General features: G+C 43.0%; 4 protein-coding genes across 5 annotated transcripts; 3 read left to right on the forward strand and 1 right to left on the reverse strand.

Annotated features, from left to right (window-relative positions):
• Positions 1 to 17,617: 17,617 nt before the first annotated feature.
• Positions 17,618 to 21,569, reverse strand: LOC146176497 (uncharacterized). Its single transcript, XM_084582809.1, has 3 exons — positions 21,416 to 21,569; positions 21,134 to 21,241; positions 17,618 to 18,377 (listed from the first exon to the last, which is right to left on the reverse strand). The coding sequence occupies exons 2-3, from the start codon at positions 21,231 to 21,233 to the stop codon at positions 17,641 to 17,643; spliced, it is 837 nt and encodes a 278-aa protein (XP_084438935.1). The 5' UTR covers positions 21,234 to 21,241; positions 21,416 to 21,569; the 3' UTR covers positions 17,618 to 17,640.
• A 17,964-nt stretch (positions 21,570 to 39,533) lies between these two features.
• Positions 39,534 to 45,092, forward strand: LOC146176498 (uncharacterized). 2 transcript variants are annotated; one of them, XM_084580982.1, is made up of 3 exons: positions 39,534 to 39,684; positions 40,943 to 41,035; positions 44,263 to 45,092. In XM_084580982.1, the coding sequence occupies exons 2-3, from the start codon at positions 40,957 to 40,959 to the stop codon at positions 44,808 to 44,810; spliced, it is 627 nt and encodes a 208-aa protein (XP_084437108.1). In that variant the 5' UTR covers positions 39,534 to 39,684; positions 40,943 to 40,956; the 3' UTR covers positions 44,811 to 45,092. The 2 variants fall into 2 exon arrangements, with proteins under 2 accessions (XP_084437108.1, XP_084437109.1); XM_084580983.1 differs by having other exon boundaries at positions 40,943 to 41,029.
• Positions 45,093 to 55,164: 10,072 nt separating this feature from the next.
• Positions 55,165 to 57,913, forward strand: LOC146176499 (uncharacterized). Its single transcript, XM_084582810.1, has 2 exons — positions 55,165 to 55,273; positions 57,273 to 57,913. The coding sequence occupies exons 1-2, from the start codon at positions 55,198 to 55,200 to the stop codon at positions 57,821 to 57,823; spliced, it is 627 nt and encodes a 208-aa protein (XP_084438936.1). The 5' UTR covers positions 55,165 to 55,197; the 3' UTR covers positions 57,824 to 57,913.
• A 5,732-nt stretch (positions 57,914 to 63,645) lies between these two features.
• On the forward strand, positions 63,646 to 67,332 carry LOC146176500 (uncharacterized). The gene is made up of 2 exons (XM_084580984.1): positions 63,646 to 63,780; positions 66,720 to 67,332. The coding sequence occupies exons 1-2, from the start codon at positions 63,708 to 63,710 to the stop codon at positions 67,268 to 67,270; spliced, it is 624 nt and encodes a 207-aa protein (XP_084437110.1). The 5' UTR covers positions 63,646 to 63,707; the 3' UTR covers positions 67,271 to 67,332.
• The last annotated feature ends 4,757 nt before the right edge of the window (positions 67,333 to 72,089 follow it).

The following is a 72,089-nucleotide window of genomic DNA, read 5'->3' on the forward strand; positions in this document are numbered from 1 at the left end:
TAGGCTTAGAGAAAAGTCCGCACCGCACCAGAGAAAAGTCCTCGTAAATCGGGATAATCACGTACCGCTTGGTCAAAACTGGTACCGGTCGATGCCCCGCACCTTCGCGCACACTTTGGTACCAAATATATCGCGGTAACTGTAAATTAACACTGCGTTAATTGGCATAATAGCAGGGGCCGATGAGAAGCACGTCCCCTCTCGTCGGCGACCGCAGCGCCACCCCGCACACCAGTCGCGCAAAGATACGTGAGCGCTGCTAAGCTGCAGTAGCTGCGTGGATCTGTTTGGCGTTTTTTTTTTTTTTTTAATATCCTCTTTTTCTCTGTTAGTGTGCGTGCATTCTCGGCAGTATTGCAGATGTTACCCTGCAGTTCAGTGTGGGCGCTGGTACTGCCCCATGAATTATTAATAGCCGACCTAAAAGTAGTATGCGCTGCCGGACGTTATATCTCAAGCGCCAACTTTTCAAAATAATTACTCTCAGAGGGCAGGTGGTGTCTTTCACTTATTTTTTTAGAATGGTTTAGGACTGGGCAACCATATTCCAATACGTTATGAGCCAGAATATTCCAGGAGGCAGCGGCGTAACAGGGAGAAGAGACGCTTCTCTGCGCCGCGCAATGGCCGTTTGTCTTATAACTGGGAGAGAACGGTACCCAGGAGAGACAAATTGTTGCGAACAACATGAAGGGTCTGCAACTCTCACTTCTCGGAAGGGGATATTGTTAAATTTTGTAAATATGCAATCATCGAAGAAATGGTCCAAATATAGAATACGGCATGGTTTATAAGGCGTGATGCAGTTCCTAGCATAATTCATAATCCTCAATTGTACCTACAACAACAGTAAAAATCTAAAAAAACAGCAAAGTTGCATGCAGTGACAAAACACAAAGCGACGTGCAGAAGATGCCGAGTAAATAAGCTGATTGAAATTTAATGAACTAGTGGAAAAAAATTGGTTACCTTAAGATGGACAGCTCTTGTTGAAAATGGGTATCGACCATAGGTTGATTTTTTTTTTTCTCAAGGCAGGCATATTACTAACAGCTATGGTTCGTGAAGTCATGAGTTGCGTAATATCTGCCCGCGGACAACTGGTGTCGACGTTGACCATATTGATCTGGCAATTACTTCGTTAAGAGACCTAGAAGCGATTTCTCAGGCTTTGGAAACTGTGCAAGGCATGTTGGACCTCTAACAGTGGTGGGAATGTCTACCACAAACAGGGCAAATTTCTGAATTAGTGAAAAAATGGATATAAAGTGACAGAAAATGGCGAAGGCCGTGAAAAGAATAAGTGCACTAAATTAGCCTATGAAAAAAGGGCGTCTTGCGGCCCCTCATTTCACGAAGAGGCTGACTGATTCGTGCCGCTTTACCCGGGAGCAAAAACAAACAAATTAGTCAACTCGGGGAAGAGGTGAAGAAAGCAACGAAAGCTCCTATGAAAGGATACAAGACCTGTCAGGTTTGGATATATGGCATTTAAAGGTGGTGTCTTGATCCTTTATGAGCGCCACAGTCCTACAATCGCCCTCAAGCCTCGGGATCAGACGACATCAGCAGTCATGGGCTTCACCCGCGTAAGCCTCACACAATATATTCGGGGTGGCGTGCCTGTTACTGGTAATATATATATATATATATATATATATATATATATATATATATATATATATATATATATATATATATATATATTGTGAGCACTGTGTGGCGCTTCATCTTCCACACGGCTGAACGTGCTGCTTCATCTTCATCCTGCTCCCTCTTGTAGATACCCATCGTCATCGCGGAGTGTGTTTGGCTGCAGTGTGCGACCAAGGCCTCAGGTCTGCAATAAAGCCTGATCCCCGAAGTTCGACCTTCGCGTTACCTTACACGTGGTGGAGGTGCGCCTTGATTTCCCCGCTGCTTCGTCACCTGCATCCACCTGGAGCTTCGTTCTGGCCGCCGTTTGACCCCGACCACCATCGTCATGACTCAAGAGGGCCACTCCGCTACTTCGGCTTCTACCAACTCGACTCCAGCTCCCCTTGCCACTTGGACTGTCAGCAGCCGTCAGCGCGACCCGCAGATGTTCGCCGGTCTCCGCGGCGACGACGCTGATGACTGGCTCGACAGCTACGACCGGGTCAGTGCTTTCAACCGGTGGGACGATTCGCTTAAACTAATTAATGTGTCCTTTTATTTGACGGATGTGGCCAAAACGTGGTTCCTAAATCATGAATCGACGATTCCGGACTGGGCTACCTTTAAACAAAAGTTACGGCAGATTTTCTGCGCTCCTACTGTTCGGACGGAGTCCGCCAAGAAGAAGCTAGAAGCCCGACTTCAGCGGCCCAATGAGACCTACACCTCTTATATAGAAGATGTACTTTCACTTTGTCGGCGCATCAATGACACCATGCCAGAGGCCGAGCGGGTTCGGCACGTCCTTAAATGTATTGGGCCACTTGCCTACAACGCCCTGGCCGTGCAGAACCCTACCACAATCGACGCCATCATATCGACTTGTCAACGCCTTGACGAACTACAGTCAATACGCCTGCAGCCTGATCCCACTTCATGTGGTTTCACTGCCAACGCTGACCTCCGTGCGCTTATTCGCGAATTAATTCGTGAAGAGCTCTCGGCTCAAGCTAATTTGTGCCGCCCTGCATCTGAGCCACATCCTTCAAGTGCCGGCCTGCGTAGCATTGTCAAAGAAGAGCTGGCCTCAATGACCTATTCGCCCCCAACATCGGTCGCTCCTACCATCTGTCAGGTACCAACGTACGCCCAGGTCACGTCCTTACCGCCTGCAGTTGGAGCGCCTACGCCACCGCCGCCTACCACTGCTCATGTCGCTGCTTTGGCACCACCTGCCGCGGCGCCGACATACTACCCCAACTGGCGCCCAGCCCGCCCTGTTTGTTATTACTGCGGGTACCGAGGCCATATTTCCCGCTTCTGTCGTCGCAGGCTCCAGAATGAACGCCGCGGCTACGACACATTTGAAGCAGATTACCCTCCTCGCTTTTCCGGCTCTAACCCCCGTTCAAATTCCCTGATTATCCGCAACGTTCATCACCCCCGCCAGAAAGCCCCGCTCCGCCTGCTGGTTACAGGCCTTCAAGACGCCGTTCTCCTTCGCCTTTTCGCCGCTCAACCTCGCCTCTCCGTCAAGCTTCTCTGACGACCCCCCGCCTATCGGAAAACTGACCACTGCAGTTTTAGGAGGGAAAACTGCACTCTTCGGCCATCCCAAAAATCCTCCGGAACGTCCCTGGAACATTAAAATAGTGTGGGTTGAAGGTTTATCTGTTGAGGCTTTGGTGGACACGGGCGCCGCTATTTCTGTGATACACACCGACTTGTGCTCCCGCTTAAGAAAAGTGAAAACGCCTTATGATGGACCTGAACTCCGTGGAGCTAATGGCGCAATAATTCGGCCTTTTGCTAAGTGTACTGTGCGAGTTTTTGTTGATGGTGTCCGCCATCATGTACAATTTGCCGTGATGTCACCATGCGCTTACCCAATTATTTTAGGCTGGGATTTTCTGTCTGCCGCATCAGCCAGCATTTCGTGTCGCGACAGGGTCATCTACATGAACGAGAGCGATCCGTCTTCTGAACCTCCCGTGCCCCGTCATCGCCTGCTTGCCGCTACTAACTCAGTGTTGCCCCCTGGATGCGAACAACTTGTCGCGCTTACTTCTACGGACATTGATAACGGAGATGTGCTAATCGTGCCTTCTGATCGCCATCTGACCCGTGGAATCGCGCTACCACCAAGTCTTGTTCGGTTTGAGCATGGCACAGCGCTCGTCACTGCTTTGAACACTTCCCCAGAGCCCATTGTGCTGACTAAAGGGACATGTTTTCCTTGTACCCTGGACATTCACCCGGTGTCCCTCACCACCCTTACCGCCCCCTCTTCCTCACCAGCAGCTTCTTCCGATGCTTCTCTCTCTGTTCTCTTTGGCACCATCAATCCTGACCTTCCTGCGACTTACCGCCAAGCTTTGCAGGAATTACTTCGAAAACACCAAGCCTCCTTTGATGCCACTTCTCCGACCTTGGGCCGAACGCCTTCTGCACAGCACCGCATTATTACAGAAGGTACTTCTATTGTTAGCCGCCGCCCTTACCGTGTTTCCTTATCAGAACGTAAAATCATAGAAGATAATGTGAATGATATGCTCCGACGAGATATTATTCGGCCCTCAGCTAGCCCCTGGTCATCTCCGGTTGTCTTGGTCAAAAAAAAGGATGGGTCCGTGCGTTTTTGCGTTGATTACCGCGCACTTAACAAAGTCACTCGCAAAGATGTTTACCCTATGCCACGAATTGACGACTCCCTCGACTGTCTTCAGGGCGCCAAATATTTCTCCACTTTGGATTTGCGTTCCGGTTACTGGCAGATACCGATGCACGAAGCCGACAAAGAAAAAACCGCATTCGCTACTCCCGATGGGCTTTACGAATTCAATGTCATGCCTTTTGGACTTTGTAATGCCCCCGCTACGTTTGAGCGCATGATTGACACTGTTCTTAGAGGACTTAAGTGGAAAACATGCTTGTGCTACCTGGATGACATAGTTATCTTCTCTGCGACTTTTTCTGATCATTTACACCGCCTTGATCAAGTATTAACGTGCCTGCCATCCGCCGGTCTCCAGCTGAACACAAAAAAGTGTAATTTCGCCAAGAAAGAAATCAAGATCCTGGGCCACCTCGTCAGCCGCGATGGCATTCGACCCGACCCTGACAAGCTTGCTGCAGTTTTGAACTTTGCACGCCCTCAGCGGACTAAGGAACTACGCAGTTTCCTTGGCCTGTCTTCGTACTTTCGCCGTTTCATTCGCAATTTCGCTACCATTGCTGCACCGCTCCACCGCCTCCTTACAGACCGTACTACATTCAATTGGTCCGAAGAATGCGAAAAAGCTTTCCAAACCCTAAAGAATGCCCTCACTTCGGACCCTGTTCTCGCTCACTTCGACGACACTGCTGCTACCATTCTCCACACCGATGCCAGCAGCCTTGGTATCGGCGCCGTACTTCTGCAACGTGACACCGCTTCTCGGGAAAAAGTAATTGCGTTTGCCAGTCGAACTCTAACACCAGCGGAACGCAACTACACCATCACAGAGCAAGAGTGCCTCGCCGTCGCTTGGCCAGTTCAGAAATTCCGCCCCTACCTCTACGGCCGACATTTCACGATCGTTACCGATCACCACGCTCTGTGCTCGTTATCAACCCTCAAAAATTTGACTGGACGCCTGGGCCGTTGGATTCTGCGTTTGCAGGAATACCACTTCGATGTCATATTCAAATCGGGTCGCAAACATCGAGACGCCGATGCTCTTTCCCGCTGCCCCCTCCCACAATCACCACCTAGTGCTTCTTCGCGCCTTCCTGCGTGCACCCTCGGCGTCCCGATGTCGTCCAGAGCTCCAAACATCCCCTGTGCTACTCCTGCCGCTGCTCCAGATCGCTACGCCATTATTTCACACCAGCAAGCCGATCCCTACTGTATTTCCCTAATCAACCTTCTCACCGGTGCTTCTCACCCTCCTACCGCTAGGATGCGCAGACAACTCCAAAATTTCAAACTTGACAACGGCGTGCTGTTCCGTTATATTTATTGCTCTGAAGGCACCCGTTGGGTCCCCGTTGTCCCGAGAGCGCTTCGCACCCGTATCCTGGCGGCTTTCCACGATGATGCTACAGCCGGTCACTTAGGCTTTCATAAAACTTACCACCGCGTCAAAACCCGTTTCTTCTGGCCAGGCCTCGCCTCAAGTGTGGCAAAATACGTCGCCTCTTGTCTGCCATGTCAGCGCCGCAAACGGCCCACTTCTCCTCCTGCTGGCCTACTACAGCCGCTGCCTTGCCCAGCTACTCCTTTTGCCGTTGTTGGCATAGACTTATACGGGCCACTTCCATTGTCCGCACGAGGTAATCGCTTTATCGTCACCGCCGTCGACCACCTAACCCGCTACGCTGAGACCGCTGCCCTGCCTAATGGCTCAGCACATGAGGTCGCGACCTTCTTTTTGGAATCGCTCGTACTGCGCCATGGGGCCCCTCAAGTGCTTCTCAGCGATCGTGGTCGGACATTTCTGTCGACGATTGTAGCCGAAGTTATTGAGGCCTCAACCACACATCACAAATTGACCTCCAGCTATCACCCGCAGACCAATGGGTTGACTGAGCGGTTCCACCGCACGCTTTCTGACATGTTGTCTATGTACGTCGACCAGGACCACCGAAACTGGGACGTAATACTTCCTTTTGTTACGTTCGCCTACAATACGGCTGTACAGCGGACCACAGGTTACACCCCGTTTTTCCTCGTTTACGGCCGTTCTCCCGCTACCTTTCTTGACGCCTCTTTCCTTTCTACACATGCCAGTTCCTCACCCTCTCTTCCTGACCAGTTCCTTTCCCGAGTGGCCAAATCTCGCCGGCTTGCTCGCGTCAACACGGAAGCCAGCCAGGAAGACCGCAAGTGCCGCTATGATGCAACCCATCGCCAAGTTTCGTTCCGTCCCGGCGACGAGGTGTTACTTTGGACCCCATTACGCACTCCTGGCCTTTGTGACAAGTTACAGCACCGTTACATTGGTCCTTACACAGTTCTTGCAAAAACCTCCCCGGTCAACTATCGCGTCTCCCCTGTTTACCCTCCTCCGGACAGTCGTTACCGTGGCACTGAAGTTGTCCATGTTTCACGTATGAAACCTTTTATTCGGCGCAATCCTGCGGACTAACTGCGGCCAGGCTGGCCGTTTTAACTGCGCGGGCGAAATAGTGTGAGCACTGTGTGGCGCTTCATCTTCCACACGGCTGAACGTGCTGCTTCATCTTCATCCTGCTCCCTCTTGTAGATACCCATCGTCATCGCGGAGTGTGTTTGGCTGCAGTGTGCGACCAAGGCCTCAGGTCTGCAATAAAGCCTGATCCCCGAAGTCCGACCTTCGCGTTACCTTACAATATATATATATATATATATATATATATATATATATATATATATATATATATATATATATATATATATATTCCGAGATCACCGCAGGATCTGCACTGGAGAAATGCGTAGGCCTCAGCATGGCTATGTTGTCCGCGATATGTGTGAACGGGATTCCGCCAATGACAGATACTGCGCCTTCCTTTTTCTGTACACCAGTTATAGAACGCCTGTGAGCGTTGCTGCGTTCAACGGAACGCTGGTTGTGTTCGAAAAGGGGCGCGCGATTTATCGTGAACAGCAGCAACGCTCACGGTTGAGCATTTCTGCACTGAGACACGTGACCGGAAGCTGATAACCGAAAGCGGAAGCTGGCTGACGGCCATTTTGGCTCTCAGCTACACCTACTTTGCTCTGCTAAATGTCCTAATTAACCCACAGCAACTCATTTGCACACCTTTCTTTGAGGCTGCATCCAATATTACCATTGTTTTTCCGACATACTAACTAGTTCCCCTTTTACACGTCTGACAAGGTCATGCACATGCGAAACCCGCCTACATAGCCATAAAATGCTTACGTATAATTAATGATGGAGAAAACGTTCATCTCGATGCAACTCGATGAAATACGAAAACATAGCGAGCACGTGCTCACTTCCAAGACAACTGAACTAGATCACGTCGGAAAATCTAAAAAATTAGCATGCTATAGCATTTCACATTACTGCCGATGCTTTCCACTTTTTGTTTTATTTTTTAAAATTTTATATACCAATATTTAGCGACAGCAAACACTGTCTTTCCATTCTGAGCATTATGAGCATCGTGACACCTTTGAATACTCTTTTTTCTTGTGTTCTTGATGGTTTTATTTCATCATTCAATTAGTTTCAGTTAGTTCATTAACATGCCATCGTCTATCACAAACCAATCTGTCAGCAATCACTAGAACTAGAAATTATAACGGTACGATTTCTTTTACGCAGACCCCAATAATTTCCGACGTCGGGATACTATTATCACGCCTGGGACTTTTAGACAGAAGGAGCTATTTAACCTACCGCTTAACGTCTAACGCGATTGAATCTTAAGCACATGGCAGTTGCCCTTATACGTACATGTAAATGCGCACAGGCATTAAAACTAAATGGGGAAACGCATACGCACGAAAGTGATTGTTCTTCCCAAAGCGAATAATTACAGCAGTCATATAATGACGTCGCGAAGCGCGAGCAACGCTTCAGCGAAGTTCGGAAGCACGGCGGAAAGCCGTACTTCTGTAGCCGACGACACTCCTTCTCGGCGCAAAGGCCGAAAGCAGTGCCGCGGTGGAGGGAACAGCGGCGGGTCGCCTGGCATTCGGCTTTAGATACCTCTGGCGCGCCGAGAAGATGCAGAACAAAAAGGAAACGCAAAGCGCACTGAAATCCTCGTAGATCCACTGTATTAGATGAGGCGCCCTCTAGAGGCCGTAAAGATCACCTGCACTTACGCTGTTTGCGCGGAGCCTGTCTGATGGCGCTGCGGGCTACGCAGTTACTCACTGGGCTAATAGAGCGCGCTACTGAGCTACTGCGTAAATGCGCTAGCACTGTGCCATGGACACCTGCGCTACCGTACCTGCGCTGCTGCGCATACAACGTCCAAGTATTTTTCTAATGTCGTCTGTTTAATTAAAATGGTGGGAAGGGAATTTGTAAATAGATCTTCGACACTTTTTTTAAGTTATACGGATACTTTATAACGGCAGAAAGTTACACGAAAATCCCAAACAAGGTAGTTATCCGGACAGCATAGCCTAAAGAAAGCTTTTTCTTTCTGTCGCCTTCGAATTAACAATATGCCACCACCATAAAATAGGAGAATAGTTCTTAATGCAAAACCTGCAGTAATATACAGCTCCCTGACCAAGGGAAGCCGGACAGCTGCGCATTGACCTCTCAGGTGAAAATATATGGTCCGTGATATTGGCTGAACATAGGCAGACCAAGCAATATTGAAAGGTTTGAAAGTTTAAATCTAAATCTAAATTTACATCACGCTATTTGTATTCAACTTGAAGCTCCGGCTAAGTCATTGTCAAATGCATTTCCTCCGTACATAAGTACTCGCATTCAGTCACTTGCAGTCTGTGGGTGCTCGCAGAGGAGGCAGTTTGCTTTGTAGCAAAGTACCGCTGCTATTAAACTGGTAGTTGATGCTCCGATTTCCGAAACGATTTTATTGCTCTGTTGTGAACGCGCCCATAACCGCTCAGAGCTGGCAAGGAAAATTCCCCTCTTCCCCTCTCTCCTCCCCTCCGCACACCATTCCTAGACAGAACGTGGGCGGTGATGCTCGCACTGTAAGCGGCGAAATAAGCGTGTGCATGTTTGGTACCACAAGATTGCGTCAAAGGTAAAGTAATGTTCATGACGCACGCCGCTGCAGCCAAGCGACGATCAAATTCTGGTGCTTGACGTCATAATCGAGCACGTCATAAACACTGACGTCATAATCGAGCACGTTTACGAAATGCTTGCCAAGCTCATAACGTGTCTGGTTATGCTAATGACTAGTAATCATCATCATCATCATCGCATTGAACGACTTGAGGACAAAGGGCTCACCCGCATTTATCCGAATGAATCGGTCCTGTGTCGTTGTATCCACATAATTCTCGAAAACTTTCTAATATCATCCACACACCCATCTTCCAGCCACGTCCTGGCACGTTTGCCTTTTCGAATCCACTCTGCCATTGGGAGGGGAGGTGGTGAAGGGTGGCTGTTCCTGGCCCTACGGGGCTGGGACGGTAGGTCAACGCCGCTTGCGGCGGGGGCTAGCCAGCCACCCAATTTTATCTGTTGTAGGCCGTCATTGCACCCGCCACAGCATCGGTGGTGGACGACGGCTGTTGTTGCGGTGCGCGTCTTTCTGGGGGGTGGAGGGTGGTAGTTCCTGGCCCTACGGGGCTGGGATGGTAGGTCAACGCCGCTTGCGGCGGGGGCAAGCCAGCCACCGAATTTTATCTGTTGTAGGCCGTCATTGCACCCGCCACCGCTTAGGTGGTGGACGACGGCTGTTGCAGCTACTACAAATATCTTAGCATTGATCTATGGACTACGAAATTATACCCCATTAAAACGCTGAGAAAATCAAAACATCGTGTGAATAAGGTTTTTCATACAATGCAAACAAAAGATTATTTTCTTACCTTCACCGCATATATACGAAACCGCAGGCTATACGGATGGCACACAATAAAATGCTTCCCCCATGGCGGCTCAGTAAGACAACAAAAGCTTTTTTTCAACTGACTTGCAGTAGGAGAAAAGCTTAGAGACTATACGCGGCTGCAACGTCTGCTTCGTGCCCCTTCGACGAGAGTTGCAGAATATTTGCACGGTGCACCCGTGTTCAGAATCATGACCCGTAGAGAATTGTCTTGTGAAGAATTATGAGTTTGTTTTGTATAGAAAGTTGTGGTTGCAATAGTGAGCGAATTTTTATTTGAAGTCGTGAAATGTGAGTATAACAAGCGGGCGCGGCGATACAAACGCTCGAGTTTCTCACTCATTATATTTGGGGTTAACGTCTGCATGGCTGCTATTTAGGGCAAAAAGCGGTCTGCGTTGACAATCGAAGAAGTGTTTTATCCCTTTGATGCCTGATGATGACAAACGAGTTCATGTTCTCAACGAAAGCCCGAAGGTTATTGGGAAGGAAAGCGTATTTATACCATAAGTATATAATCAGCACTCTGCCGAATGGCAGTCTTCAGAGGAAAGACAATGGCTACCACTAACTTGATTGTCTCTACATGTCAGACGCACGAGCACACCATGCCGCATCGAGCAGCTCGCACGCGTCGCCAAAATTTCGGCTTTCAGCTCAGCCCTTGATACTCGGAAATGACCAAAATAGACCGTTTTATTAAATACTCTACACAGGGCATGCACCCCTTTCCTGGTGCTAACAAACATGGGGCCCTACAGCACACGTTGAAAAGTGCACTTGTTGCATCTGCTGGTTACAGGATGCGACTGAAAAGCAGGGGGAGAGACCTTTTCACTGCCATGACAGCTCAGACGGATGTTTTTCCGGAACCCAATATTGCCAGTGCAACTGCAGCGTCATTGCAATGACTATGCATTGCATTGGCTTCAGAAGTTCTGCATTTGTCAGAGTCAGCTTAACTTCAAAATATATTTGCGTCCTTAAAACAAATATTGTTTTCATGAAAAAAAAACAAAAAAAAAAACGCATGAGGTTAAGGACTACGGATGTGAAAATCGATTGAATCATGTATGGTATTCTTACATCACCAGTGCAGCCAAATGCGAGTAATGATAGGCGCTTTGGCTTAATACATTTTTACCTAAAATATATGAATTCCACGCATGGCCAAATTTATTTTTCTTTTATCGAGTGGAACACCTTGCAAACTTTACAAAATATTTTGTTGCGTCCGCAAAGTCATGGTGTATTGCAAAAAAATTACAATATACTATGATTTTGTTTTCATACTCAGTGAACCATTGGAATTAACAAAGCGATCTTTTTTCGTCCTCATGGTGCTGCAGTGTTAAGGAACCTGCGTATATTTGGGGAAAAATTGTAAATTCAGTTGCATGCTAAACATACAGCTTTAGATATTTAAATATTTTGATTTCTATAACAGCACTAAATGAATGTATTTCAAGATTGCAGAAATATTTAGGCAGTGAGTGCTGTGCTAATCTAGAATTACATTTTTGTTTAGAAATATTACTGTTGAGCGCCTTATCAAAAAGGTTTCAAGTGGAAAAACCAATAATAAATTGAGCTTAAGTGCCTATGCCTTGGCACGCGTCAATCCTTGCGAAATCTATTTCATCTAAAATTAAGCCAACACTGACTAAAATATGTTAGCGGGAGGACGGTAATTAACATTGAAAAGTTAACACTCGAGCTATCATTGTTTGGTCTCTCATTTTCAGGTGGTTCATAGCGCACCTTGTGTGTTACTCGTAACAGATTTTACACCTTCGGAAAAGCAGTTCCATCGGCGGAAAAACGCAAACAATTAATGACCGCAAATTGGCCGAGCCTTAAATGCACGACCAGACAGAAGCTTATCGGGGCTTCCGAGCGTGCGTTAAACAGCAATGCTCCTGTCGTGATGCCCCTACACACTCGCCTCTTCCTTCTGGCGCTGGGAAAAGAGCACATCGCACCTGCTTAGCTTTGTGGAGTGAACCAGCAGGAACGGCTAGCGCTCTTTCTGTCTGTCCTCTTGCGGTTTCGCGAGCCTACTGCCCGGTCACTGTTTACTATGCAGTGGCGACTATAATGAATTTACTGGAAACTTGAAAATTGATATATATATATATATATATATATATAAGTAATATATATATATATATATATATATATATATATATATATATATATATATATATATATATATATATTACTTTACAAGCTTCTCAATATAGTAAGATTTAACGGTAATAGTTCGAAGGTAGCCCATCAAATATTTTCTCAGCGAGCTGGGATTTGACACGTAGTCACTATTCGTGATGCGCAGTACAGCTCTTAATAGTGTTCTTCAGAGCGAGTTCTTTTGCCCCTTAATGCAACATTTCTTTTTTTTTTTTTAATGTTCTTGCAGCCTTATATTAAACATCATCTACCTAAGGCGAATATAAAGTCTGTCAGACAGTTTATTCTCTACAAACGATGTGGGGATGTGCTTCTAGCTAGGCTACAAGCTTAATGTTTATATTTTCTTCGTGGCAAAGCTTGCTACGTTGCTCGGCAAGAACAGCGTATGTTTGGCCTCGTTGAGGACTTGAGCAGTTATCTCTACAAGACCTGACCAATTTGCACAAACAACATCGAAAGGGCAAATAGCAGAGTCTTAATCACGCGGGTGTGGCAACTCACTGCGTCATCTTCAAGCTCAAAGACATAAGAGCAAAAACACGATTATATTTTCTTTTCTTCCGTGCTAATAATTTTTTAGTTGCTAAATATAGTAATATTTTGTTTAGGTGGTTCATTCCAGCTACGTGCTTTCAGCAGTTTAAGCTTGTGCGAGTCTGTTTTTTAGTTTTAAACTAGCGATGGAGATGCCGTGCGCACGCGTTATTTACAGGTTTAAAACTCACGTCGTGCTGAATGCTGTCTAGTATGGGCTAGCTAACGAAGAGCGAATAGTAAACGCTACCTGAAGGCATGTGCGTGTCAAAAATTTTGTTTGAAGGTAGAGCGGCTGGATGGATGGATGGAATATAGCAGCATCCCCTTTGAAACGGGTGGTAGCAGTTGCTATTATGCTCATTTTCTCCTATATCTTAATTACTGTTTTAGATCAGTTAGCTATACCATCATCCTATATATTGAATTTTGTTTCTACATTACTAACATTATGTCACTTTTCTGCTTTTAAGCCCCCAATCCTTCAATCGTTTTTTTGCTAGCTTCCACTGCAGGTTCATTCACCCGGCAACTGAACTGGTATCTCTAAACCCCAGGACCTCAGGAAGAGTGACTGCGCCTACATCGACTTCCGAATGGATGCCATCACATTCGAGTATACGATGGTTAATTGTTTCTGTGGATTTACCACATGCTGCACATTTGTCATCTTCATGGTTAAATTTTATTTTGTAGCTGCGTGTTCAAAGACACCCCCCTCTAGATTCAAAACGTAGACCACTGCCTCTTGAGCTATCAAAGAAAGCTTCCTTCCTGATCTGCCTTTCTCTCTGTTTCTCTGGCATGTTTGTATGTTCTGACACCTGATGGTGAAAATGAGAAGCTTGAGTGAACGCTGAGAGACTGTGCCAACAGGTGGCGGTAAATCGGCGCTTATGACAGGTATGTTAGAACAAGTAGCGGAATTTATTTCTATAGTTACGATATAGTCTCGACGTACACAGTGCACTCAGCACACATTCTCTCATTCGGAATTGTTCATATGCATAAATACTTTGTAGTAACGTGCACTTCCTAACCTAGGGTAGTAATTTTACCTTAACAAGGTCATTACAAAAAAACAACCACAAAAAAACGTTAGTCGTAACTTACACTATCGTCACTCAAAAGCTGGAGTGTAATCTAATCAACAATATTGTGATTACCATAAATGTAGATATTTATTGGGCATTGGCTCTACGCGTGTTCTTTCCACTTATAAGGAATACTACTTAGTCATTGCTGATATCGGAAGTTTTTTCAATTTTCACATAAATAAAGATCTTCGAGAGATTTCCGCTAATATATAATTACCGCATTCGACTCCTCTTCATCGCTGAGAATTTTGGGGAAATATGTTTTGCCCTGAATGCACCTATTTCTGGCAAGCATGGAAAATGAATGGCGTTGACTGAATCCTCAAAACTCCCGTGGTAATTATAGTTTTCAGTGGAAATCACGCCTGACATGTCGTTAGCCGTCAAAACTAGAAGGCTTTGCACAGATCTTTCTCCGATTTAAAGAAGACTCTGATAAACGAGGTTGCGCTAATTCTGGACGATGGTCACTTAACATTCAAGCTGTCAGGTTCACTCAGCTGACACGTGGATTAGTGCCTCTGAGATTTCCCGCTGATGTTTTCTTCACCATATGTTGTTCATGAGATATCATCGTTCAAATGTAAAGTATGCAGATTAATATAGAAATGCACTTTTTTCTCTGCTTCTGCGCTAGTCTGCCGACTGAGTACAGTACGCGAAATTTACTTTCACCAAAGGTATTTTTTGAAAATTTTTTCCAAGTTATTGGACACTCGTTATTGGAGAACAGGAAGTCAGGTTACGGCTGTTCTGAGTCCTCGTTCTTGAAATATTTATCTCAAGCTATGAGGTGTGTATTTTATGAGGGTTTACATAAAATACACACCTCACCTCCGTGTCAATGGGCGCCAAAAGCGCTTGTTTTATTGGCCAAGATATTCATACGAGGAAAAGGAATTTATAATGCAAAGATTTCATTCACTCGCGCAGTTAAAGATATTGCCCCCCACAACTGCAACAAAATGTAGGGCGCGTTCATTACATGTGATAAAAAATCTAAAACATTTTAAAGCTATAGCCGACAGAAACAGTTAGCTGGTTACATGAGTATTTCATCCAGGGCGGTTAGACTTCTGAACAAATAAAAACATAGTCTGAAGCAGAGTTGACACGCAGGCACACTCACTGTTAATGAGAACTCAGGCTACAGGTTATGCTTCTCAGCTGTACGTTGGAGCAATAATTTCATCTCTGAAACTGTAAATGTATGTAAGGTCAAGGCATGCAGCACTTCGTTGGAAAACTTGGAAACCATAGGGACCTATTAATACGAGATGGGAAAAAAGAAATGCACAGTTCAGTTACTTTGGTATTGCGAATACAACGCCGACCGCAGCCAATGTTCTTTAATAAAATACCAACCAGAGAGCTGGCTCTGAGATGTTTGAAACAAATTCGCTCGAAGCTTAGCCTCAACAAGCTGCGTAAGCGTTCAATGGCAGATCGAAGAGAAAAACTCTCTGTGAACAGGCGTGCTCTCCTTTGGCTCTAGGATTCATTCTAAATCATTCTTATTGTTTGTTGTTTCTGTTTGGTAAGTTATATAGGTGTCGACGTTCAACAGGTGACATAGTTTAGCGTTCTAAAGTTACAGCAGCCGGAATTATGTAACATCGTTTGCGGACTGCGCTCTTTATGGCAATGATGGGGTGAATTCATTAAACAAGGAATAATTCACTTTATTCCTTCTTTAACTTAAGTACTTACAGTTACATTGCCTCTTACAACTGTGCAGCTTAACTGTTTCGACAGGCACAGTTTCAAAACTCAATATGTGAATGGAGTCAAACAAGTGACAGGCTTCGACGAGAGTAAGCCGTCGAATCCATACATTGGCCCGGTACTTCATGGCTCTGAAGAAACGGTGTGCCTACATTTATGCTTTGGTTCAAAACAGCGGAATGCTTTACGTTGCACATTTACTATGCCACAAGGTATGTGCGCACGAGACACAAATCTTTGGTTGCAACCATGAGATCCTGAAAAGAGCTGTAGTTTGACTCGAGACACAGTAAGCATTCTTGCTGTGCCGTTGACTCCAAATTACATAGCTGTGTCCGGTTCATTCTGCGATTTCGTGAAATCGCTGCTGACGTGAACCTTGGTGTCGTGCGGAACCACCTATAAGAGGTCAATTTCAAGAATGCGGCTGGCGTCAAAGCGTTTCTGAGCATGTCCTCAAGGATGAGATTTTCTTAGCTTGTAAAATGTTTGTGGACACACACACACACACACACACACACACACACACACACACACACACACACACACACACACACACACACACACACACACACACACACACACACACACACACACACACACACACACACACACACACACACACACACACACACACACACACACACACACACACACACACACACACACACACACACACACACACACACACACACACACACACACACACACACACACACACACACACACACACACACACACACACACACACACACACACACACACACACACACACACACACACACACACACACACACACACACACACACACACACACACACACACACACACACACACACACACACGCATACGCACGCACGCACACACGCACGCACACACACACACAAAAACACACACACACACAGACGTACATACATAGATACATACATACATACATATATGTAAGGGCAATACCTAGTTACTACTCCTCGCATAAAACAATATCAAATGATGTGCTGCAGTTTTGCCTCTTTCGCAACGGTGGAGGCAATGGAAAAAGTTCCATTGAATTGAAATTTTCGTCGCCAAATATGAAATGTGGCCTGTAATTGCGAAGAATGACTGCAGTTTCGAACTCATGGACAGACTGCGTTCAAATATTTGCAATATTGTTCAACACAGTGTATATCAATAGCATTACAGCTAAGAATATATTTAGCGGAGCCAAAGTACCCACGGTGGAAATAATAATTGTCACTCCATCCAAGTCAGGAAGGGTTCTTCTGTTATATTTACTGAAATTTACATCCAAAATATTGTGTGGTGCTGTGTACTCTGCACCTCTTTTGTAATGTGTTTGTAATGTAAAGATAGGACAGGTTTATTTTAAAAAATAAATTGTAATTAAATTTAAAATAGTTACCTTGGCTGAAAATATTACGAAACTATTTGAATCAGTTAACTTTTGCACGTCTCTGGCTCTTTGCTCCGGGAAAGGTGCCTTACATTAGCTCTCTTGCCGCAGTTTATAACACACGTTCAGCCCACGGTTTCGCTTCATTATGGAAACATCCTACTTCCCAGCTGCCGCTCGTAACCTCATCAAATAACGAATAATATTTATTTCCTGTGCATGCAGTTTGAGGTATTCAGTATGGTGAATTTAGAATTTAGAATTTTTGTAGGCTATATGAAGTCCTGGATAACTGTCCCCTATAAGTATTACCAAATTCCACGGTAGGCCTCAGCATTGTTCAGCGAATCACACAGGAATAATTTGTCAATGAGAGTGCTTCTTAGGAGCGAGGCATAGAGATCTCCCTTTGCACAGGCAACAAAATTGCTTATACAGCTACGCAAAATGAATCACTACAACGAGACTGGAAGTTTTGTAAATAAAAATATATATAACAATAAATTTATTAAGTTAAAGTTCCGTTCGTGATTTCGATTCCTTTGTAGCCTTTGGTGTGTCTTGCGAAGGAGTGTCCGCCTTAAGGCCAGCCTTAAAGAGAGACTCCAAAGTCCCCGAGAGCACTGACTCAAGCCCTTCTTTAGCTCCGTCCTTCCCTGCACTGTCTGGATTGAAGATCATCTTCAGGGCTTGAGAAAACATTTTCTCCAGTCCTCCTTGTCCACCTTTCTGACTGCCCATAAGGGAGGATAGCATGGAGAGGACATTAAGTTGAGACCCTCCGCTCTGACTGCCTAGTAAGGATGGTAGTCCTTGAAGTACTAAAGGCGCCAGTTTGGACAGGTCCAAGGGCTGCTCATCAGCACTACCTGAGGATGACCCCTTGCCAACATTAAGAGCACTGAGTCCCTCGAGCACGCTCTTTAGGTTGTCAATAGTGTTAATGGCATCGGCGTTCTGGGACGTGTCGCCAGCCTTGCCGAGATTTGCGAACAACTGCTGTAGAAGAGCCGCCGAGATGTCGGGTTGGGAGTTGGCATCGCTCTTCTGGGCATCGATGCCTGTGGACGGTTCGCCATCTTTTTTTGGTGTAGCACTGTCTCCTTCCTGTTGAATCCCTTTGAGCAGTAAATCTTCCAATGGGGATCGGGAGGCTGCGTCAGCTGACTTTGTCGCGTAGTTTTGGTATAATTCTACCGCTTTTCCCATGATGGCCATCCAGTCGATCTCACCGCCTTTGGAACAGTAGTCTGCGAGGGGTATAAACATAAAAAAAAAACATTAACGAATTCGCTTTGTTCAAAACAGGAATAAAACCCAGTGAAAGAGATTCACTGCATTAGAGTCGAGAACAATTGTTCACTGAGTTTCGCCATGATAATAAAAATCTACTAAATTTCAAGCTTCAGTGAACCGCAGCAAATCCTGGTGAAGTATTCGATAGGCTGCCGACTGCCTAATTACATCTGATGGTTAGCGGACAAGTGCTTATGGCTGAAAAGTACTTTGCATGGACGCCATAGGAAAGCTGAATGTTTGTGCATGATTTACAGTAACCTGGCTACGAGTACACAAAGTACTCAAATATTGTTTAGTGGTGTGCCCCCGTATGCGCCGTGTACGTGGCGCTCGTGTGCTGTTCGATGTCAGAGCACGTTAAAGAAACACATGTGGTCATAAATTTCCGGAGTCCTCCACTACACCGTCCCTCATTGCCTGAGTCGCTTTGAGGCGTTAAACCCCGTAAACCATAAACTAGTTAAGGAAGGATAACGTAGAATTTTCTGAATTATCACGTTTTAGTTGGCTGATTTCACAGTTCTGCAAATCATGCTTAGTTGCTGTATAAAACATTTTCCTTTGCATTTATGATGTGCACTAGTGGAAATTCAATTTCGAGGAAAGGCGGCGTAAACCTCAAAGAGAATTTAGAATACCGTACAAATTGAATCGTTTTCTGCTCAGAACTACAAGAAACTATTTCGCCTCTCCGCGCTATTGTATCTTTTCGGATCCTATTTTATAGTGTTTACCGGGCCAATTCCAATTTAGGCTCTGTTCAATTTAAGCAGCATGTAAAAAAAAAACAAACAAAACAAGAAATTCGGGCTAGTTTGTAGACTGCCTAAACCTCTCGAGAGCAAAAACAAATGGAATGCGGTGGACAAACAAAAGAGGCGGAATGTATTTACGTCTTCACCTTTTCTGTTATTAAATGATATTTTAAGGCATATTCCAATCTTGCGTACGCACAGCCATTCTGCTTCTTATTTGTCCTAGCTATAAATTGTGAACACTTCAGGGGGCACTTTTGCATACAGTGTATTTTATTTATTTCCAAAGCTGGTTACGCTATTACTGTGAATGGAAATTGACATGGTCAGTACTAACGATGCACAAAAGTAGCACACATTAATCTCTAAAAAATATATCTTGCGTGAAGGTTTTCAATTTAGTCGCTTCTTTTCACTGGCCTGGACACCCAAATTATTTCCAACCGAAGCATTAATTGCAATAATTGACAGCTTAACTTCTCGGAGCCTTGAAAACATGCTGATGAAGTTAATCTTTTTTTCCCCAGCTTCGAAACTAACTTCAGAATAGTTTAAAGTGTTTCAGTCCTAACTACCGCAGGTTGAATACAAATATGTGTTTCAGTTTCATGCTGAAACATACTTCAAGAATAACAGGAATACTAGTTTTCAATATCAAAGTTGCCACTAAATTGGTGGAGCTCTGATAAACGTAACCCCATGCAGTTTAAAGTCCTTATAAGCGGCTACAGCATGTGTGGAACCAGCAGTATGCATACAGCCATCCGGATACTACTCCAAAATTTCTAAGGTGCGTGTTGATTTAAAAACTCTAGCATAATTTAAGAATTTAGACAAAAGGAACGTGTGAAACATTGTATGTATAGGCAAATCAAAAGTTACAGCCAATATCTATCGCACTGCCTGGGAACTCGAACAAATGTCTTTTCGTTCTCGAACCAGATATTGTCTAGGAATATACTGCGATGAATATCGGAATCAATCAGATTTAGAGCATGTGTAGCATCGAAAATTTTTCATTAGTGTCGAGCTCATTGCGGCAGACTCCATTTCCTACCGCTTCAAGAAAAAAAAAAAAGACATGGTACTGAAATTTTCAGTTGTCACTTCGCAAATGAGGCCAATCAAACGCTATGACAACGAAGGAAACAAAAATGCGGCGCAGGACATAAGGAATAACGCACCTAAGACAGTGAAAGTGGGTCACATTTGCGGGGAATGATGAAGGACGAAGGAGGCAAGGTTTTGTATTTGTAAGGTTATTTTCGATTTCATATAACAGTGTCCTACAAGCCTGAGGAAGCCTTCAATGAGTTTACTTGCTTACTGCAGGATAGGGGAGTGTTCATCTGGGACGCTCTCTAATCGACAGACATTTTTATTTAGGAGGAAATAGCCGCCCGGACGTAATCATTGCCCTCTATCGTATGAATAAGGCGACGAAATCAATTTTATGGCATAAGCAAAACATACACTTCACGAACTAGTTTTCGTCTACTGTATTTAACACTACAGGAAAGATTAAATAATAGAAAAAATAAACGCAAGCATACGCGCTAATTATTAGGTATGCAAATCAACCTCTTTGATAGCGCGATCAAATCTAAATTACGCGTCTCGCAACGTGAGAATCACCCAGATGCAGTACAGTGCACAGTACGCACCATTCCTTTACCTTGTGTATTAGTCACGTTTGAGAAATATAAAATGCACTGTCGCTATTTATTTATTTATTAAGGAACCTACAGCGCGAAGGCATTACAGTGTGTGTGTGTGTGTGGGGGGGGGGGGGATGTACAAAAAGAAGCATTTAGCATTTCTCTCGATTACTGAGCGGCGCTATTTCATCTTTATCTCGGATATTAGCACAAGAATATCGATAAATGTTATCATAGTCAGCAGCTAGTATCGCAGACGCGCTACGTCCAAACGGCATGAAGCTAAACACTCACCTGGTAAATCTTTTTCAGCAGTATCTTGTGTCGCCCGGGTCAAGCAGAAAACCGCGAACGCCAGGAACGCCGATGGTACTAGTCGTTTGTGGAGCGCCATGACGCCAACTGAAACCAAAACACGGTAACGTTTGAGACCGGGAATAAAACGTTTATTAAAGCTCTGCTTTTCGAACGTCAATAACATAGCTGCAGACACTCCCACCAGGCTGCGGCAAGCGCCACAAAAATGTGATAGCGAAAATCTTATAAAATGAACTGTGGCCCGCCAAGGAATATTACCCCACTTCCAAGGGCGCCCGTTTCTCGGAGTGTCCCCGCCGCCGACGCAGTGAAGAGCGCACCGCCGTCGTGTACCCTGTAGAACGTCCGGTGGAAGGAAAGCAGGAGAGGCGAGGGGTTCCGGGCCACGTGCTACGTACGCCGCTGAAGCGATACAGCTCGGCACACAGAGCTCTGCGTAGTATGTACCGACTCAGCGTCTCGCTCTAAATAAAAGTGGACGGGAGGAGAGCAGGGAAGGGAGCCAACGGGAAGGCAGTGGAGAGAAGGATGAGTAGCGGTTTAATGTCCCGTACTGTGATCAGCGTAAGTTTTCTAAGTAGGGGGGACTATGTACGGCCCCTCTTGAATAGTACGCTCTCCACACCCCCATTTTTTTTCCTGGGTTGGTTTCATTGTCTCGTCGCTATGGGCCGACAGCTCTCAGCACGGCGCCTGGAGATGGAGATGTCAGGGGCGTGCGAGAGATGCGCCTGGGACACGTGGCATGCAGATCGCGTGCTGTGTTGTGATTTTGTTGAAAAGAAGGGGCGCCTTGGACATAATACGTGCTGAGCAAGCTCATATACATGACAAGAACCGTAAGGTTACAAAGTGCACTGTGAAGAAGATGCGGCGAATAGAGTAAAAAAAACAACAACTTAAAAACATGCAGAAATGGGATAGGATCACCAGGATAGCTCTTTATTATGCCAGAAGTTCACTAGCTTTTTCGTTCCGGCACGTTTTGTAAACATTTGGCCTTCACGAAACGGCTTCACATTTCAGCAAGGAAAGTATGTAAGCATGGGCGTGGAGTGCTACAAGAAAGAGCACCTTTTTCCTCACCGCAGCTAAAGCTGACTACGGAAAAGGAGGATTGGCAACTGCTTAGCTGTCTTGTACGGCAATAAGGGCTGAAAATATTTTAAAATCCAAAAGCTAGGTTTCCTCCGGGGCCTGAACTAGAAACCTCAGCAGAACGTTTTTTCAAACCTTCGGCTTCTCTCATTAGCAGCACAAATGAAGGCATATTTTTTACTATCCCCATTTAGGCAGCTAATATTTAGGAGCTATCCGGCTCATGATATAAACTTGTACTACCTCTTATGTTATGCGCATCAGCGGACAACTTGGCGATTTCATGAAAGGGAAGGATTTTTTAGAGCTTTTGTTATTGGATGAATTAACTGCGAGGTTTTGCACTCTGATGATAAGGAACGGATGAAAGTGCGTTTTTTTTTTTGTTTAGAGATCATCGAAAGGCGAAATAACATACTGTCGCTAACAAAGGTGTACGCAATGTAATTCAGAGCTAAAATAATTTACAAAACCCAAATGTTTAACATTTCGTCAATTATAGAGGGAGTCTTGCTATCATTAGCAGCAGATTTCGCAAGGAGAGAGCTGCGAAGTTATTCTGTCGATCAGTGACATTCACATAACTTTTGATTTTTACTGATTGAAATTGAGCGCCGAGATATTGGAGCAAGAATGTTGGTGCTCATTTCATTTATGATTTAAATATGACATAAAAGAAAACTGCAGCTGATTACTTTCAAATTTTGTCGCCCGTTCAAGAGCCCGAAGGTAACAATATTCAGGCAGCAAGAAGCGAATGCTTTCAAAGGTGAAATATAAATTCCATCATTAAAAGCTGCAAACTGCACAAGAAAAGGAAACTGCCAGCAGTCATCGTTATCAGTTAAACTGCTCCCTGGCTCGTATTGATTATGTTGATGGTTGTCCGGGAGCAAGATATAAGTTTACCACTCCGAACACTGTACATTAAATTCTTTGTCGTCCAAAAGCAGGCATCGGTACAATTTTGAAGCTAGTGGAGGCGTAACCTATGCGTTGGCGATGACGTTCGGAAATCGGTGTCGACGAATTTGCCCGCAAAAGTCACCGATGAGGGCGACATATGTATTATGTGCATTCTGTCTCTTTTCTATCGTTTAAAGGCTCTCCATTTTGGGTATAAAATTACGCTCTCTTTGTGTTTGAACCGTAGTAGCCTTTGATACAACCAAACTTTAATTGATGTTCACTGTCCGTTTAAAGGATGATTAGCTCGGCAGACGTCAATCATGTAAATGCTGAATGAAGAATCCACAACGAGAGAGCGAGTTTCAGCATTAAAACCTCGTTCGCAGCAGATGTCGTCAGCATACGTGCACATTCAAAATCGTTCATTATTGAATGTGCATTAAAGGTTCGTAAGGAACTTCTTTTGAATCCAATTTCTGACATGTCCTTGGAAGTTAGCGTTAACATGAAGAGAAGGTGCGCTCCAATCACGTAAACTATAGACTGAAGCGGCTCTTAAAAGAGGTTGCCCATCCTCACAATGGTAGCTACTAATTATCATGTGTTTATTGCGCAAACTAATGTGGGGCAATTAAGGGTTTGTATGATTTATATCTCAAGGAAGCCAAGGTCAATGTTAAATATAGAAGATTTGTTGGCAGTCATTCAGTTTTAATTAAAAATGTAATAGAACAATGCAATAGAACGTAAAAGGAGAAGCAACCAAAAGCGGCAGTGTGTGATAGTTTCTTCTATATCCTAATCAATGAACCCGTTGTTAAATTATTATTTCACATTTTGAACAATAACAATAAGAAATCTCTTTTGGTTTCTTTGGTGCCAGTGGCACGTGGCTCCCTTTGTACATGTGTTTTCCTCACCGCGCAGGAAATAAGCCCCTAAAAGACTTCAGAAAACAATTCTAAATTTCCGGAGTTGCTGCATGTGCCATGCGCTTCCTCGCGAGCAATAAAACGTGCTTTGAAAACGAATGTTATTAATAACGTCGACGATTCGGCAGCGGGGGCTCGGATATTCAACGCGGGTTGAGCCTTCATTTCCATGCACATGCATCCACACTTCGGTCGATGTTTCAATCCTGAATTTCCGTGCAGGTAGACGAATATTAAGAGCAAATTTATGAAAACGTCATGGCTGAAACTAAAGTAGAATAAATTAGGACCACATAATAATGACAGGTTTGATGATTTCAAACACAAGTAGTAATTTGGTTTCCTGTAAAAGCCCGTTAGGCTACCCAGGACGCCTAGCTGGAGTTGATTGTTTTGATCGTTGTTTTATGAGATTGAACGCAAAGAGAATATTATGCCAGCGTTTGGCAAAAACTGAAATTATTTAACTTCCGGTGAAACTACCACAAAGCGTTAGTTTTTTTTTTTTTTGAAATACAGACACTCGGCGCACAGAACAAGTCGCGGACTACAGCTTTTCGCGAAACACCTGCGCATTGCTGTGCTGCGCAAGGCTGAAAACGTCACTGCTCTTTCTTTGAACGAACAAGAGTCCGTGGACAAGGGACTTGTTCCAAGCGAAATAAAATAGACAATATGTGTTATATGTCTCTGGGTACAGCCTTTTGTTCCGTGAATTCAGCCGCCGCACATCTGAGATGGCTGCTGTTGCGGCTACGTTCTGCAGAGCTGACTGTCGCCTTGTTTGTGAAAATGGTCTCTCGTCCGCTGTTACACAATGCCGTGTTACTAGGAGACCATGGAGCGCCTCTAGAAAACAACAATTCTAACAGTGCTGTCAAGCCGTGACAAAATTATACGCAAGCCTTTCGATTTTTATACTGTTTGGTTTGCTGCTACATGCACGCAAACAGAAACAAGAATTAGAAACTCATTTTTACGGACTTTGAACAGTGTGCTAAAAATGCAAGGCGTATTGATACGTGCGTGCTGGCATAGTAATATAAAAAGGATGAAAACTTGTAACGCCTTAATTAAAATTCATGTTAATTTCTTCGCAAGACGCTCAGTGGTGGACTGTTGATGGTTAGGTGTTGTTAACTTGCGGCCAAAGCAAACCGCAATTTAAATGAGATGAGTAAGGTGTAACGATCTTTGCTGTAGGCGACCTCGTTTACTAGGGCTAGGCGAAGAGAACCGCTTGCAGGTGCAGCTGTAGCTCGCGTCTCGTGGCGGCGCGCTGGCGCCAGGTCGTCTTATTTACAGAATTAACTTAATTCATGGAAGTGAAAATGCGGTAGCACTGGTAATTTGCCTCTTGTGAAGAAGCACGCTGCAAATGAATCGCATGCACACTTTTGATTTTAATGAACGGCAGTCCGAATTCGGAATTCAAGTATGGCTTGTCATATACGTACTCCCGTATTAAGTTAAGGCCATCACGTTAAAAATTTTTCTTTGGTCAAAGCCAGCGGTAATGGTTCAATGCGATGTAGAGTAGTGGAGCTACTTTATAATTAGAAGGATTACCGGGTGGAAGTGGGCAATTTGCGCCTTTTGCCTGCGCATAAAATGTGTGGATATAAATTGCATAAAAAGGCAGAAGAAACTACTGACAGCGCCTGTTTCAAATATTTGCTTATTTAGTGCACCGTTATCATGAACCGAAAGCTTTGAAAAGAAAACAAAAAACGTCAGCAGTTGTATAACAAAGGAAGGGACATTGCCCAAAATGCGGAGATCGATCTCCCAGGACAGGCGCTGCCCTTTTCAAACATATCACGAGTATTGTGTATACACTGTCGGACAGCCTCGCAGCTACGTATTCTGCACTTCTGAAGACCAGTAGTGGAGCCAGCAAAGAGCAGAGATTCATAAACTGCTTCTGTTCACATTTTTTATGAGAACTATGATAACGTGGCCTTCAGAAAGTTCGCTCATTAACCTCTAAAAAGATGGAGGAATAGACTGTCTGTTGGTACCGGCCGTTCCTATAGCTATCGAGTCGCGTGAACAGGCTGTGGAAAACGATCTGATTCAGAGAGCGGCATATATGGAAAAACGTACGGAGAGATAGGCCGTAGCAATGTATTTCTTGGTTCGAACTATCTGCAGATGGATAGAGAAAGAGCGATATGACGGGCAACGATGCGAACAAAATGATAAGGCGAACCAAGGAAGAGCGAACAACCTAAATTCGTACACAATCTTGAGCATCTTATCGAATTCCCTGCATTGTTGCATATTTTCACTACATTAAGCATTATGAGAAACAAAAAGGACCCGCACATTAAACACCTTGAACCGCAAAAACGTTGCCAAAAATAAGCACGCAAAAACCCCTCAATTACCTCAGCGATGCAAGCACTGTCATAGATACGTATTTTTAGAACCTGTAATAGAAGCTGCAATATGTAGCCAAAATTAGTGCCAGAGTCGAAAATTCAGCAAGAGAAATTTGGTTCCGCGAGGTAAAAAAAAAAAAAAAAAGGAAGCGCAGAGAATAGTCTGAAATGAACATACAGATTCTCGTGGTAACTTTATGCCACACACTGCATGCTTGTATATGAAAGCGGCTGCAATAAAAACTATGTTTCGAGAAGGATTTATTTTCGCTAACCAGAGAGCTTCAACAGCTGGATATACGAGTTTACCAACCTACGATGTGAATGTTTAAAAGTGAACACAAACTGAGGTTGCCACAAAATGAAACAAACCAACTTTTACTATCCGGTGTTTGCTATGAAATATGTAAGGTTTCGTGGGGTATGCCGCTATTATTGCGAGTAAAATAAAAGTACTCTTTTTACCTCACCATAGTGTTCGCTTTTACAAGCCTGGGACAGACTTTAATATTAAGGTCATCCTTAGCCTTCTCAAACTTTACCTCGCTGTGCAGTACCGTGTCCATACCGCCAATTGTTAATAAACACGCGCAGATTTAGTTAAAAGCTTAGTCTAACACAAGACAAGAGACGAATGTAAAGCCTCCACCTTACTGGTACATTTTCATTTGACCCACTGCCCTACTTGGGTTTAAGAGTGCAAACGCTTGCTTTGTATTCTGGGTCTACGCGCATTGTGTTTCCTCACATAGCCTGCACGTTCTCAGAATTTTGATATTATCGAACATGGGTTTCTGACCCGCACATTCCACAGTTCCTTTTAGTCATTCAGAAAAGCTAACAAACATCAGCCACGATTTTTATAAAATTGGCGGCCTCATTGGCACACGTCATCGTTACATCTGCGTCTCCTACATCATTCTGTTCCGCCCATTCGCACAAGATACACTATTGTAATAAAAGAAAACAATGCGTTTAGATGCTAGACACATGCTCTGGTTAGAGTCGCATTGTCCTGAGGGAGGAAAATATCGAAGCACCTCTAAAAGCGTGTAGAAGAAGTTTCGTGCATAAGAGGCAGCACTTACCAGTTGTTTACGAAGTTCAGTGTCAGCTGATGCCCACTGGTCGTAGGGCTCAATACGTTTTGCGGGCTGTAAACAAGTCTCGAACAGCGTATAAGCTTGCGGGAAGTGGCTGGCCGGCCCTCCCAGTTCTGGAAGGGAGATGCTTCGTCGTTAGCGGCGCCTACTGCGCAAGGCCACGCTCGTGTGTGCGTCCAGCGACGACGAAGCTTCGCAGTTTTCCGTCGGCGGCGGTAATCTAGCCGCGTTTGGCGCGCCGCGCTCGCGTGGCACGGTTTGCCGGCTGGCGAGGCCGCTGCGGCTGAAGCGGAGGAAGAAGGAAAGAAGCGCGACGTCACGGACTCCGTTTAAAGCGATTCCGAAGATGAAGGCCGGGGAGAGAGAGAAATAGAATGAGGGATGTAACCCATAATGGAGAACAAAGTATCGCCACATGAGGGAGCAACGTGCCCGCAAGAGCTGTTGCTATACGAGCAATGTCAAATGCGCGTGCGGTCGTCCGAGGACTTATGTATCGCGAACAACGGAAACCGTTCTCTAGTATTTCTGTTTACAACGAAATCCCCGGTCAAGCGGATGGATCTTCTCAGCCAAACGAAAACGCTGTTTCATTTTTTTCTCTACATTTCTCTCTTAAAAACACTATTGAATCTGATGCCAAACAATATTTTAAATTTTGTATTAGGAATAAACAATTAAGCATATGATAACCAAGGATATATATATATATATATATATATATATATATATATATATATATATATATATATATATATATATATATATATATATATATATATATATATATATATATATATTTGTTTTTAACTGCTGAGCGTCATGTCTTCATATTCGATGTATATTTGCAACTGAATGTTCGCGCGCTATATTTTGTTATTTTGTTTCCTCCGTGAGGTAATTTCACACTGAAGCTGTTATTTGTTCAATATCCAATAATACGACTGGAATTTCTGTATCAGATAATTACTCCCTGGTAATAAAAACTGGTTGCTCCTAGTGCACGTAAAAACATCTGGAAGCAAGGACCGACCTCTGTATTAATGACATGTCTTGCCACCTTTGGGGATTATTTTTGGTCAAACTCAAGACAAGGCACTTACCTACCACGATCATATGAATCCTTTTCTAGGCGGTTATGGATACCTTTCATTCGCTAAGTTCCCTCATTAGTTCCACCTTGTACTTTTCTTCTTGAAGCTGTAGTCTCGGCTCTGCGTGAACATTCAATATTGTTTATTTAGTTATTTGTTTGTTGTATCCTCAGGGCCAAAGGCATTACAGAGGGGAGTGGGTTAATTAGGATACAGAACAATGAATATAATACAGTGAAAACAAGTAGTACACAATAAAATTCGTCCAGAATATAACAAACAACATTCACAAAGCGTGAATAACATAAAATCAATGTACAGGGTCGTCCACTTCTAGCTATAACACTGTCACTGCTTTCAAAGCAACATTGCGCCCGACGTAGGCATATATCGATGCAAAGCGATGCGAGCACAGAAGGACCCGGGCGTGTTGCTTCACATGGCCTGCCACTAAGCTATATTGCTTGGCCGAGTCGGACGCAATGACGCTTTGAAAGCAGTGACCGTGCTATAGCTAGAAGTGGACGAGGCTGTACATAACACAGAGGAAACAGATATAACATATGATCAAATTCCTTCAGAATAAACATTGTTAGCTATTGCGTCGTGAAAGGTTTTGTTATCTGAAATGGCTGCAATTTGGCGTATATTGCCTGACCAATTTCTGCGCTTTTCGAATTTATATAATTTCACGGCTTGCACCTAGTGTTTGCTTCAAAATGAGGCCAACAAAGGCACATAGTCCAATATACCACAAAAACAATGATTAGGTTAGCAGGAATAACGCAAAAGGGAGCACTAGGGCAGCTGATATGACAAGCAAAATATGCTCATTTGGAATTAATAAAGGGGATATTAGCTTATGTAAAAGGGGAAAAACCGAAACAAATTCTTGCGCATGTGAGGAACAAATTAGGACCTGTGAGAGAAAAAGAACAATTCAAACAAACCTGTTCAATGAGATTATCAATTAAAAACCCCTAGCTATGGACACAAAAAGCACGCAGATGATATTGCAGTGTTAATGTAATTGATAATCCTCATATTCAGGTAAAACATCGTGATCGTGACAAAAGGGCGCAGCTAATGACACGGGCGAGGAAAGAAACAGGCACAAGCGCTGACTTTCAAGAAGGTTTATTAAAAGGCATGTCAATATATACATTCGGCGTGAAAAAACAACAACTTACGCTTTGTCACGTTCGAAATACATGCGTTGGAAAAAACAAAACAAAAACAGAGATTATGAACCGTTTAAGAGCACGACTTCATTTTTAGTGAGTGACACGGAATGTGTGCTAACACAATGATTGCGTTTTTGTTTGCAATTTCAGTCGCGCTCAGCAGGTAAAACACTCACTGAAGCCATAGCAGTTTGCATGGTATCGGTATATCACTACTTCCTCATTAAAAATAGGCTACGGTCACATTACTGTGAGGTTTGGTAAGCTAGAGAACTAGAATTGAAGCGAAAATGTTGCCACTGGCTGCTTTCAGCAGCTAATTTTGATCACATAGGACAATAGAGGTCTGCGCACAATCCCTGTCACGAAGCTTTTTAGACTTCACGTCAGGAGTTAGAAAAAGCGGTGCGAAAAATTAACCTAATTTAACGCCCAATTATCTCTGAAATGACTGCGTTTACTAATATGAACATTGTAACAAAATCCACATAAACAATATTAACACCAGAACGAAATGTGTGTGGAATTCTCCTATTTTGCGGACTGTTTCTTAGCAAATGAGATTATCGGCAGGAAGAACTCCCTTTCACGCTGGCAGCACCTGTTAAAGAAGCGATAGTTGCTTTTTTTTTTTGTCTGCTCGGAAGCCGTTCAAAACACCAAGTGCCCAGTATTTTGGCAACGGACGTATGCGCATTCCATTATTGTGTTGTGGGCGAGCATACTTGTACTAAGCACAGTGGACTCAATGCGACGTCTTCAGCAATTGGAAGTTTTTTCGGTGTGCACACAGAGCAGGTGTTTGAGTTCAACCCCTGAGGGAAATCGTAATGTGCTTTTTCTGCATTATTCGGAGTGGTCATCATGCATTATGTAAGTTAATTTCTACTGTGTGCGTGTGTTTGCGTACTACTTTACATTTTCATTGATTTTTGTCTCCTGAAGCATATGCTCATTAGCAGTATCAAAGAAGTTACCTTGTATTATTGCACAACATATGTTTTTTGTTCCCTGGTCATTACACGGAAAGATTAGAACTGTACCGAAGGAGATGTGTCTCTTACTGCGTTTATATTGATGTATTCTTTTGGGTCCGCATTAAGATGTGCAGCCGCAAGTAAGCATGTGCTGCCAACGCTTCCAGGTGGCATAGCCTAGTCAGGCTCTTTCCGAGCCTTCTGGTTTTTCCTCCTGAGCCAATTTGTACTGAATTGTCTCAAATAAAGATGAAAGAAAGAAAGAAAGAAGTATCGGTAAAGTATTTTCCTAAATTTCACAATATATCAATATTCAGATGTATTCGCTAACATGAATACCTTAACACTGAAGCAATTTTGTTTCTCTAGAGCAGCTGAGGAGGAAGGGGTGGATGTGTATCTACATTTCTACTCATTAAATTGGCCGGCTCAGCGCACTGATACATCAATCTGTGTGATGCCGTATCCCCTCAATTTGTGTACAGTGCTAGCATTTTATGCGATGTTTGTGCATCTAGTTCGGTAGAAAATGCATCGCCCGCGCTGTAACCCAGGCTTAATAAAACCGGAGTTGGAGCAAATGCTCACGTGGATTAGTATCGAAACTGAGACGTATCCGTTTTTTATGCAGCGTTCCACGTGGTGTCATCAGACTCCGTTTTCCGTTTAGGATCTGTCTGCTAGTCAAGTTGGACTAGCATAACGACGATAGGGTTTGGAACGGACGATATAGGGACGCCTCAGATAAGAGTACGTTTTTCTTAAAATGCCTTAAAACTTTCCCGGAACGTTCCATAAAGGCTTGACAGAGCATCTACATTGCCGAGAAAAACGAACGGGGAGAATATGGACAGAAGAGTTTGCAAGCTTTTTCTATCATCGCGGAGCCAACTATGTCGACATTGTGGCGTGAGTATATGGCGGTAAGACTTGCCTATTCATGTCAGAATATTTACTCACTACGCAAATACGGAATCGCTTGAAATATGGTATTATAGCCTCGCGAAAGTTTGCTTTCAGCTTATGTACAAGTTTCGTACTAGGGCATGAATAGGGCTGGAAAGACTGATCTTACTGTACAATAAATCAGCTTGTCTTTTCGAAGGGAACGAAAAGGATGTTTTGTGCAAAGACGTTCGCCTCCCGAAACAGTAAAGTTTATTATGAATGTATTTGTGGAAGTTGTTCGCAGTGGCCACAACACGTCCTGTTGTGAGGTTATTGCAAGATTTTAGAGAAAAGCGCATTCCCAAATGCGAGCGCTTTACCTATTCTGAAACCTGCACACAAAACTCAGCATGGCATTTTTTCTGCTTATTTCGGTCTGCAATCAAACCTACGATACCAATTTCGCCAGCTGAACTACCTAGCTACATGGTACAAAAACGTTCAGGCCGGTTAAGCTCCCCCTTTAATGATACGACGTGACAGCAGTAATGATTCATGTATGCAGTTAATGTTTTTGAAGGCAGGTCCTTGTACATGCAGTTTCCTACTCACTTGACTCTGTTCCGTTCAGTCGTTCAGTCGTGTCCGACTCTTCGTGACCCTATGGACCATGTCACGCCACGCTTTCCGGTCTCTCACTATCTTCTTAACATCACATAACTTCATCTGCAGTGCCCCGAGGATGCCATCTAACCATCGCGTTCGCTGCCTACCCCTTCTCCGGCGACCCTCAACCTTTCCCAACATCAAATCTTTCTCCAGCGACTCCTCTCTTTTCATCAGATGACCAAAGTAGCTGAGCTTTAACTTTAGAATTTGACCCTCCAATGAGCAGTCAGGGTTTATGGTCGACAATATCAACTGATTTGATCTTCTGGCAGTCCAAGGAACTCTCAAGAGTCTTCGCCAGCACCACAATCCAAACGCGTCAATTCTTCGGCGGTCAGCCTTTTTCACAGTCCAACTCTCGCATCCATACATCACAACTGGAAAGACCATAGCACGAGTTATACAGATCTTGGTTGGCAGACTGCTCTTTACTAGGCGGTCAAGGCTAACCATTGCTCTCTTTCCCAGAAGCAGGCGTCTCCTAATTTCATGGCTGCAGTCTCCTTCCGAGGTAATCTTGGAGCCCAAGAACAGAAAATCTGTCAGAGCTTCCACTTCTTGTCCATTGATGGTCCAGGACTTGACAGGGCAAGACGCCATGATCTTCGTCTTTTTAATGTTCAGTTTAAGCCCAAACTTCTCACTCTCTTCTTGTACGCGCAACAGAAGTCTCTTGAGTTCCACTTCACTTTCTGCCATTAAAGTGGTATCATCCGCATATCTATGGTTGTTGATACGTGTTCCAGCAATCTTCCCTCCAGCAGAAGACTCGTCCAGACCGGCCTTCCTCATGATGCACTCTGCATATAGGTTAAATAGGCAGGGCGACAGTATGCAGCCTTGCCTCACTCCTTTTTCGATCGGAAACCAATCAGTAAGACCATGCCCAGTTCTGACTGTGGCCTCTTGTCCTTCATACAGGTTCCTGAGGAGATAGATGAGGCGGATTGGAACTCTCATCCCTTGGAGAGCTTGCTACAATCTGCTGTGATCTACGCAGTCAAACGCTTTCGCATAATCAATTAAGCAGAAGTAGATGGGTTTCTGGAACTTTCTTGCTTTTCACATGATCCAGCGAAGGTTGGTAATTTGGTCTCTAGTTTCTCTGCCTTTGCGAAAGCCAGCTTGCACGTCCGGAAGCTCCCGATCCACATACTGCTGCAGCCTATCTTGGAGGATTTTCAACATCACCTTGCTAGCATGCGAAATAAGCGCGATCGTGCGGTAGTTGGAACAATCTTTGGCACTGCCTTTCTTTGGAATGGCGATGTAAACTGACCTCCTCCAATCCTGTGGCCACTGCAGGGTTGTCCAAATCTTCTGACATAATGTATGCAGAATGTCAATAGCGTCATGGTTGAGGTTTTGAAGCAACTCAGCTGGAATGCCATCAATTCCGCTAGCTTTGTTCTTAGCAAGGCTGGCTAAGGCCCATTCAACTTTACTCTTCAGGATGCCCGGCTCGAGATCAGTAATCACCACCGTCTTATGTTGGGTTTGCACATTCGGGTCCTTCTTGTACAGTTTTGTGTATTCCTGCCACCTCTTCTTTATCTCTGAGGCTTCAGTGAGGTCCTTGCCTCGTTTGTCCTTTATCACGCCCAGCTTAGCCCAGAAGCTTCCTTTGATATCTTTGATTGTCTTATACAGAGTTCTTGTGTTCCTTAATTGGCTGTTGTCCTCAACTGCTTGGCACTGTATGTTCAGGAAGGCATTCTTATCTCTCTTTGCTATTATCTGTAAATCCGCATTGAGAACCTTGTATCTTTCTCTTTCCCCCATAACTTTTGCCATCCTCCTTTCCTCAGCTATTTGCAAAGCCTCTTCAGATAACCAGTTCGCTTTCTTGCATTTCTTTTGCTTTGGAACTACCTTAGTAGCAACTTCATGTATTATATCACGAACATCAGTCCACATCTCTTTGGGCTCTCTGTCTCCTAGATCTAATTCTTGAAATCGATTCCTCACTTCTACAGCATATTCTAATGGAATTTGATCCAGATCATACTTGAAAGGCCTTCTAGTTTTCTGCGTTTTCCTCAATCGAAGCTTAATTTTTGCAACAAGAAGCTGATGATCGGTGCCACAATCGGCCCCAGGCCTTGTTTTTACTGCTTGTATAGCGCTTCTCCATCTCTGCCGGCAAAGAATACTAACCCCTTTATTTGTGGCATACCCTTTTAAACACAGTAAATTCGTAAGATGTCACGTGCACGGATGAACATTCGACACAGATATAAAGGATAGTTGAGCCAAGCCATATAAACGAGGCAGCGAGGCGTAGCAGCCGGTTTTTTGAGTCAGGATTCAAGAGTTTCTATTTCTGTCTCACCCTTTCCTCTCAAAGAAGACCCCCGCTTTGGCAGTTGTGCTAAATGCGCCATGTCAAGTGGAGAATTGAAGTTAAACCGCAGACCAATCAATGAACGGCCATGTTGTCGAATGGCATGCGCGTGATTGTTCGCTCTAGAAGCTGATAACACCAACAAAGCCGATTTCCTGTAGGGTTTGAAATTTAACTTTGACCAGTTTAGAACAGAATACCGATTAGAAATGTAGCCAAGAAAGAAGCGAATGGCTATTGATGTTAAAGGGAGAGTAGAAACGGTTGCACATCCACCAAATGACAACATGAATAGTCAGCAACACCAGTGCCTTCGCGATCAAGAGCAGTCGAAAATAGTATGTAGACTTAACGTCTTTACATCAATGATCTGGGCTATGGAGGAATTTTGGTAGCTCTTCCAATGTACCTGCTTGTTGACTCTGCAATCAATTGTGAATAAAAAGATACAATGTTAGTCAAATGAAAAAACTTTTCCAAGTTGGCTCGTTCACCATGTGCGTTTAATGAAGGCTAAAATAACATCTTTTGTATGCTTTTTATTGGACAGTGATAGGGCAAAAATGCGATGCGTCGGAACACACTATAATGTGCAGTGTGGATTACGCCAGCTGTTAATTGACGGTCGCGTGAAGTTTCATGAATCCTTCTACATGCAGTTGTCGTACTGTTTTTCCTCATCCTTGAAATGCTATATTATAGTGTTACTGAACAGTCGATAGTAAAGTAATAGGGAATAGATTTCACCGTTTGCGAATCACGTGCATATTAATCAAGATAGTTGATGTCCTGTGGTTTTTGTCACGGAACCTTAATACATCTGGGATATCACCTGCGTGCTTTATTGGGACACGTTTGCGTGAAATGAACCATCGTTGAAGTTTACTGAGAGAGAAGCAAAATATATTATACAGGTGGCCATAGAATTAGACTGACAAGAAAATGAGTGCCAATATGACGCTCAAACTCACTATACAGCTACCAGCTATCATATGGAACAACAAGTGCGTGGTGTATTTTAGGAAAGGTTTCAGGTAGATATCTTTACCTTTCTTGACGTTCATTTTTTTCAATATTGCATTGGCTTCGTTTGGTGATTATTACAAAAATTACAAAAACAGATGTATGAGAGTTCATGCGCGTTCATAAGCGTAGACATGCTCTTTAAAAGGACTGCCTCATGTTGTGCTGCAATCTGCAATAAAGGGTAAACATATATTTGGTTTGCAAAACAAAATAACTGTCAATATTAAAAGAGTTTTTTTCCCAGTTAAAATGAGGTTACGGGCAATAAAATGAAACAAGAGTTTTTTTCCCAGTTAAAATGAGATTACGGGTAATAAAATGAAACAAACAGATTGAAGTATACACAGTACAGATGCTGAAAAAATACGCCCCTAATATGCCTCGAAATACGGCGAAAGTAGAGTACCTGCTTTAATAGTTTTCCAAGAAGAGGCGAAAGAAGAAAAGAAGGAATGGGAAATTAAACTGTGGAGCCATCCTCCGCCTGTATGTCTTCAGCATGACGGTGAAGAACTTTTTTTGTGTAGCTGACAATTATATTGTCCCACCTGACGAAATATGCTGCCCTAAAACGATGTATAGCCTCTCTCTTTCCCTCCCACATTTTTTCAATAAGACAATGTTTTTTGCATTCATTTAATTTTCTTCATTTTGTTCTTTGGAAGCTACACAGAGATTCTAATTAAATATTTTCACTGTGTGTTGGCTTCCGTCCTTGGGACGAGAGATACCACACAGGCAATCATATGTATCCCATTAGAGACCTTGGAGACCTTTATCGCGGGACTCCATATACTGCAGGCTGCCCTACCACCGACAGCTCATGTGGCAAGGCTACTCTGTCCGTTGCAGCTCCCGTTTTCTTTTCTCGTATCGCATGTTCCAGATGCCAGCGTCAAGTCACTGCCACAAGCTTCGATCTGAAATATTGCTAGCACGTATCTTCTAAAGCACTAGGGCCCGGCCTGTGAGAACCACTCGTGTAATTATAGATCTGTTTCCACGAAAAATTTCACCACTATCCTTCCGATCTCCAATCGAGTGCGCAAACTTGCACTCCTCGCCGGGCTCGACCGAAACGGATCGCAATTCTGCTTGCCCAGCCCGATGGCGACAGCAACAATGCATGTATTGACAGGGGTAATGATAAAGGTAGCGATGACAATGACGGCAGGCTTAGTTAATAATTATCACATTAGCAAAAGTGATGATGATGAGAACATGGTTAAAAGTGGCGATGTAGTTAGTGAAAACGGTTCTGTCAAGTGGCTTTCGCCATTACTGCTCTGGTGCAGACTTAAGCGCACTCCTAAAATCATTCATTCAGTCAATCAGGGATTTATCCAAGTAAGAGTCGAGGTCGCCTTCCTTTTTTTGCCATTCTGTGCATCAAATTGGTTCTTCGCACCAGCCACAGCCCTCAGAGCCGACAGGTGCTTTCGGTGGTGAATGGCAATTTAGGCACACCGGCTCCAGTTCGGCCTTAAAAAAGCTTGTTGGGCCACTTTCTAGTATAGTCGTGACGCTGTTTGCGACCAAAGTGACTCCCATTACCCCTTTACTAAAATGGCACTATTCCACGGCTATGGTGGCTCTTCGGAGGGGAGGAGACGCAGTACGGTCGTATAGAATACGAGTGAGGTGAAGATATATTAATAACAGCTACAACGGCTGGGATTCGGAACACGCCGCACGAGAGTCTGGAGCAATGGCCGCCATGGGCTAGATCAGTCGACTGAGCAGCTGCATTGTTTCCGTTTGGCCTGGTTTGTACTACACTCGTAGAATGAATCATCGTGGCGAACAAGTACTATACACCACATGGTTATTTATGAACAGTCTGTGAAATATTTGCGCCTCCAGTTCTGCGGTTCGCGTTTGCCTATAGCTGAGTTGAACAATGTTTGGCGCGCTGCATGATGCACTTCGGAGTTCAGTTTTTTTACTCATTCCCACTGGGTGGCTGACAACTGCTCTGTTTAGAGTAATTTTGAAAATAATGAGCAAACAGGTGTGCTTCTAAGCCTTATTGCGGGTTTTTTGCACATTTACTCAACCGGTAATATTTACATGCTCTATGACGTTGTGCGTTTGACTTTCAAAATGTCTTTACGGGAAGCATCAGAAAACTAAATAAACTATATCACTTGGTTAGCGATTCCGCAGTGTAAGCTGACCAGCTATAGCTGGTTTGTATATGCAAAGAGAAGAGGTGATTTGGGCTTTCCGAAGAAAGGAAGCTGTAGTAAATATTTCTAGCTGGAACCAATATGACTAATATTTTCTAGAACAATATCCAATACGTTAAGGCATGCACAACATATTTACGTGGATATAGCACTCCTCATCTAGTATGTAGCGTAGCTCTTGAAGTGCCACTAATTATATAAATATTACTAGACTGATCATACAAGCATAGGCTACGTGGCAGCCCGTGAACACCGAGATCACAGCTCTGAATGCAGTAAAAGTATACTCCATCGTTTCGCACATTACGTGAAGAAAAATTCGCCCATTTTAACAACTCAAACACAGCCATTTAAGGCCTTCTTGAGCTGCAAGTAAAAATAAGTTAAACTTCGATTACTTGTTCGGGAAATACAATTGAAAACAAGCACGCAAAAAATGCAACTTCATACGGGTATAATAATAGTGTTAAAGTGTGGTCTGTCGAAATTACCCTTCGTGAAGGCAGCGATAATAATGATCGAGCAAAAGGTTTTGCCTGACTTGTAGCGTGTGCAGATTCTGTATAAAATAAGGGACCAACTAAATAGACGAAGGCCGCATTTTGGTGCATACGAGTATGGATTGTTGAGTTCTTCTGCCCCTCTGAATTTTTCGTACAGTGGTAGTTGCTCAAACAGTACCGAAATGCCAAATTCGAAACTTAAGCCGAATCAGGTAAGTGTAGCCAAAAACGATCATTAGGTCAGCTGACCTGGCGGATGTCAGCTACATGACAAAATATTGGGCAATTGGGAGAACATAATTTACACTTTCGATAGACAGTTCCTTATTCGCTGCTGTTTCGACGTTCTTTTGCAAAACTATTTGCTATATCCTACTCTTTTCGTCGTGAGTAAAACTGAAATATTATAAAGCGTTAAGAAGACACATGACGACAACGATAAAATATCTTCTCAATGCAAACCCAACGCAAAGTTCAAAGGGTTACGCAGTTGTGTGGAAATTACATGAGAGCCGGAGAACATCCGTCCAAGTTTACTGAGGGAGCCACGCTGGTGCCTGCACCACACAGACATCGAAGCCAGTTCGACGACTGCCTAACCAGGACCAAAACAGTGAATACATGGGTCTGCATTAGGAAAATAAATTCTCGTTTTCATAGTTTCTTTGATCAGAGAAGCGTAGTGGTAAATAAGAGTAACTTCATCATTCAAATCTTCTGCAGCAGTTATGAGGCTTTCAGAGACGGGCACCGAAGCTCACGCCAGTAAGATTTCTTTTGTTGGCGCATTCTGATTTGCAGGAATTATCATTTGCAAGGCTCGTAGGGTAGGAAAAGCGCAGCTTGCACAGATAGCGTATCCCGCCCGGCACGCCATGAAATAGCGTCTTGTTAGCTGCCCCGGAATGCAGCATCCGTTCCCCGTGTTCTATCTCTAGCAGTGCACTGCTTGCTACCCGCGTATAGGTTTTTCGCCGGATGCTGCTTGCCTTATGAAGATTGGACGGGGTTACGGACCTGTACTTCCGGTTTTCTTGAGTTGCAGTGGTAATTAGAGTGAGATCAGGCTTGTTGAGGATCCTTATAGGCTGAGGAAAGGTCCCTATAAGGACGCTGTCGAAGCTTTCGTGTCCAGAACTCCCCCCAGGGCTCTCGGACTGTGTAAAAGGCATTTAGACGCTCATAATAAGAGTGGGCATAAGCGACTGCAGTGCCAAGTTTGAACAGGTGAGTGTGATTTCATTTTAAAAATTTTATGGCGCAAGTGACTTCAGCTAGGGTTAGTGACAGTAGGTGTTCCACTACTGAACTAATTATTGAAGAACACGTCGAAACGAATTAACCCTATCTTCGACTCAGTAAAGCGGAGAATTTGCCAAAGGCTTCTGCCAATGCGAGGCGCAACACGCACGCATGGTTTTCCAAAATATATATGAAAAAGGATAAAGAAAGTGTGCCTCGCTATCTAACAAAACTGCATGGCAGCTTTCAAAAATGCCTCTACGTTTGTAATAAAAGTTTTAAACACTGTGCCTGCGATGCACCTTTCGTAATCCTCAGCAATTAAATGTTTCAACTAATAACTGGAATGGTTGCATTCACCACTCAGCAGGGCATTGCGTTCACAGAGTGAAAACGCGATCTTGTGGAAATAGGGGATAATTTGGGCGTATAATCTAGGCCAATAAACGGCGCGGCCTTGAAATGTAAAATTTAGGCATATTCGAAAATGAAAATAAAAATAAATAACTTTGGCGCAGGGCTATTTGCAGCGGTGCCGTGCAGTTCACTCTGTTTAACTGACTGAAGTATATTGATATTCCCGGCATGTATTAGAGTTATTTGGTATAGTTATTAGCAACGGTTTATCTCTTTATGATATTCTGTAGTTTCATTTTTTCGAGCACTATTTATGCTTTGTTTCTCACATTTTTATCACAGTTCTCGCTCATTTAATTTTCAAAGCTTTTGCACTACACAGTGTGGCGCCAATTACAAAAGTTCTTGAAATGCTGCTTTCTGTTAATAGAAATTCTTCATTTCCCCTTCGTGCCTTTAGCTGATGCTGATTAGAAATGCTTATCTAGGCCAGAGGGATCCAGTGGCGTAGTTCTTGGGCAAAGGAGTCCGACTAAAATTTCCAATAAAATAATGATTGAAAGACTACTGGCCGTTTGATATGGCATATGTTGCGATTACCTCACTTCTGCGGCACACCTAATTGAGGAGTTTACATTAAGATCATTGAGAGCAGGAAGAATTTGCTGTCCCTATAAATGAAATAAAAGATTATAATATGGTCATAAAGAGGGAGAGGTAAAATGAATGGCAGCAGAATTGTTCTTCTAATCGTTTTCAAGCTTAAATGTTAACTAATCTAAATTACGATCCGATATCTTAGCAATGCGCGTCTGCAAGTGCCTCAGTCACAAAAATGATATTGCGATTTAATAGTTTCACTTGTATTTATGATAATCTGCTGCAGTTTGTACCAGCAATATGGCACTGAGAAAAGGACTGCTGATTGTGACCTGCATGGCTGTGTCGGTCGCTGGGATCCAATTCAATCCAGGTGAGCGTAAGTGTATCTTCATGTGTTGATACAAGAGGAGTTGTTTTGTTTTTCTTTGCAACGGCTTGTCATTGAATCCGCGCTGTGAAAAAGTACATTAGCTTGTGCACATAACCAGAAATGTTCAAGGCGAAGTTTATTTCCTTTCCTACAAAAGAGGAGTCGGGACTAGAAGATGTGGCAACAGCTTGACGAAAATGTCCCGGATCCTTTTGATACGTGCCAGCACAGTAGGACTAGGGTAGTTGCACCGCATTACGCAGAATATTTAAGAAGGAACATGGTGGTTGTACAGCACGTCGGAACATTAAAAATAACAGGCTATCATAGTTTCTGTCGTCCACAGAATTGAGCGTAAACAAAACGCGAGTGGTACACTTGAAAATGCCTATAAGCGAAAAATTCATGGGTCATTTATGCACACTAGAATATAACAGAAATATTACACAACACAAGTAAGAAAGTCACGCATTGGCAACGCAATGAAAGTGAGATAACAGACTACAATTAAAATGACAAACTAAGTTCTAGAGAAAGCAGAGTTCGCAATCTTGGTGCTTTCTATTTGCACCAACAACGGACACTTTCAACCACATTTTGTGCGAGATTTATGTTTTCAGGGATTAGACAAAAACGAATCCAGTACCAAAAAAAAAAAAGGCATCTAATGCTCAAAGAAGTGTCGAGGTGTATTTCTTATGGAATACTAAGTTTTGCGTTCACAGCTAAACACGAATAGTAGGTATCCGTCATCATGAACTTATCAGATGCTTCTCGAAAGTTGGTAAAATCGTCAGACACAAAGCATTGTAGGAACCATTCGTGGTACAATGACTGGGTCTGCTAATACGTCGCACGTTCCAAAGCTCATTATGAAAGCTGATTTTTCGGATACCACTAGAATTCATCACACACAAAAAAAAATATCTTTCAGCACATCATTTCTCTGCATTGTTGCTGTTTCTTTTATTTATAGTCAAAAATGCACACTATTATTTTCCCTGTTAGTCTCATCTGCTCTATGTGAGCGAAGGACAAATTTTGTATTCAAGATTTTCGTATGAGAATTAAGAATGGATAATTCCAATCAATGTCTTCTAGCACAATCTTACCACATTTCCCTTAGAATTGAAAGGAATGCTCAGGATAGCTGGACCAGCTTTTGAGGTCTGATTTCTGGATAGGGCTTAACGTCGTTGTTTTCGCTAGAGCATACCACCTCCAGTTCCCCAAACCTTAAGCTGCAGGCTATAATACAGACAAACGAAGACAATCAGAAGAACGTATTACAGGAAAATGACAGCTTATTTTAGTATTGGTTATCATGTAGGTAGGCAAATATATGATATAAAACCGAAATGCAAATAAATCACATACTCCTTGAATCTCAGGTTTCGTATTGTTTATTTTTACTAATACCTGCTTTCTCCCAGTTTATTTTGCTGAGTGATTTGCACTCATGCTCAGTTAATTGTGAAGTAAAATGTTTTTACTTTTTTGACGTGCCGTCCATTCGTACTAATTACCTCTGTGATAAATCTCATTACAAACCCTATTGATTGCCGTAGAACCAAGGTATATTATGCTGACTTCAATAGGAAGTTCAGTTCAGTTCAGGCGTTCAGTCGTGTCCGACTCTTCGTGACCCTATGGACCATGTCACGCCACGCTTTCCGGTCTCTCACTATCTTCTTAACATCACATAGCTTCATCTGCAATGCCTCGAGAATGCCATCTAACCATCGCGTTCGCTGCCTACCCCTTCTCCGGCGACCCTCAACCTTTCCCAACATCAAATCTTTCTCCAGCGACTCCTCTCTTCTCATCAGATGACCAAAGTAGCTGATTTTTAACTTTAGAATTTGACCCTCCAATGAGCAGTCAGGGTTTATGGTCGACAATATCGACTGATTTGATCTTCTGGCAGTCCAAGGAACTCTTAAGAGTCTTCGCCAGCACCACAATTCAAACGCGTCAATTCTTCGGCGGTCAGCCTTTTTCACAGTCCAACTCTCGCATCCATACATCACAACTGGAAAGACCATAGCACGGGTTATACGGATCTTGGTTGGTAGACTAATGTCCCTGCTCTTTACTAGGCGGTCAAGGCTAACCATTGCTCTCTTTCCCAGAAGCAGGCGTCTCCTAATTTCATGGCTGCAGTCTCCTTCCGAGGTAATCTTGGCGCCCAAGAATAGAAAATCTGTCACAGCTTCCACTTCTTGTCCATTGATGCTCCAGGACTTGATAGGGCAAGACGCCATGATCTTCGTCTTTTTAATGTTCAGTTTAAGCCCAAACTTCTCACTCTCTTCTTGTACGCGCATCAGAAGTCTCTTGAGTTCCACTTCACTTTCTGCCATTAAAGTGGTATCATCCGCATATCTAAGGTTGTTGATACGTTTTCCAGCAATCTTCACTCCAGCTGAAGACTCGTCCAGACCGGCCTTCCTCATGATGCACTCTGCATATAGGTTAAATAGGCAGGGCGACAGTATGCAGCCTTGCCTCACCCCTTTCTCAATCGGAAACCAATCAGTAAGACCATGCCCAGTTGTGACCGTGGCCTCTTGCCCTTCATAAAGGTTCCTGAGGAGACAGATGAGGTGAATTGGAACTCCCATCTCTTGGAGAGCTTGCCACAATCTGCTGTGATCTACGCAGTCAAACGCTTTCGCATAATCAATAAAGCAGAAGTAAATGGGTTTCTGGAACTCTCTTGCTTTTTCCATGATCCAGCGAAGGTTGGCAATTTGGTCTCTAGTTCCTCTGCCCTTGCGAAACCCAGCTTGCACGTCCGGAAGCTCCCGATCCACATACTGCTGCAGCCTACCTTGCAGGATTTTTAACATCACCTTGCTAGCATGCGAAATAAGCGCGATCAATAGGAAGTGATTGCATATATTTTATACCTCGTTCACGATTTATCAGGTAGGGCTGAGAAATGAATTGCTCACACGTGTGTTCACACAGCATCGTAATTTTGAATGTAATTGGTCTGCCTTTTCTATATTAACGGCTTGGAACCACAATTACGGATTGGTCTGCCTGCACTTTAATGTGCATCAGCCCAGAAAATCTTTTCCTGCCTATTACTTATTAGCTATGGGAGATATGGTGACCCAGTGTTAATGTACTTGCGAGGCATATAAAAAGTATTGCGCGATATCAGTTTATATAATAAGTGAATTTTATGTACGAGCATTACTTTTTCAATGGCATCTTTCACACAGACAGCAGCTGCGACTTCACCGGAATAGACGTGGACGATGCCATCGCAAGGATGCTGGCGAAACTCCCAGGACATCAGTTACGCATTGGAGGGTTCAAGGGCACGTTTGCCGGCATAGAATTTCTCCACCTCAACATGAGTGGCCTGAACAAGCTTCGTCGGTTCGGGGCTGCTGTACCTTACTGCATCAACGGGACCCGCATGATTCGAGTCGAGCTTGTATGCGGCGATGACGCCGCCCTGACGGTGCCCTGGATATTCTGCACAGGGACGGAAGGCAGCATCGAGATGCGACCGAAGCTTGTGCGCTTCACGACTCTTTTCAGCGTAAATGTTCCTGACATAACACAAGATGTCAAACTCGCTTACGAAGGACCCACCATTCCTGTCACGACAGAGAATCTCAAGCTGTCGGTGAACGGCGCGGGCTCTTTCCCGCTGATCCTCAGCACATACTTTTCTATGGCGTTTCCCGCCGTGATACGGGAGATCTGGAATGAGAATTTCTTTTTTTATTTTCGTGGGGCGGTTGAAGAGGCTCTCGCATGAGCCTTGAACTGCAGGAGATGAAATAAAGCAAAGCATGAAAACTGTGTTGATTAATGAAGGCATAATGAAAAGCGCTCATGGAACAAATATAGTGTGCTGGCACCATCAACATAGCGATCAAAAATTCAGGAATAACGCCTCAATTTTGAATTAAACATTACTGTTTGTGTATTATTTGCAGCGATCATAGTTTTTGTTTTGAACAGCATATTCGTAATGTGTGCTCAATTTTGTTTTGCACGGTTTTGGGAAAATAAACGCCTCTGTTCGATTTCCAATAAGTGGACAATTGTTGGCTGTCAGTTCATTGTAGAACATGTGGTGACTGATATCTGGTGTTTCAGGATCGTCTTAATTGATTTTAGGTTTGGACATTGGCGCCCGTTCGCCAGAGAGCATACTCAAGAAAGCGAAGCCACGGACGTTACACATGGCGGCCACGTGACTTGCGAAAGCTGCTTCTCAACGGAATATTACGGATGTGCAATGCACATGGCTATAGAAGACCGATAGAGCACGAACATGAAGTGAGTGAAGTTAACATGATGCAATGCGATATCAGAAATTTTACGTACAAAATGTACAGTGTGTCTGTAGATACGACGGAATGGGAGTTTCGTACTAATTTTCACGAGGCTTATTTTTTTTTCATGTGCACCTACATCGGACAACCAAATGTAATTGTTGTTCTCATTGCATTTATTCAAACACCCTTATATCGAGTATAAGATCCGATAGAGCAATTGAGCTCTATGTTTAAATACTATTCTTGGTCTGAGGTACCGCAAACTCTTGCAAATAGTGGGAGGGATGAGAGTATGTCTTCATTTTATGAATATTATAAAATACCTACTCTTATGTTGTTATGGAGTGTTGTATTAGAAGAGGGATTATCAAGGGCATGAGTAGCCATTTGTAACCAGGAGTCCTTGAAGGCAAGGGTGAAATAAATATATGCACTTTTAGAATTCACAACCTCCCTTGCCAGGCAACTTTGACACCAATGAGTGCATCCCAACCACTCTCTGTCAGTGCGAAATTATTCATACGTTACCCATCCCCAACCAATGGTCTTGGGTGGAAAAACAGAGCAACAGACAAACACCAGAGCAAAAAAACACAAGACTAGCGCTGTATTCTTGTTCGATAGTCTTGTCTTGTCAGATGTTGTATGTGCCGTCGCTCTCATTGGCTACGCTGTTTCGTGAGGTCACAACCACGTGACGTCGCGTGAGTAATTCAAAATCAGTGCGGCCTGGCGGCTACGACATGTGTAGTGTCCCCGATGGGCCTTTCAGTTTCGCCAACCAACACAGAGGGATGGAGCCTATTACTGAACAATGGCTGACTGTGACCTTTTGTAGTGCTTTAACACAAAAACAAAACAAAAGCCAACGGAGCTGACTGACACAGCTTTGGTTTCAACCCGGCAGTCCGGTTCAGTAGATGAGCCTTAGCCCCATAGTAATCACGGTGCTTGCTTTCCCTGGTTACAATGAGGTTCTTTTAGGGTAAAATATAAAGCCATTTAACGCGACGGCTCCCAGATGGTGCCACGGAGCCGAAGCCTCCGCGATAGCGCTTCGTTGCAATGATGCTGATCTCTGAGGCAACAGTTAATCTTCCGCCATTTGAGGCGACAGCTCCTAGATGGCGCCACGTGTACAGCTGAAACTATGGCTTCTCTTGCTTGCGCGCCATAATAATTTTAACAGCGTTTTTTCTGTTAGATAAGATCTTCGGTCCAATCTAACGGCAGACGCTGGATTTGGCAACTTTTACAAATAGGGCCTTTCATGTGATTTTGCGATGTCGCATAAACTAATGACCAGTAATGTAGGCACATGTCACCAGTCAATTATCGGTCGCTACAGGTAGGACTGATTTTCGGTTACAACGCTGAAGCCAACTCTAATGCCGAATTGCTAATTTAGCATAGCAGGGACCTTAATGGTGTTGGCTTAATATACCACGCTATGTATAACAGACTCTTATGTACTATTCGGTCGAGTTTGTTCTGTGGACGTACACAAGACAAGATTGCGCACCTGTATAAGTAGGCGCTTTTGTCAGGTTTCATTAACATTCATTATTTTATTAATTAATTAATTACTATCTTTATTTTTGTAACCTCCAAGACCCCAGAAGGGGCATTACATGAGTGGTAGATAGACACAATCAAAGCAGGAACAAAACGTGGTACACATTCTGCACTATGCCTATACAGAGGGACTAAATAGATATATGATATAGGTACACAGCTACAACGGATTCAAGGGCGATAACAGAAAACGATTTACAGGCAACGAACAGTGGAAAACAGTGGAAAACTGGAAACTAGAAGCAAGTACAAGGGAACAATGTTTCAGCAGATGGATACCAGAAACTAAGGTGGGTAAATTGATTTCAGCGTGCCTTTGAGTTTAGCCAGATCATCAATGGTTACAGCGATGTTGGGCAGGCCCTTCCAATCCTTTGCTGTTCGTATGAAGAAAGACTGTTTTTGTGACGAACTGAAAATGGGGAGCGTTATTTATGCAGGTGCTTCATTGAAGTGAATAGCAGTATCGATTAAAAGAACTAAACTGGCTAAACGTTGGCGGTGTTTAGGCAGCGGTAAGCTGACATGATTCTTTAATTTGGTTACGCTAGTATACGATGAAAAATTATAATAAACAAACCTAACAGCGCGATTTTGGATAGTTTAATTACCATCAAAAATATACTGTTGATGCGGATTCCAAACGGCGGAGGCATATTCTAATTTGGGACGTATTAATGTGGTGTAGGCTAATAATTTTACGTGTTCTGGAGTGAGCTTCATGGAAAGTTGAATGTAGGCCAGGGTCTTGCTCGCTGTTGAAGTGATATGCTTATGTGCATTTATCATAGAGTAAATATTTCTGACACTGAATTACGCTAAAGCCCCAGAAAACAACGTCTAGAGCAACCAATCTGGTCCGTCAAGAAGAGTTGCAATCGAAAAAAAAAAAAAAGCTTACATGCACAAAATATTTGCGGCTTTTTGACGTGCACATCGAGTATCCGAACTTTGAAGCATTTTGTTAGACTGAAGCATTGTAGTGAATTATTAAGTTTGACTTCTTGCTTCGTTCACCGATTCGGTCCTCAGCCCACATCCTCGCAGCACGGACATCTGAAACGCACTGCATAGCAAATGAGATTATGCGCTGGGACATCAAATCTGTGGTCACAATGTGGTGAGGCGCGTCACTAATAAGTAAAAGGTATCGAGTTCAATTCCAGTCGCAGCGGTTTGCACTCTTTGGAGGCTTAATGGAAGGCGCCAGTGTAGTATAAGATCTCACCGAATGTTGACTATGTCCACGTGCGCAAAATTCTTCGGCACCTTTTGTTACAGCGTCCTTCATACGCAGAGACGATTAGGAATGTTAAACCCCACTAAAGCCTAAGCACAGGAGATGATAATTGCTCTCTACTCATTCGTCCAGGCAGCATTTAGTGGGTTTCAAAGTAAAACATAAGCCGAAACAGAAAGCCAACCCTCAAGTAAACTTGAAATTACATAATATTTGTGAGACTTTTTCATCTTATTTTTCATTAAAATAATATTTAAAAAAAAAAATCCGTGATTTTTTATCTCCCTTTACATTTCTAGCGGTATAGTGCTATAGCGGCTTGGCTTGCTTCAGTAATGCTTGACTTGTTTTCAGGAGATTGTCCAAACTTTGATATGAAGATAACACCATCTATGAACTCAAGACAATTTGCCGCTGACGTAAATGAAATATTTGTGCAATATACGCTGAAAGATGCTGGCGCAGAAACGCGGCAAAATAGTTTATTTTTGAATACTTGAAGGTCTACGTGCTCAATTAACGTAATCTGATCACGTTCCGTTTCATCTGCATAGATTTTGCAATACCCGCTCCTTAGATCCAAGAATGAGAAGTACACGGTGTCGAAACAGGTGGTAGATAGTGTCGTTGATCTCGTTAGTCGGGTGCTCGTATTCGTTGGTTACTACGTTCGTTCGGCGCCAATGACAAACAAGTTGATGCTCCCTGTCGCTTTTTCACGAAGACGATCAGAGTAGCTCAAGCGTCCTTTGGTGGAAGGATGACATCCACACGCAGTAAAACCTTGATGGGTGGACCGCTTGGTGTTTGCGCGTTGCTACGCGGCACGGGCTTAGCACAGAGTGGTTGCAATTCAACAGCTGTAACTAAATGTTTGTCACGAACCTTCAGTCGGGCGTTTGGTGATGCTGAAAAACAGGTGCTGTACCTTGAAGAAGATTCCGAAAAGTTGTTCGTGCTGGAAAAGTGCCGAGGTGATGTTGTATGCCGGACTGAAGGCTTGGAGCACTGGGAATGTTGATGCCAAATCTCATACGGCCTTTCCTATATGCGCTACATGTGCTTTTTGCTCTACATTTTTCGCCACTGACGTGGGTGTATACGAAGGAAGAATATCTGAAAAGAAACGTTGATATTTGGCTTACTGTCTGTGGGCATTTGCACCGATATTATTCCTTCTTTCCGTCTGTTAACACAGAGCGTGCATGAAAATCAACTTTGTCACCTTATTATGCTCTCATTGGAACAGGTTCTTTAAATAGCAGCGGCGAAAGAAATTTGCTAGAATAGTATAAGAGAAAACATTTGGGGGGACCCTTAGCTCCGCCTTTGAGCTAGGGCAGGAGGCGGCAGCAATAATAAATGCCTCTGTAGTGGTTCCTTCTTCGTCCTGGAATCTAGCCTAATTGCCTGGAAAGTCCTGCCAACCCAGTCATGCCTTTAAGACTCAGGATGTCACACTGACGACTACTCCTGACGACTACAATATGCCTGACGCAAGCTCGTGATTATTTGCGAACACCGGCAAATGCTGCAACTAGAACGTGAGATTTTCCAGAGGACGGGACCTTAAAGCCGTCGCATTAAAAATACCTCAGTTGCAAAATAACATCTACTGTGGCAGCATTTCCGCACCTACCGACAGGATATGCAAAAACTTTGCACATCACAGCGTCTGCATACACTAGTTTTACAATCCTTGATAAACATCGACGCCTAATTATACATCCTGTTTCTCAGAAATTACCTACTCTAGGTACAACGAAGAACATTTGTTACATGGTATTTGTCGGTCTTGAGTACGTGGGAAGATATCTGAAACCAGAAAAATTACCGGGTTCCCCCCAAAATCTCCGATCAAATATTGTGCTGGACTGGTTTTTATTGAACATGTGCGTTGAATCCTCGCAATGTGCTCTGAGTAGTTCCCGAGAAAACCACCATGAAAAAAGCTAGAGCTGTTATTCGATAAGTATGGACAATATGTAACGAGAACAATTTGCAATTTCTTCTTCGTCGTAAGAATTCTTTATCCAGTAAGCAATACGTAAAGTCGGTTATTGATGTGAACCATAATTATTCATGAAATCATATTGAAAACATGGCGTTTTGTTATTATACGTTCCCTAATGCTTCAAATTTTAAAGCCGTGATATTGGTAAAGACCAGTTTCACAAACTGAATAGCGTTTGCAGCGTATGTCCGGTTTAACGTCCAGAAACGATTGAGACTATAAGGAGTGTCGTAGAGAAGGCAACCAGAATAACTAGCAAATTTGATAGTCGTGCTGTAGAGCAACCAGAAATTCCGCGCAGACAGTAGCCCATTGCCCCTAACAAATCGTCTTCGTAGTAATTTCACACAGTTTACTTGGCAGCACTCCGAACGAGCACTCCAGACAAGAGCGATCAAAACTGCTTTTACTAAACTTGAACAAAATTGATCCACTGACAAATTTCATCCACAATCATTTGACGGATAAACCTGGCAGAGAGTAATACGGTCTAGGAGTTTAGGGTGATAAGGTCAATGGGCAGTAAATTGAAAAGCATGCGCCTTTCGCCTCCGCTTATTTAGCAATGAAAGTCATATTAAAGACGGTTTGGCAACTCTATTTAACTTAGCGCTTTCTATCGTCGAGTACATACCATCGACATAACCTCGCAATCTCGAGCCCATACTTCATCTGACATCCGCCGATTCTCATAATTCTTTCTCGATTTTTTTTTTATTTCTCACATCTTCCTCATCCTCAGAGTTGGATTCCATCCCTTCACTATGTTATATGTTTTGCGCGCCAGATGGCTAGAAGCTTCAGGCACACAGAAAGCAGCTTTTGCATGCATAGACTCCTAATGTTTCGCGACAAAAATATTCGGTTCTGCTTTGTGTAGAAATGACCCCTCCATGCTAGAATCCTGCCCAGAGCATGTATTGTGGTCTATTGAAGCATATTTCGTGCCCTCCATGTTAAACGAGCATGGCCAATAGGCACGTTAATCATTATGCCCTCGATTTTAATGACATCTAGCTGAAAATTCTTTTTAAGCACAAATAAATAATTAAATAAATAAATTAATTAATAAATAAAAGATAAATAAATAAATAATAGATTACACGTGCCGACGTAGAAAAATAACAACGTAAACGACGTCCGCTCATATGTATAAGGCATTCTCTGCGTTCGTTGAACTGCTCTAATAACTGTACACAAGCTACCGCATCCGCCCCCAAGGCTACAGAGTGCATAAACTACTGGGGGGCTACTACTCACACACCTACTAAGGAATGTAATTGCACAGCATGCGAGTAGTGATAGAGGCCCGGGATGGATTGGAATACACACGAGGAGTGTTTTAAGGCGATAGACATTGGCCTCGTTAAAACCTTTACACCCACAGCGGATGTGACTCCGATTATCGCATTTGCAGTAAGCCACGCAGAGTGGATGTTTGCTTCGCACGCTCTAATCTTCGTGGTGGGGAACTTCCAGACACCAACGAAGAGAGGTTTATAAGCCCGTTCATGAGCCTTAGCTTCTTAGTCGTAAGTGTGACAACGTTGTTCCGGTAGCAAAGGGGTAAGTCCTGTAGTCGTTCTTGCTTTTTGTGAACCTCTGCCGAGGTGAGTACGACTTGATTCCTTGGCGATTTTGTTTAGCAACTTGTAAGACGCGATGAAGTGAGTTAATGGTGAGCATTGTACAAGTGAACAAGCAGATTTCATTTCTATACGAAAAAAAAAAAGTAAATATATTTTGCTTGCACTCCTTCACAGATCTCCTTCCAACAACGCAGCGACTACCACAGCAAATGTATAATGTAAATAACAAATGGCTCCTTAGGAAAAGTGAGAGAGAGAGAAAGGCATACGTAGTCTTACGTCGCTGTAATAGAAGCGATATCAATATTTCCTTCTTATGATGAATGCCCCAACTGCGTTGAAATCTAAGACTGTGCTAACGTACGTAGTCGGAGACGTTTCAACGAATGAACGTAAGAAGCACAGCAAACAGGACTAGTACTGCGATGCACCTCGTTTGAAAGAAAAATAATATTTATTTCGGCATATCGCGTTGACAGGCTCATCGATGTTTTAATTTTGTCTTCTATGATGAAAGGTAACCGAAGGGAAAGAATCCTACATATGTCACCTGACTCGGCCTTGTGATCTTCATACTGGCAGCATAGTGAACAACAGTATATCAATGTTTTGCAGGAACTGTTTTATTCATTTCGCAAACTGCAGTAAGTTTCGCAGAATATATTCAAGAATTCCCAATATTAGCCACTTCCAAATGTGAAACAAATATTGGCAGCAGCAGGGGCCAGGGCGCGACGGATACGATTTACTGCGAAACTGTATTCAATATGCAAGTAATTATCGAAGACTTAATAATTAAAATTTTGACTATAGCACTTTGGCAATTAGCCCAAATGGGGAATTTAAATTTTTGACTATAGCACTTTGGCGATTAGCCCCAATGGGGAGTTCGCCACCGTGCCCAAGACGATCCACATAAATTTTTGAAACAATCTTTAAAGCTGTACCGCGCGAAGCAATTTGAAGTTTTATCCGTTCGAAGCCGAAACTGAGTGCATCAGCGGTGCAGGAAGATCGGTAGCGAAGCGTGTTTGGTGATGACATGTTGCAGTTATTACGGCATCAGATTCCAACTGCCGTTCATACTGTGACATCGAATGCAGTTTATTTTGCTCAGTCGTGTGCAACTAAATCCATCAACTAGTTTGCTATGGTCAAATTTCCCCTCTAAAGAAATCGGGGAGGCATAGGAATGTACCAGTGCGCAAAAAAGTAAACGGAGCTCGTAATTTCCTTCCAAAATATTTACGACTTCTATAATTGAAACTCGCAGTCGTGGTATGTGCAAACTGGTAATAGATGCCAGTACCCTTTCACTTCAACAAATATTTTTTTTTATCTCTAGTGCAGAAGGTGGGATTTTTATTTGAACGAAAAACCGTGCCCCATTTACTTATGTCCGCACCTGTACATGACGTGGCGCATCGTGACTTGCAGTTCGAACAGGTTGTCATGTAGCAACTACGCCGTGTCATAAACAAACGTCATGTCTGCATTATTGTTCCTACGCATCTCTTGCGCTCGGTTTATGTTCCGTACGAATAATTAAACCACAGGATTTCCTCCCACAGCAGGGCTCTAGGAAATAAGTTTTCTCTATTTCATAAATTGACATGGCGTTTTGGTTGAAAGAGCACAAGGTACAAGTACGAATATAGCAAGGACGAAGATAAAAATAATAGTGCTAATTCATGGCTTCCATCTCCCTATTGTCAATAACTACGCAACTGTAATACTAGAAAGTTAATTATGTGTTTTACTTAGTCGCACGTACAATTAAAAGTTTTGCAGCAAATTGCACCCGGCACGTCTGACAGTTTGTTCCTGCCAATATTAATTTTTTTTCCATTCTGGACTGACTACTTTCAGAAATTTTTGAAAGTGTTTGCTCAAAAACAGCTATACCGAGGCAAAATATTGAATATCGAGGTGCCTTCTCACAGTACTGTCACGAAGTTGTTTGCTAACGATAAAGAATTGCAAATGAATTGTTTGTTGAAAAATATTATTTAGACTGTACGCTCCCTTTTTTTTGCAGTATGTTTAAACTAGGAGCTTATCTCCTTCCTTCAATGAATCATGGATTCAATTTAACCTGTTTGACAAATAATTTTCCGTGAGCTATAGGCGTCCAAAGGGAATTACTAGTGATTCTCAAGCGGCATACTTATTAAACCAGTTTCGGCTAGAACGAGACACCTGTGGCACATTTCAAGTGCTAAAGAAAAAAGAAGTTGAAATCATTCACCTAATGCAGAGAATTTATGTTAGCAATATTTTCCCTATATAAATATTTAATTTTGCTTCATTCCGCACTAACAACGCAATACAGAGTATAGGGCCCTCTAAATCCGCAGCTGTCAATACTTATCCTCTCTGAATTTAAGGCTGAATACTTTCTCGCAGTTACAAAAATGATGAATCCACTCAGTTTTTAAGACACGTTAATTTTAGGAAAAATAAAGCCAGGATCAATAGGCCCTAGGTACATATATACTTATCAGGTTTTCATCGTCGTCCCTTACTAACTGATGCAACAGAAAAATCTCTCAGCTTGCTGTTTTTTCAAACCGAAGTTGCTTCTCTCCAACCAATAAGGGCATTTTATTTCTATTCAGGCTCAGGGAAATTCATTTAATTCTTGCGCAGAAACATTTACTTTTGTTCTAGCGTTTTGTGTGTTTCAGTAGTTGTTTTTCGCATGAATGAACTATTTCTTTCCTCTCCCCCCTCCCCCCCTTCCCAGCGACAAATGCAGTGCTATATTTTATTGTAATAATGGAAAATGACTATAAGTTGACATGAGGTGTTTGCGTTGTGACATTTGTACGGAGCCAGGAGCCTAGGACGGGTATTTATTCTTCTCCACGAGCCCTGTACCATGAAAATGGGGTGTTTTATTTGAAGAAAAATAAAGAAATGAAAATAACCCAAAGTGTAACATATACTATACCTGCGGAATAGGCAGACCATTACAAAAATTGTATGTAATTCAAGTGTTTATTCTGTTGCGAGCTTTTCTTACATTCGCGATATATATGCATTCATTCTTATTGACATGTTGCACACCTTGCGTCTCAGGGCATGTAGGTATATTTTATTTGTCAAATATGAGGCCACAGGGTGCCTCCATACTGCACATTCCAAGTTCTGCTAAATAATTCCTTTGGGGCACCCACCGACTTTTCTGCCGCCCGCCCCTGCCGTCTCGTAAAAGAAGACAAAAAAAAAAAACGAGTATGCTGTGAATGAAGTGATGAAAGTAGACGTAAAAAGTAACACATTTGGTTTTAAGTATATGGTGAAAATAGAGAACAACTACGTGGCTCCTTGCACACCTAAAGAGAGAATACGTTTATTTATGCCGCATTCAAATGGTGGTATCTTGTAATAACAAAATTTGTTGCATTATTTGTCATTTTCTCTTCAGTATCACCGAAGAAATGACACCAGTCAAATTTTTCTGGGCTATGGCCTGCATTGCTGCATCATCTGCTACTGGTTTCGAGTATCGAACAGGTAAACGTCACTTCTGTGGAACTATAGGGAAAGCAAAGCTATATTTACGAAAGTACACGAAATTGTATACAGCTGCGTTGTTTTTAAGCGTGTGCAGATGGGGAAGTGATGAGGTAAATTACCTTTTTAGAATGCTAAGGTTACGTCGCAGTAATTCAGAAGTGCTAGACATGTCGCAAATGGAGAGACTGAAGACCTTCTTGCTTCTGAATCCCCTATAACTCTGCAAATGATATGTGCCTATGTTTTTTTCATTATGTTATGTGTTTCTGTTCGACAGTATTGTAGCATTCTTTGAGTTCAGCACGAAGAGACAGTCTCAGTTCATTCGCAGGAGTGTAGGTTAGATGAGTACTGCCAGGTTAAGAGTTTCGTGGGTGAGCTATTAGCGCAATGAAAATTCAGGAACTGAGGGGTAAAATATTTGGTGTTATCAGAAGTTTCGTTCGGGAGCAACGCAGAATTGCGAAGAGCACTATTTTTGAATAAATAATAGATCGCACATGGCATTTCGCAGGGCTTGTTGTTTTTCTAGGCTTCACAATGAGCTGCATCAATACTCTGCATAACTATTCTAAATCTCTCATATATGCCTATATCACTGAGCTATTGTTTACAGCTGCTAAGTTAGATGAACCATGGAAAAAATTAACGAACAACTCATTTATATTTCACTGTGGTATGCAAAATATTAGAACACTTTACACATAGAAAACAAAGCATTGTCTACTACAACCAAATAAAATAATATTTGCTACGACGATTTAACCCTGCGCATATCTAAAACCTAAATGATGTAGTACACCACCGTCCTGATTCGTGTGAACAATGTTCTTTTTTTTTTTTGACGATTGTTACTGAAAGGTTTTTCGAAAGCAGTTATGGCGCCAAGGCTTAATTTTTTGAAAACTGTGTTGTCCTTAAAGGCAGGCGTTCAGGTGGCATTCAAAATATTTCAGAGGGCTGTAGAAAAATCAACACGAGGCCCACAGTAAAGCTATAAACGAGGCAATACAAGAAGACATGGGTTGGATATCTTTGGAATGACAGGACGTTCAGATAAAAACATTGTATGAAGAACGCCTCAAATAAGTAGACGATATAGCTGGGCGATTAAGGGAAATATTTAGACATTTATACCGAAAGTCTGTTGACTCGTGGTGGCGAAAAAGGACCACAATATTAAGCACTATGTATTAAAGTAAGATTTAGAAATTAGACACTAAACAGCAGTTAGGAAACGCAGGGGGGGGGGGGGGAGAGCTGTAATAAATATTAAATAGTAAAGAAGCTCGCTCTATGATATATATAGAAACGAAATAGAAGAACCCCCCCCCCCCCCCCCCCCCCCCCCCTCCTCCGATGGAGCATCCGCCAACTATTTCCCAAATAGTTGCTTCGATGTGGCAGTGATCCGTTCCGCCATCGGACAACAATAAGTCCGTCTCGTGCGGCAAAAGCCCATTATGTGGCCCTTTCTCTTCTTGAACAAACATTTTGGTTCATGGCCCCTTTTCCAAAGCATTTCACCCCAGAAGAGCCGAGCACTAGGACGGGGGAAATCTTGTACTCATTGGAAACCGGTGGGTACCCGGTGGCACTGGGGATCGAACCCCGTATACCTCCCGAATGCGAGGCGGGTGCTCTACAGGAGCATCGATTTAGAATATTTAGTAACAGCGTTATATGCATTATATGACGGCCAAGGCATTTCGCGCGCATTTGAGTATTGTGCCAAGTTTTGTTTCATTAGTTTTCGCCTTTAAATGCATAGCTTTATATTCTTTAGCGTCTACTGTAACCAAGTATAATTGGATTCAATAATGACTCTTAATATTTAAATATAAACAAAATATGATTTATTTCGTACTGAGGCTTACTTCGCTGCGACAATATTTCTTTATTTTGTTGTTATAAAGGAAATGGGAAAATGAGCTCCAGTTTTATGAGTTATTACAGAATTTGAATGAATTGTTCCTTCGCGTCTTTTCCCTCGTAGATACCCCCTGTGATTTTTCCGGAATTGACCTGGATGGCCCCATCTCCCGGATGCTCACAAGTCTTCCCGAGTACATGATGCGCGATTCTCCAGAGTTCAGAACCGAGTTTGCTGGTATCGAACTTTTTGGCCTCAAAATTAACGGTCTCAACAAGGTGCGTCGGTTTGGAGCAGTCATACCTTTCTGCATCAACGGAACCCGCATGATTCAAGTGGAGTTTGCCCAAGATGGCGACGTTAGTCTGTCAGTGCCATGGAAGACCTGCACTGGAGCAGAAGGAGAACTGCAACTTCGTGCGTCGGTATCACGCTTCACCACTCTGTTCCGTATAGAAGCGCCCTCGCTTGGCCAGGAAGTTACACTTGAGCTCGCGGAACGCACGTTGCCTGTATCGACCGAAGAACTCATGCTGAGAGTCCGCGGAGGCGGTATGTTTCCCGCGATTGTCTCCAGATACCTGTCGATGGCCTTTCCCGCCGTACTGAGGGCTATGTGGTATGATCAGTTCTTTTACAACTTCGACCGTTCAATTAGGCAGGCTCTGGCTTAATTGTTGTCCTCCTGCAATCAGCAGTTACAGCCGCTGTATCAGTCGGGATGTTCATTTCACGAGAGAAATAAAGATGCCTTTTGATGACCACTTGCATTGGTGGCCAAATTCATTTATTAAAGACAGTTACTGAGGTTTGCAGAAGCTGCACAAAGTCAAGTGACGTGAATATGTCTTAGAGCATGGTAATAGGGCCGATTCAATATTCATTTAAAGGCTATGTATACTGTATCTAATTATGGCCGGCCGCCCAATGGCAACTTCTTGTTCACGATGTTGAATCATTATAAAGCAAACACCGACAACTCTCGAATCCTATATTTCGTGCCTGAAGCGCTACAAGTAACATTACTCATGATTCGACAAACGCCAGCGCGCCACTGTGGTTCAGCGGTCGGGGGCTGGACTAACTACTGCACCATCACGGCGGGGCTGTTTATACGAAGAGAGTGACATTTAGACCCCGCAGTGTTTTATATGATTTCCCCGACGACACAGCATGAAAAAGTAGAGCAGCGTCTGTTAATAACTACCGCTCACTCTGGATCTTTTTTCGTGACGTCATTCCGGGACTGAAATGATATATCACGGGACGCTGTGCATCATATCAACTCCATCCATTTTAAGACCGCTCTCAAGACCATTGTTACCTGTCATGCCCATCCCTCATGTAATGCCCCATACCAAGGGCCTTTGAGGTATAGAAAAAATGGGGTATGTGTAAAATAATATTGTAAAGCCATCTTCATTTCAAAAGTACAGGATGGTGTAAGCAATCTGTCCAGTCGTTTAAAGCGGCAAGCTATAATATTTTTCAAGAAACTGAATAAAGTATTACGTTTTATTAGTGTACCTTTTTTAATGCAGCTATTAAACTGCATCAAAATTTAAAGCTCAACACTTGGAGAACGCTTTTTATGGCTGTGAAACCAAAGCTACGGAGAAGAGGTCTCGCTACGGTGTTGCTACGCCAAATAGGTCAGGGATACCTGGTCTCTGCTCCTGTTTTATTTGCCGTTATGCCTTCACATCTAATTAGCAGTTTCAGAACTACCAACTACGCAGAAATGTATTCGTTTGTGTAACTGAATGCATATGTTAACTTACTTTGGCGAATACTCAGTACCCAAAAGATGTATGTCGTCTAAACAAGCGCATTGCGACAGCTATAAGGAACTGGCAAAAAGAAGCGGTGATCGTGACCCGCAAAGATTGCTGCCTACGCTGCTCGGGACTTTCGACAGGCGCGGCCGACGTCGGAATGCACACGATGCGTTGAACTGGCTAGTTTTGTATCGTACTGCTAATGTCAATCTGACGTCAGTAATTACGTACTCGCAAAACGCACGAGAACAAGATCCACGCTATACTTCGTGGCTGAGGGAGCTGGTGGGTTTGGGCTTGTTAGCTTTAGCCATATAGCCCCCTAAAGTTTTCCGCGAGCTTACTCTCAGTAAAAACAACTTTCTCAAACAAGCGTAGCGTATGTGGGGTTTCACGCTCCGAACTGAATGAGAATAAAAGTGGTGTTTTATTAGAGTTTGAATGAGAATAAAACTGGTGTTATATTTGAGACTGTATGAGAATAAAATCGGTGTTATATTAGAGACTGAATGAGAATAAAAGCGGTGGTATATTAGAGTCCGAATGATAATAAAAGTGGTGTTTTATTAGACACCGAATGAGAATAAAAGAGAAGTTATATAAGAGACTGATTGAGAATAAAAGCGGTGTTAAATTAGGGACTGAATGAGAATAAAAGCGGTGTGATATTAGAGATTGCATGAGAATAAAACTGGTGTTATATTAGAGCCTGTATGAGAATAAAATCGGTGTTATATTAGAGACTGAATGAGAATAAAAGCGGTGGTATATTATAGTCCGAATGATAATAAAAGTCGTGTTTTATTAGACATCGAATGAGAATAAAAGAGGAGTTATATTAGAGACTGAATGAGAATAAAAGCGGTGTTAAATTAGGGACTGAATGAGAATAAAATCGGTGTTATATTAGAGACTGAATGAGAAAAAAAGCGGTGTTATATTAGAAACTGAATGAGAATAAAAGCGGTGTTATATGAGACATGGAATGAGATTAAAAGCGGTGTTATATTAGAGAAAGAATGAGAATAAAAGCGGTGCTATATTAGCGACTGAATGAGAATAAAAGCGGTGCTTTATTAGAGACTGAATGAGATTTAAAGCGGTGTTATATTAGAGACTGAATGAGAATAAAAGCGGTGTTATATTAGAGACTGAATGAGAATAAAAGCGGTGTTATGTTAGAGAGTGAATGAGAATAAAAGCGGATGGTTTAAAAGAGGAGTCCGGATTAACTTATACCAGGTGGATATCTGTCACTTGCCACGACAACGTAGAACATACGGGAGCCTCTTGAGTTCCATCCTAGAATGAAAAGCAGCAGCCGTGGCGCATTTTAAAGTTATCTGAGGAATAAGTAAAAAGGAAGCCTATACCAGCCACTGATTTTTACTAATGACGCTCACATTACAGTGAAGCTCATATATTATGTGAGCCGCAAAGACAAAAATGCATGATCCCTAACAAATTATCTGTGCTAACAACGCGCCGTACTATGCTCGTGCGCTGTAGACGATCGTGATCAGCATTATAATTTCGCAAGTTAGTAATAAAGTCTCCAAACACTGACAAAGCACGCCCATAAGTGAAGCGGCATCAGCCTTGTCTGTTACTGACGTCATCTAAATTTAGTGGCGATCTACTGGATTGAGCGCGAGGAAATGCAAATTCATACTCCTTTTACAATCCGTTATTTAGTAATAAGGATCGCATTACGCACCCTTCTGTAACTTCGTTTGAATCTCCGCTATTGCTCTTATGATAGTCATATGCCTAACTTTGTAAGAACAACTCAATCCACGTGGTCCATTTTGTCTTCTTCTTTTCCCTTTCTTTTGCCCTTTTTCTCCCGTAACTCTAAAGTGGGGAACTTCCTCTCCCGAATTTACCATTGCTCACCGTGAAAGATGTTAAGAGGGTGCAGGCGAACGGCGGCCAACTATTATTTACAAGTTGGACACTCCTAATTTTCTTGATTTAAACAAATGACTCACTTTGCGGGGAAAAAAATGCCACGTGTTCTTTGCGATGCTGTGCATTCCACTCATAGCCGGCAAACGCAAAAGGCATCTACATATACATATATATCGTTAACATAGCCAGTCAGTCTGCAAATTGATATGAGCCCTCAATTTTAGTAGCCTGTCGCAACAAAATGTCATTTGAACGAGAAATACGTTTCTCGTGCCGAGGCAGCGAGAGAACAACGTCTGACGACGTCCGCTCTCGTTTACTGACCATTCTGCATTCAATGCTCTCTGAGTTCAGTGAACTACTCTAAAACCGCACATAAAGATATCTTCATCATCGAACAAACAAATAACTTATATAAAAAAGTATGAGCGTACCCAGACGCCCACTAATCAGATTAACTGCACACCCTGCACGTGGTGATAAGGCAAATGATGGATAGGGGTATACGTGAATATTTTTTTTTTTCTAGGCGGCAGACGTTTCTCTGGCTAAAATATTTACGCCTACATAGGATGTGGCTCGTATAGTCGGTTTTGTAGTAAGCACGCCGAGCTGATGTTTGCTTTGCGCAATTTAGTCTCCATGGCGGGCAACTTCAAACGTGACTGAATTCTTGACGGGTAAACGAAGGGAGGTTTATAAGCCGTTCTTGAAGCTTCAGTTGTCAGTTGCAAAAGGTGGCAGCGCTGTTTCTGTGGCAAAGGCGCACTCTCTGTGAGCCTTCCTCCTTGCTGTGAATACCTGTCGTGGGGAGTATAATTTGATTTCTTACCGATAATATTTAGCAACTGGTGAGTGGCGAAGAAGGGAGGGAATCATGAGTGCTTTACGAGGCCACATCTACACTCCTATTGTGCACTGAAAACAATGTCAATCTTTGCTTGCATTGCTTAAAGTGGAGAATAGAAGACCTTACTACCTAAAAGTGAGTGTAGCAGCTTATGTATACTCTAACTAAGTAATAGGTGTTTTAGAACTGAAAGAAAGGAGAGAATACAAACCCTTGCGTCGCAAGGACCTAGGTCATTTCTGGGCGGCAACACGTCTTCTCTAGGACCAAGCCGCCAGCGGCATTTAACTCCCACAATGTCAGCCTGTGCTCGCGTAGCTCTCCTAACTTAGCAGACACACTAGAAAAGGGCTAAAAGTGCTGAGATGTGTATGTCTGCGTTTGAAAAACATTATTTCATCAGATATGGGCAACGCAATAAACATTTTAATTTTCATGCCCATGTTGAAAAGTAGCCAGTAGAAAGGGATTCTATATGACATCTGATAAGGACCACTTCGCGATCACTGAGATAGTTTGATGAAAAACTGTCACATCACATTACAGGAATTGTTTAACTCTGATTATGGTAAAGTAAAACGATTCTATTCGTTAAATTTTCTAATCCCTGTTGGTAGCACTTTCTCAATGTTGTTTCAAGAGCAATAGAGTTTAGCAAATTCGCATTTCCCTCAGGAAGTATAGAGCTCTTATTAGCTAGGCTATTTTTAAGGAGAAGCTCCTTTTTCACATTCTGCCTACCACAAATACGCTTTAAACTGGTTCAGAAATAACTTTGCGTGAGATATAAGCACGCTAATTAAATAAAGTGCTTTACTATTAGTCAATTTCAAGCAGAAAAGTTTTTCTTCCGCTCTTCCTACAAGACTCAAAACCGGTCATGCTTGTTTTGACTTGTGAACTTACTAACAAATTCACATTCTTGACCTAAAGTATATTATTGGTGAAACAGTGATTTTCTTTCAGTCAATTTAAACAGGAAGAAGTACTGACCGCAAAGGTGCTATACTACTCACAGCTGTCAAAATTTATCTTCTCTGGATTATCGGCTCAAGACTAGCACTTTTTAACTACATACATAAATAATCAACCCACTAAGTACTTATGGTCCATGTTTTTCAGGAAAACTGTAATTAATGTCGACTTTCACATTAAAATAACATAAATTCAACTTCTTCAGTTTTCAGTCATCATTCTTCAATAACTGATACTACAGAAAGGGCCTCATTAGTGAGCACTTTTTTCGATCACAAAATTACTTCTGTCTAACCAGTAAGTGCTTTTTATTTTCTTTCAAGTGCAATAAAAGTCACATTGTTCTTGTACACAAGCCATTAGATTTTTTTATTCTGCTTTCGAGTACTTGAGTAGCTGATTTGAGGTGAATGCACTTTGCTCCTAAAAATCATTGTTGTATTTATAGTGTAATGAACATTAATCGCTTTGCTTTTGCCAGTGGTTCGTGTGTTGAAACATTGAGTTGTGGGGTGAATGAGCCTAGAATGGGCATTTATTTCTCTCTAGTAAAACAGCAGCACGCAGATGCTGCAATGTATTTCGTAATGTTGTCATGAACGTCGAATATATTTTTGCGGAATAAACATTGTTACTGTTTTGAATACCCCAAAATGTGGCATAAAAATTCGCGTGCCTACTCTATTACAATATATGTATATACTGGCCTTAAACATGTAAATAGATTCTCATGTGCAGCTTGCACACATTGCGCCTGCTGCGAGTAGTTAATATTTGTTTGGAAACATTAACCTACATGGTTCAGTACTGTATATCAAAAGTTCTGCTAGTTGTTGCTATGATGAAACCAACACCCCTCCACCTTTCTGTGGCAGAGAAGGGAAACATGTAGTTACTGCAGTGATGGCGGTAGACGTAGAAAATAATATGTAAAGTACAGTGTGACTACGTAGCTCGTTGAGCCGTTGAGGAGAGTGCTGTCGTTTTCAGTAAGAGATTTCGCCTCATCATTTTCCATTTTCTTCCCAGTATATCAACAAAGCCATGATGCCGTCAAAACTTATCTTGACTATAGCCTGCATTGCGGCATCTGCCATGGGGTTCAACTACCGAACAGGTAACCACTACATTTCGTTTTTAAAATATATCAAAAACAGACGAAACTGTTCAAAGGGGGTTGTGTTGATTTTAGGCGTGTTGACGAAGTCGGGAAATGAGTGCTTGGAAGATTTTAGAGCCCTATTGGTTCTCTTCTAAGCTAAGTAGTGGTGCTCCTATAGCATTCGTGGAAAGACTATATATCATTTGCAAGGGAAATAACCAAAACTTGCTTACGTTCTGTACATTTGGGACAATGTGGCGTCAATTCAAGAGAAGCGGCATGGCTCAAAAGAAACCCCCTCCACCTCGGCTTATGCTCTAAAGTTTTTATTAGGGCGGTATGTATCAATTTATAGACACTGTGGCTAAAGTGCGGATACTTGAGATTTACAAGACATGTCAAATGAGAAATACTGCAGAATTTCTTGTGGCTTAACTCAGCATAGTTGTCTGTTCAGTGTGTAAATTTGTTTAATCGTGCTTGGCCATCTGTTCCTGTTTCTTATCATTTTTCATCATGCTGAACCATGATTGGAGCAAGATTGCCCATGCCAATTTTTGGTCAGGTCGTGATATCAAGGCAGATATGCGGTCGTGTCCTTTATTGCATCGTGTACCTTTAGGTTGAAATATGCTTCCACAGGCGCATATTCAAAACGTATACGTTTTTACTGTCTTGATGTATATTTCTTGGGCTGGTCTGGTCAAGTTCTTCTTATGCGACTTCTGGCCGTCTACCCCTTGCTTGCTTAGAGAGAAAAAAAAATGGCCCCTAAATTGAACACCAATTGTTTGCGCGGCATTTCTAGAAATTAGAGCTAGTCAACATCCTAAATTTCGCGCATCCTGTCGGGAGGCGGCGAACAACATGGAGGAAGTTGTCAAAAAGATACTCAGCCTCCTGCCCTACGTTCCATTTCCTGCCTATTGCCTTTCGCGCAGCCTAGGTAACAGAGCTGCGTACTTTCTTCCGTGCTTAAATGCACTAAGAGTGTTTAATCGCTATGAAATGACGATTATGCATATAGTACACACTTATTTAAAGAGAGACGGTTGAGCAATGGAATGAAGCAGCTACGTTTCAGCGGTTTGAATGATGCATTTCAAGTCTTCTCCTTAGTCTCTCCACACCATCCTGCTTTCTCCCTTCTTCAGGGTACCCAAGTAGAAATAAGTTTGGCGTAAATTCTGACGTACCCATTCTCATTTTATCATGCATTATTGTGTAGTCTACACAAGCGGCCATGTCTTTTGGTCGCCAGTATAAGTGTAAAGTTAGGCGGAGTGGTTGCTCCGTTTTACCTTGCTGCTTCCTCCAGAGGCATTATCAAACACAGTAACAACATAGGAGCGATATATCTATGCGAGACATTCCGAAAGGACATTAACTCGAGGAATCTATAAATGCTGAATGTTTCTTCGGTTTGTTGTGAACATTTGCCTCTCTGCTGAAGAACGCATGCAGGGTTTGACTTTTCTTTATACTGTCTTAATTATCCGGATATTGCTTTAGCGAATAGCACTCACAAAAGGCGCGACATCTCGCAAATAGCTAGCCGCTGCGATCATCATGCTAAAATATGACAGCGATGTTCAAAATTGCGCATAACGTACGCTTTAGTCAATTGCAATAATACAACCTTTACGGCAAAAAAAAAAAAGAAAAAAGGAAGGACAAGCGCCTGCTTACCTTCGGATAGCAGGGATATATTACTACCCAATTAGCTAAGTGTTGCTCCGTTTAACCTTGTTTTGAACAGTGTTGCCGTGTCTAAGTAGGTATTTATCGAATGATTTGGGCGTCTATTAGGCTGAAGGAGGCAGACTTAAGGTCTATAGTGGAGGTTTTTTGGCTGAGAGGAAGTTGAGGAAAATGAGGACACATGAAGAGCAGTCTTAAAGACTGGCAACTTAGTACGATCAGAAATAGGTATCAAGTTGGCGCAGGAGGTTAACGCAATAAGCGTATTCTTAAGTTACTTCAATGCATTTAATTAACCTTAACTTCTCTGAAAGAATTGAATTGTGCCGGCCTGGCTCCGAAACCCACTGGCGGTCAAGTTTTTTTTCCTTTTTTCGACCACTTGTTTAAAGGAGAGTCCAGATATTCAACGCCGTAGTTAGTATCGGCACTAGCGTATGAAGCCTTTATCTTCCTTCACGAGGTTTCCCCTTCAGAAGAATCCCGATGCGACGAAAACATTGGGGAAGGAAATTGAAAGAGAAAAATTGGTGTCTAGAAATATCCCAGCATAACAAAATTATCGTGAAAGCGAATTGAAAGGCGCCAGTAGATTTTCGACTCCATGAAGAATTTCATAGGTCATGCAGCCCACAGAACAAAATGCATGGATTTTCCGCTGCTCTTTGCTTGCCGTTATAACAGCGTATAAAACTAAATGAAATAAAAAATATCAATAATAAAGATATCACAAGATGCACGAAATTAATTGTGAATTTAAGATTAATTAAACTACATTTTAGAGGTGTTTAGGAAAGCGCACTATCTGGCATGGTCACTGCGTTATTTTTGCCCTTTTGATCCCGATAATTTTCGAAAGTAATCAAATACCGTTGAAAGACATTATATGCATTAGGTTTTGGCCAAGGATCTTTGCATACGGTTTGGATACTCAGTCAGATCCCTTTACCACTGTTCTTGAAATGTGCAGTCTGTATTACTTACACTCCATAAAGGTAACACAAAATGTATTACTCAAGTTTGACCTCATTCGCAAGGGTTTTTTTTTATTACACCAAGATTCACCTCATTCTCTCACGGCTCTGAAAGGGCACCTCTTATTGAATACATTAATTGTTTTGTGCAAAGTTTATTTCACAGCGTAAACGTTTCTTCATTTGCTATGAAATATTTGAAGAAATATGGCCCGTCATTTTGCTTAGAATGACAATAAAATTGTAGTTAACTATTCTTCATTGCATTTTCCTTCACAGGTAGCGTTTGTGACTTTTCTGGAGTAGACTTGGACAGCCTCATCTCGCGTATACTCCGACAACTTCCCGACTACGAGCCGATCCACTCGACAGTGTTCGACAACGAGTTTGCAGGCATCGAGTTGCTTGGTCTTCAAATCAGGGGTCTCAACGAGCTTCGTCAGTATGGAGCTGTAATACCATTCTGCAAGAACGGAACTCGCATGATTCAAGCGGACTTCACCCACGATGGCGGCGTTAGTCTGATTGTGCCTTGGAGAACGTGCTTTGGAAATGAAGGTTACTTAATACTTCAAGCGTCGGTTTCGCGTTTTACCACTCTGTTTCGCATTGAACAGCCCTCGTCTGGCCAGGAGGCAAGGCTTGTGTTCGACGGGCCCACGATCACAGTAACCACGGAAGGACTCACGATGGCAATAATCGGAGGCGGCTTCTATATCGATATCCTTGCCAGATATATATCGCTGACATTTCCCGCCATGCTCAGGGTAGTGTGGAACCAGTACTTCTTTCATATCTTCAACCAGTTCGTTATAGAGGCCCTTGCTTGATTTTCCCCACCTGAGTTTAGGATTCATTAAGAGAAAGGCAGAAAAATTTGGCAGCGTGTTGATTTGGGTGTGTGTATATCAGTGGAGAATGGAGAAATAAAACATTGTTTGAGAAATGCTTGTAAGTATAAAAATACTCTAAAGGGGGCTGGTTTTTGATGAGGAAGGTTGAAACCGAGTCAGCGTTCCTTTCAAACAAAAAACGCACAACCTGAATCAACCTGTTTTTATCTATTCCCTTCCTGTGTCTGCAATGAAGGCTTGTACAGAAAAACAAAAGGTCAGCATTGCTCTCAGAGGAGTCGGGCGGACTCACTCGGCATCAGAAGCGTTGATGGGAGCCAAACTGGTCACGTGGTTCCTTTCGTCGTAGTTTGGTCTGCAAAAAGTCCTGCTCTAACAAATTTTGAGGCGATAAAGGTTTGTTCAAGAGTGCATTGTACGGTAGAAATTTCAAAGGTGACCAGTGAAAAGAAAACATTCGATAGCGAAAGGGCTACAGCAATAACAATCAGCGCCAACATGTTGGGCCAATGAAACCACATAGTGAAGAACGGACTGTGGATAATACGCGCCTATTTAATAAGCCCTTTCTTGAGCCAGAGGCGCTGTTTCAGCAAAGACTGGTCGTATGAACGTCATGTGTTGTTTTTAAACTGCAGAACCAATCCAACTTTCTTAGGCAAAAACGATATGGTTGTCTCAGTACAATGTAAACTCGTACGTTCATCTGAAGGTTGTCAATAAGAAAGCTTGGCCGTGTATTGTAAGGAAAGCACAGAGTTCTCAGGGTTGCGTAGTGATACATCATCAAAAACAAACGCCCATTTAATGTTATTAGCCATGTCAGAAAAAAGCTTACACATACTATATTCCTCAGAAAAAAAAATCAGCTCTCACAATGGAACTTCCATCGTACCGTCAGACAGAAGACTACCTGGAAGGCTGGAGTCTCCTTCTTTGAGTGGGTACAACAGGGAAATTAAGTATATGTACGAAAATAATTTTATAAACATTATAAGCTGTTTTATAAGTCATACGACAGTCATGGCTCGGGTTAAAAGTGAAGATGGTTTAAAGTGTTAACAATAGACGATAAATTTACTTTTCTGGAATACGGTCTAGTTAACTGGGACGAAGAAGAGGGCTATGCCTTGAGTTGGGTGTAGTTAGGTAGATGATAAATTATCTGATGCACAAGGGACGGTTATGAGAGCGTAATACCTATTATCATAAAATATGGACTAACATTTTAGAAGCGGTAGCTGCCCAGACGATAACACAGTAGCGCGTTGATTTTATACCTGGTATAAGAAGAATAACCAAATAGCTGCAGAACAATTAACGTGGAAGTCTGTAGAAAAAAAACAGCAAAAATGGCGAGTTAGTAAATTAACCTTCGACGCTTCCGGTACGCAATCGCCGTCTAGTTTTTGTGTGTCTGATGTACTTTTGCATTTAGTGTTTACCTTAAACGCCATCTTTACACGACCATATGACTTTATACTTTTTGCCCACAGACGCCATTCGATAGTGATATTTGGGATGCCTGGCATCTGCTTTCATGCTGTACAGTCTGCCATGTGTTTAAAGGGAAGCTGCACTGGTTTTAGATTTCGACGAGTTTCGAGCCGTTGAATCATTATAACATACACTTAAAGCAGGCGAAATATCTTGGTGCTAGCCCTTGAAACAATGGCGCAATTAGCGATTAAAACCGCGACGGCTATCAGGCTTCACCGGACTGCACAGCGACGGGTGCGGGACGCATGATGACGTCATTAACGGTACCGGTGCGTTTTCTGCATAGGCACACTTGGTTTGAAGAAAAGAAAGCATAGCTGGCGAAAACAAAGCCCTAGAAATTTCGATTAGCACCTTTAGAAAATGCGCAGCAGGACGTGGGCGAAGGCAACGAACATCAGAAATAGTACCGTCCATGACGTCATCACTGTTCTTCTCCGCAGAACTTCATTCCTGTGAGAAGAAGTTCGAGGTTTATTCGTCGATTACATTACCAGTTTGAATGCTAGCGCAAAAAGACTTTGCATGAATTACATAGAGCCTATGTGGATTTGAATGCTTGAATATCGCGAAATTCTCGAACTGTGATGCAGCCGCTCTTTATTATGTCGGCACGAAAGTACTTCATCATTATGCACACTGTGGCCCCAAGTGGCGTTTTAGTTTTGCTTTAAATTTCACTGGGTGCCAGTGGCCGCGGCTGTCCAGCTGCTTTGTATTCACGAGCTCGTTGGATGACAGCGTTTAGGTCGAAGACTGGCTCAGTTGACTGGTGAAAGGTCCTCCGCGACTTGCTGAGGTGTCCGATGCATCAACGGAGATCTTAGACCCCTATCGAATGTATTGTTGTTTTGACAGCAGTCTACCATTCAGGAAGGCAGTGGAAGCGTTTTGAAAAAAAAAAAATGCTTTTGAATTCTTTGTGAAGTGGTCGCAAAGAATAGTGCAGCTAGGTGACGGGGGTAGAAAAGAATGACCTCAGTGGCTGTCACAGAGCGAATCACTATTTCAAAAGACGCCCCTCGATTTCTCCTGGAGGTATTTCATTTATGAAAGCATTGTTAGCCTAAACACGCCGAGGAAGTCATTTTTCATTGAAATAGGCAGTCACAGGCTGACTCGATCGTGTACAAGCAAGCATAAAAACAAGGCGCAGTAATGTACATCTTAAACATTTTTCTACCCGAACGCACGAATATTGACCTCCCAGTTGATTAGCGCCGCGAGACTGAGCAAAGCAGCGAACCAAGCTAGAATATTGGGTAGAACAGCGCGACAAAAACGACAGGGATGAAGCAAGACCGCAAGACGAGCGCTAACTTTCAACTGACAAGATTACTGCATACCTGGATCCATATATATAAACACGTTCACCCAATAAAAGACACGAGAACAAATAAACAATACATTAGAAAACGTAAGGTAAGCAAGACAAACATGTGTCATCAGGAACTTCACAACGTGCCCAAGCTTCTGTTTTAACAAGCTAGAATACGCGCAGGTGCTCAAATAACAGTAACGCCCAACTTTCCTTGCCCAGGCTGTTTCAGGAACCGCAATCAACCCTACCTGCTTTTTTGTCCGTTATCGCTTTTTGCGCCGCTCTCTGCATGCCGCTGATGAAAGATTTGGTCAAGAAACGTGGTGCCGCCTTCTCTCCTGTAGGAGAAGTTTTGAATTGACAAAATAAATAATCCGATCAAAAGCCACTGCTGTCGCGCTTCACGTTGCACAACGCCGTTCGTTTGTGTTCCTACAAGCGCGAGCAACGAAATTCTTATCAAAGTTCGGTTTTTCCTTTATTTTTGCTCTCGGAAAAGCAATAAATTTTTTTCTGGTAGGAGATCGGGGAAGCACCTGCTTTATGCTTTCTAATCAGAAGGAAGTGCAGTGACAGACACCATCTGTGAGCCAGTAATGTGTATCGTAAGCAAAACTAAAAGGAAAGAAAACATTCTGATATGATCTGTGGGTGCATATCGCATTACTCATACAGCTCATGTGCTAGTCTTGCCGATGTACAAAAAGCAAAAAGAAAAGGACGAAGGCGTTAACGGTGCTCAAAAGAAGCGGGAGGGTGGTCCGGTCCCCGAGACAGCATGGAGTAGGACAGCTGCACCGGGCTATTCATAAGGCGCCTCCGCGTATTCTGGCTCAGGTCACCGCTGCACATCGTTATGCGGCGCCCATCGACTTGGTCGGCGCTCGCCGTCCAGGCAAAACAATTGAGAAGGTGTACATAAAACGTGCACCTGACGTACTTTTCTTAAGTTTCCAACACAGACAATTACACCTCAGCAGAATTTTGTAGGTTTCCAACTCACTAGGATAATTAGTATTGAAGGCATTAGCGAACACTGTGGGCATACGAAAGCATAGCTCACCGATGACAACACTGTGATTCTCGGTCATTTTGTTCAACGTTCGCCCACGGTAGAATACGATGTGAAGGTAAGCGCTCACGCCGACGGGTGCTGCACTGGTTTACGCGATGTGAGAGTGTAATCCTGAGCACATGGCAACCACTGACTTCGGCATCGGACATGCCTCTCTTCTTCCTTGAAAGCGGTCACTGAAATACTTCATAAACTATAGCGTTCTGTCGACCCCCCCCCCCCCCAAAAAAAAAAAAAAAAAAGGAATGAGCTCTACTGTGACACATATCCATCTTGTTCGCCGGCACCATCTTCCATTTGTGTGTCTTCCATTCAACCAGAGAACGAGGCGCATAATTCTCGAGTCTTCGGAACCAAGTCCATAGGCGAATAATTGCATGGTCTAAACGTTCACCGCATGAAAAAGCTGTGCTAATGCCGAGCACCATTTTTGTTTTGCTGCATAGCTAGCGATGCTATCGTTGCATGATTCCGTTTCCTCAATGGTAAGGCCCTCAGAGCAGCGTAACTAACTTGAAGGCAAATAAGAAAAATAATTTTAAAACGAAAAAGAACGCAATCAACGTTTGCTCTTCCGGTTGCTTCTTTGGAGCAATGAATTATCACTCCGTTTTTGAACGCCGAAACAGCGTTTAAAATCCGATTGTGGCGACAACTTCAGTGCACCAGCACTACTACCCGCATTCTCGCAAAAGCCCGATGCCTGAAACCGACTTGACCTTTGACCTTACCGAGGAACTTCAAGTGTTCACAGAAACAAGTGTGACAGATACTGCGCCTTTCCTTTCCTGTAAACCAAATACAGAAAAGCGGCTAACTTTGATACGTTCAGCCGAACGCATATTGTGTTCGACAAGGGGCGCGTGGTGCACCGTGTTCAGCAGCAACGCTCAGGCTTT

The sequence above is a fragment of the Amblyomma maculatum genome, chromosome 10 (assembly GCF_055883805.1).
Source record: "Amblyomma maculatum isolate TAMU_Amacu chromosome 10, ASM5588380v1, whole genome shotgun sequence".
Taxonomy (NCBI): Eukaryota; Metazoa; Arthropoda; class Arachnida; order Ixodida; family Ixodidae; genus Amblyomma; species Amblyomma maculatum.

Bases quoted from the DNA above. Each gene is read 5' to 3' on its own strand.
- LOC146176497 (XM_084582809.1), bottom strand. From the start codon at position 21,233: ATGGCGCTCCACAAACGACTAGTACCATCGGCGTTCCTGGCGTTCGCG. The intron at 18,378-21,133 runs GTGAGTGTTTAG...TACCCCTCGCAG, and splicing joins TGCTGAAAAAGATTTACCAG to ACTACTGTTCCAAAGGCGGT.
- LOC146176499 (XM_084582810.1), top strand. From the start codon at position 55,198: ATGACACCAGTCAAATTTTTCTGGGCTATGGCCTGCATTGCTGCATCA. The intron at 55,274-57,272 runs GTAAACGTCACT...TTTCCCTCGTAG, and splicing joins TGGTTTCGAGTATCGAACAG to ATACCCCCTGTGATTTTTCC.
- LOC146176498 (XM_084580982.1), top strand. From the start codon at position 40,957: ATGGCACTGAGAAAAGGACTGCTGATTGTGACCTGCATGGCTGTGTCG. The intron at 41,036-44,262 runs GTAAGTGTATCT...TCTTTCACACAG, and splicing joins CCAATTCAATCCAGGTGAGC to ACAGCAGCTGCGACTTCACC.
- LOC146176500 (XM_084580984.1), top strand. From the start codon at position 63,708: ATGATGCCGTCAAAACTTATCTTGACTATAGCCTGCATTGCGGCATCT. The intron at 63,781-66,719 runs GTAACCACTACA...TTTCCTTCACAG, and splicing joins GGGGTTCAACTACCGAACAG to GTAGCGTTTGTGACTTTTCT.